Source organism: Cupressus sempervirens, chromosome 6, assembly GCF_028749045.1.
Source record: "Cupressus sempervirens isolate cs-2001-9-10 chromosome 6, ASM2874904v1, whole genome shotgun sequence".
NCBI classification, from domain to species: domain Eukaryota; kingdom Viridiplantae; phylum Streptophyta; class Pinopsida; order Cupressales; family Cupressaceae; genus Cupressus; species Cupressus sempervirens.
The window spans coordinates 687,688,781-687,760,869 of NC_143123.1; the positions used below are offsets into that span (position 1 = coordinate 687,688,781).

General features: G+C 34.5%; 1 pseudogene; it reads left to right on the top strand.

Moving 5' to 3' along the window:
• Positions 1-26,267: 26,267 nt before the first annotated feature.
• Positions 26,268-38,300, top strand: LOC149554065 (WAT1-related protein At1g21890-like; annotated as a pseudogene).
• The last annotated feature ends 33,789 nt before the right edge of the window (positions 38,301-72,089 follow it).

Sequence of the window (72,089 nt, forward strand, 5' to 3'; positions counted from 1 at the left end):
GATAATGACTGATGTTTTATTTATGTTTTATTGAATGTTCATGTAAATGTTCTAATGAATCTTACATTTCAATGTTAATGTGACTGTTTTAATGAAACTAAAGTGTTAATGAATGTTATCATGTGATCATTCATGAATGTTACATTTTATTAATAGAATGAATGAATTTTAAATGTTAACGGGGAATGTAGATGTTGGGGGGGCACAAATGACCTTCCACCTTCACATGGTTAGCCCTAATTAGTATTAGTACAGAATATTAAACTATTCCTGAAACCAAGTAAAGCTCAACATTAACCTATGATTGCATGATAACTAACTATGTGAATCTCTTGGTTTCAGGAAATGTAGAAGGATGCCATAGTCAAACTCATTTATTTGTGAAATTTAGTTGCAGTGTATGAAGTATTTGAAAGAATGACTTTCTATGAGATTGCCTCAAATTATTCTCTCCAAGGTATTCTATTGTTTCTATTTATCTACAATCATGTTTGATTGCATTTGATAACTTTTGTTGTAAATTGGAAGACATGAAGAAGAATTTGACTAGTGGAAACAAATGATATTAGATCATTCTAAAGATTACATTGATTCATGAACTATTCTAATTATTTCTTTTGAGTGTGGTGATATGTTGAATAATATTACAAGGAGGAAGTAGAGGATTGTAAATTCTATATGACATGCAACGCTTAATGGAGAAAGTGGGTAATATTATAATTTCACAATTTATAATCCTCATTGCAAATTACAATGTACAAAAGTCAAACTTCATTGGCTCCATCTCTAGCTAGATTTATAGATGATATCTACTGATTTGAATTTTGAATTTTACTTTCAAAATCCTTTAGTTAAATTATAATTTATAAGTGAATATTTCAATTATTGTTTCCAAATGCCAAGTTTACCTTTTCATTTTAATATTTTATGATATTCCATGCTTTTCTACTAGTCAATTTGCAAGCTATTCTTAGATGCAAATTAATATCATTGAAATTTCTGCTATCCTTACACAACAATCAAAATCACAATCTTCTATAGATTTGAAACCTCACATTCAATGCATTGTGGATGGAGACACTTCTCCCATCCTTTATGTCCTTCCTATTACCAAATTTATCACAACAGTACAATCTGGCACCTATCTTTAATATAGTAAAGTATAGTATGGTATCTTCTCTTTATTCATACATTCATTTCTCTTAAAAAGGTTTTGTTTGTTTTTAGTTCAGGGACATCCAAGGGAGAGCACAAGTTGTTGCCAACTAACACGAATGATGCAAAAAGAAGACATTTCTTCTTTGGTCTTCTAGGGGCACTAAGGAATCAGTAAGTTCTGTGAATTCTTTACTTCATCAAGTATCATTATAAGATTAGTTTTAGATTTAGTTGTGTACATTCAATAATTTATAATTATTGTATTTTTTGTTAATGGTCTGATACAAAAGAGATTGCTTTTCAATTCACAATGTTGGCTTTATTATCAACATGATTCTGGATGAAGACCATGTTGCTTTTTTTACCCTCTCTCCTTAAGTTTTCTGAGCAATATCTTAGATCACTTTCAATGAACAAAGATCATATTTGCATCTTTGTTTCTGAAGGGTTTTTTATCAATATTTTAGATCATTTTCAATGAACAAAGATCATGTTTATATCTTTTTATTTTCTTAAGTCTCAATTGCTTTTCATCAACACCATATCTACAAAGTCTTTGCTGTTTTTTAATTCCATATCTGCAATGTAGAAATGAAGAGGGGCAGCAAAAAGACACAAGCTTATATATCAAAATAAAGCATTATATTGATTGAACATCTGATTGAGCTTTGGCTCTTACATTCTATAACTTTGTTACACATTTCTACATTCAACTTACAAACTTTTGTTCATAGCTTCTATCTGGAGAGTACATAGAAAACATTTTATAGACACTACGGAGGAGATTGAATGCCCATAAAGTATGTCAAATTTTAGATGTGATGGTGGATAGAACATACATACCTCGGGCTCTTCCTTATTTCCCTATCTTGGGATTTAGGTAAGAAATCAAACTCTTCCAAACATCTACCAAAACTAAAGGTAGATTCAAACACCCATTATTGAACTCTCTCCAATTCCAAAATCTTAGGTTCTAACTTGTATATGCATTTAACTTGTTAATTAATTAACTTGCATATGCATTTACCTTACTAAAAGATTTCCAACTTCCAACTTATGGACTCCTAGCTATTGAGGAGATAATCAAAACTTCAAACCCTTGCCTTCAATGCGGGTGTCATGGTTATTTTAAGAAACCAATCTCAAACCTCCATCATCTCAACTGCCAACCCTTCCATTGGATCCTCCAACATCCCATGAGTGGATACAAACCTTCCTTCTCACATGCAACTCTAGACAACTTCTATCACATTTTTCTAGAATGTTGTTTTACTATATTACACATGCAACAACAGATACCCATTGATTCTCAGCCACCTCCAATACAAGAAACAAGGTTTTGGTGTTAAACTATTAGATGACAATCAAAAGAAACCAAGAAAACATACTCAAATCCCTTAACTCCATTTAGTGGTAATATGTAGTTAAAGAGGTATTTCACTTTGACAAGGTACATAATTTACTATCTAAAACAATGAATAGTGAGAACTTTAGCAAAACCCAATGATATTATGCACACCTATAACATCAACAATAACTCTAAACTTCATTACTACATATAAGGAGCTCAAGAATCACCATAGCCATGACATATGAGAGAAGATATAAGGACTGTAATTCAAACACCAGTACATCAGTAGAATTTCACAAAATAATTCATTTATTATACAAGATTATACACCATGTTTTTTTCATCTTCCTTCTCCACATCTCATATCTCTATATCTTCTACCTGAGATTACATTGTTTTATTTTTAAAAATGACCTTCCACCTCCTCTAAGGGCTCATCCAAGATGGATGACCTTCCATCTCCCCAAAACTTGTCATTTTGCAAAAATGCTGACATCTTTTTTTGACAATTTTACATTTTTTTTACACATTTTGCATTTTATGCTTTTGCATGCTTTCTTGGCACCCTAAATAGGTTCAAAAGCTTATTATGACCTTTTAACACTATTTCTATGGCCTTACATGACATTTTCCACATTTAGACTCTCTTTGACCCACATTGCTTAAAACATGAACTTGGTCAACATGACCTTAATTGAACACTTGATAACATGAATTGAAACAACTAACACACTAACCTATGAAGACTCAAAAAAATACTACTTATGACTCCAAATTCCAAGAATATGTTTAGGGTGCCCCTACACCAAAGATATAGCAAACTTGCCCAAACATGAAAAATGGAAAGAAATGACAATCATAATAAAAACAAAGGGAAATGATAAGAGCAATAGAGTGACATAATACATTAACTGAAAATGAAATGAAACAAGTCTGTTGGGTAGTAGAACTCATTAAGGAATATCAAAATTGTTTAGTATCAAGTGTTTCTAATTCAAAGATAGTTTTTGGAGGGTGTAATTTGGATGGCAGTCAGGGAAATTCAAACTTGGAAGTAGGTAACTCTTTGCCATTACTAGCAGATCCAACCATGAAGAGCATAGATGATGCAAAAATGGCAAATAGTAAACTAGATTCTAATGGCAGCATGGCCATCACCAATACTGGCTTAGACAAAGCTAAAAAGAGGATTGAGACAAAAGAGGTTGCTAGATGTAAGCAATTTATGACATCTAATGAGACATGAAATAACCAAATGCTTCTTAAAATAGCAGGTGGTAATGCATTAGAGAGCACATGCTACCTTACTCATAGTTCTAGTAAAATAAATGAAATTAATGATGATAAAGAAACAAATGAAGATATTGGTGCTCCTACTTGTAGACACCTAAAAATTCTTTAAAAAATAAAGTATTTTTATTTTTTGAAAAAATCCCTGATGACATCATCATTTATTAATTAATTATTTAATTAATTTTTATGCCATTAAATCCCTTTATCTTAATTAAAAATATTTAATTAAGGAATCCCTCCCAAAAATGTTTAAATCTTATTTAAACATTATTTCCTTATTTATTAATTATTTAATTAATAAATTGACCAAAAATCTCAAAATAAGTTATTAATTTATTTTTTTCCCAAAAGTTGGCCAATTTCCTTAAGACCAATAACCTCTTCCAAAATCTTCTAATCCTTCTTTAATTTCGATTAAAGGCTAATCTCATCATTTCCTACCCCTAATCCCAACTCAAAATATTTAATCAAGATTAAATATTAATCCTCATGTTTATTAAAAATATTTTAATAAATATCTCCTCAACCCAAACCCTTGAAATAAATAAAACTTTATTTATTTCATAAAATCTTATCCTAGGAAGTTCTAGACTCTTCTAGAAAGTCTTCATCCTCATCCAAAGCCTATACTCTTCTAGAAGATGTCTTTAACCCTAATCCTAATCCCCTCCTAACCTTGTCACATTCCCTAAACATGGGTTAAGACTTGCTAACTCAAGCCAAAGTTAACAAATATCTCCTCCTTCACCCACCCTCATTAATTGCAATCCACTTGCCATCCACTTGCCTAGTCCTAAGCCATCTCTAACCCTTCCTCTAATCATTTTTACAACCCTAAGCAAGCTTAAAACCCCCCTAAACCCTCAAATTCGAATTTCATGGTATCTCTCACAAATATCTTCAACCACAAAATTTTATAAATCCCACAAAGTCATAAATGTTCTTACAAAGCACTTATGGAGGGTCTTTATGAAGATTTTATCTCTTGAGCCTCCTTTGTTGACTCATCCTTGCCCTTTCCTCCATCCTCTCACCCTGTGACATGTGTCGCTCCCTGATTGGTTGTAAGGAAGCACAATTTATGTGCTCTCCTCTCATGCAATCTAAGCCCTCCATGAGCTTTTTCCCATCCTTGCATCCTAGCCCTTGATCCCTCAAGCCTCTTGCCTATAAATTGGATCCTTCCCCTTTGCAAAATAACACAATCCATGAAGTAAAGTTATAATGCTATTTTGAGAGCCAAATCCATACTAAATCCATCTATCCACACCAAAAATCCACAATCATCCATTGAAGCCTTTGGAAGCATATTGAGCATACATCCTATCCATTTAGATAAAGCTACTCAACAAGAGAGCTTCTCATTGAGAGAGCCCATTAATGGCTCATATTTTCAATTGAGAGCTCATCTTAGTCTATCTTGAAGTTTATGAATTTTGTTTAGTGTGTAGAAGCTTTATTTAAATTTGGTTTCTATTAGCATACTAACATTGCTCATATACACTACTAATAATGCTAGCAGTAGTTTTGGCTCACCATATACTTCAAATGAGCCTTAAGTTCCTCATTTCAAAAGGAAAGTCAAACCTCTATTTATAGAAGCTAAGTTGCAAGACTATTTCAATAATTTAGGTGGCGGATGGGCATCTAATATGATTACCGTAGAGACATGAAAAACCATTACCTAGTCTATATATAAATTTACCATTTTTTGAATTACATCTATAGAATACAGAGCCTATCAAAACAAAATGTCTAGTTTCATCATTATTGGAGATTTGTGGCTCATAACTGTATAATCGCAATCAAATTTGTGCATTGGCTACTACTTAAGGTATGTTTAAATATATTATTCCTGAAAGTGTTCTTAACATCTCTTTGTTAGCAAAAAATTGAAGATGTTCAATACATTTGAGTAGATGTTAAGTTATTCTACAAAATGTGAATTTATTATTTCATTGTTACACTTTATTTCTTGATGCTCGATGACAAATGTATCTGACTTGTCCACATTTCATCTTTTCTTTCTGATTATGAGCTTACTCAATATGCCCATTTTAAGCTTCTACTTATAGTGTTGGGAAAAATCCATTAGCTGTAGTAATCTCTAAGTACCACAATGGGAGCCTTTCAACCATTCCATTGAAGATGAACTTGATGCCACAAACTACTTGATATAACCCAAATTTGTCACATGATTTAATCTAAAGTATTCCTCAACTATATGGACTCATTGTGTATCAGACTTATAGACTAAAAATCACTCCAAACAAATTAGACACTCTGTTGCCAAACATTTTTTTATACTATTGATGACCATCATTCCATGTTTAATTAATATTCTTTCACAAACGCATACTAGTAAAGAAGAAATTTCATACTCAACAGATGAAGAATGAGAAATTTCACAATATCCCATCCCTCCATGGTAGAAGCTAGGAACTACAAGATGCTCTTTCATATTTTGAAAAAAAAAGCATGTATCCCTCATGGTAGTGGAAGAATCAAAGCACAGTATTATTTGTGTAAAATCTTTGCATGCTTCCATAATTCTGCCCGAACTCTCACATGTAAAATTTTCTCATATTGTCTGTAGTGCCTACCCCTAAGTTACATTTTTGCTATCATTGTTGAACTCTTTTAGGCTAGTTTTATGCTTGATGTTTAGTAGCATTACTTTTAGATTATCAGATATTGTTTCAAATTCATTTGATTATATGATGAGATTACTTGGTACTTAACACTTCATGTATGCATGATGATTATTATAGTGCTTTTTAGTTATTGATGATGTTTAGTTAGATGGATTATCATATGTGTTTTCTTATGGATACTTACCACATATTGCATGTGTATGGTGTGTGTATTTTTTTTCTTTATGTATGGTGTTTCTGATGTGGTTAAGGAAGGGAGTCATAGTCAGGTCTGCTAGTCGGGACCTACATGATGCACCACTTCCTACCATTGCCTATTTAGCTTAGAATATTGTGTTTGTACATATGTAGATTTTATGTAGGTTGCAAGTACCGGATATTGACTTGCCTGAATTGCCAAGATGAGCATACCCTATCACATTATCTCAATGGTAAGAGAGCGGAGATAAATTCTTAAGTCCAAATCCTAAACCCTTAAGCCATTTGTCCTAGAAAATTAGGACAAGTATCTGAGTTGAGTACCCTCTAAATGTGTCGAATGATGTTAATTTGTGATTATAACCCTTTAGTTTGATTTTGTATGTCTTTTGTTATGATGAGTTTTCGTCTTTTATTTTATGAGTCTTTGGTGAATTTTCTATTAATTAAGTCTAATTAAAAGATTAAATCAATGATTTAATTTAATGGAAAATTATTATAATATTTTATCATTTAATTATATTTAATTAATTGGAAAATTAATTAAATAAAAAGAATTAAATTTGAAGATAAAAGTTATAATTATAAATTTAGAACATGATAATATTTATTTAATTTAATAATAATATATTTAGAGTTCATTTTTAAATAAATGCTAAATAATATTATTATTCAAGTTAATAAATATTTTATCAATTAAGTTTCAAAAATAAATTTTTAAAAAATGAAAAGATATTAAATTATGAAAAAGTTTTAAGTTCACATGATGCGTGCATGAGATTAAAATATAAGAAATTAATTAAAAAGATAAAATAGGTGAATTTAATAAAGATATTTTAATTGCATAAAGTGTGCATGAGCTTAAAACTTACTAAATTAATTGAAAAAGGAGTCAAGTGAAAATTAAATAAAGTTATTAATAATTCAATTTAACGTGCATAGAAAAGATTAAAAAAAGATTAAGAAAAGTTAATAGGAGTTGAAGTTTCTCAGGTGAATGCACAATTAGTGCCCCGATTTGAGGAGAAAACTCCTTATCACCAATTGAAGGTTTATTTTTGAGGGACGTGAATTTTGGAAGCAAATTTGGAAGTGAATTTTGGAAGGGAAATTTTGGGAAAATTGTTAGAGAGAAGTTCTTGGATAGAAGTGAATTCTCTCACAAATCTTCTAGGTGTTGCGATTTTAGCATCAGAATCCAGGTAGATTCTTATGTTGCACAGTTAATTACATTATCTAAATAATTTCGTCTTCTTTGTGACTATGGCTTGTAAATCCAAATTTCTCGGTGGTGAACTGTGAATATTTCAATGTTGTAAATTACTGAATGCATGTCAATATCTTCTGCATACATGGTGAATAGAAAAGTAATCAAGAAACCCCCATTTTGTAGATTAAAGAATTTAGTATTTTTATTCAGGAAGGGTTTGAAATAAAAGAAAATTTTAAATTAGAAATTTGAATGGTTAAACTTATTTTTCCTATCAGACTAATATTGTAAATGTTATTATATATATATATAATTTAAAATATATTTAAATTTTATGGGGGGGAGGGTTGTTCGTTTAGTATTAAAATAAAATGTATTTTTTAAAGGGAATTAATTTTAAAATAAATAAATAATATAATATATATATATATATAATTTTTGGGTGGGTGGGGGCCACCACCCCACCCCCCCATTCTCCTCCTTTCTATTTAACACTGGCAACTACGGCTGCTACAGTAGACTGCGGACTTGCCAGTGGCAGACTGCGACTATGTATGTAGTCCGCAACAACCTTTGGCAACCTGTGGGCTACTTATAGTAGCCCATATATATATATAAGTGGGGGTGTGATTATATTTAGTTTTTTTATTTTAGTTTAATATTATCATATTATTAAATTTTAAATCATATTTATTATTTATTAAAAATTTACTAATAAATTTAATTAATATTTAATAATTTATTATATAGTTAATGAATTTGTAATATAATAATTATTTTGTATTATTAATTAATTATATTAAATTTTTATTTAATTAATGTATTTGAATAACAAAAAATTACCTAAATTGTTATTAATGTATTTATTAAATTATTAATAGAATAATCGTTATATTATTAATAATTTAAAAATAAGTATTTAAAGAAGTTGGTAATATTTAATTAAAAAGTTTTAATTAATTATTATTATTATTGGAGAGTAAAAGATAGATTATTAAATTTTGATAATATTTCATAATATTAGTTTTAATAAAATTATAAGCTTCTTATTTGAAGATCAATAAGTATTATTCTAATAATTTAAATAAATAATTACCTTTGATTATTACTCAAATCAATTACGAGTAATTGCATAAATTATTTAGAAATAAGAATGGGTTAACTATAAGGGTGAACTGTGAGAATTATTTACTTGAAACGTACTTTGAAAACAAAAACTGAAAGAACCTTACATTTAACTCCACAATATGCTTTCAAATTAAACCAAACTGTGAGACTATCATGTTTTCTGTGTGATTTTACTATTGGGTGATGGGTTGACCTAGCTTTGACCAGTCCTAGGATGTTACCAGAGGCTCGAGAGTTATGTGATTATGATGTTATGATGTTTGATCTCGATCTTTTTAAACCCAACCATGTTAATGTGTCTAGTATGCCCTATGAGATGTTTTGATGCATTGATTGATATTGCTTTCTAGTGTTCTTGTGTGACACTAAGGTGAATGTATGACATTCTTTCTAGTTATAATTGAATTGCTTTCTAGTCGCTTTGGTATGACTAAGGTGTTTTTTTTCTTGTTCTTAGAGATGTCATGTTGTGACATGTTGGACTTAACCGTTTTGAGGCATTGATCATTATTATTGGGATACTTTTTGGTTGCTCATTGAGAATCGATGGGTATTGTGATTTATCGTGGGATGCTTTCTAGCTGCTCATAGAGAACTAGTGTGATTATTGTGGATTATCTTTGGATGCTTTCTAGTCACTTGTATATGACCCAGGTGATTTTTATATGATTATTGATTTGTGCTTTCGTAAGCCTAGGGTAGGTAATCCAAATTTTATTTCCATGTGGCATTTGGATCAAATGTATATTATTTAAATGGACATTAGACTTTTCATTATTCTTTCATATGGATGTGGTATTTGATGGACTTAGTATTAGTTAAATTTAAATGTAATTCAACATCATGGGATCCTTAAGGAATGTAACCTATTATGTATGCTTTTAGTTGATTGTATGTTATTGCTTTTGCTACTCTGTGTTTGATGTGTATGTTATTCTTTCTTGTTTTCAAAAAAAATGTTGGCAAACTTAGTAAAACTTTAGGTTATTTCTTTTAGATCTCTTGGTAGGGCATTACATTGTCTTTGTACTACATTCTAATTAATTTTTGTGATCTGATTTCAACTAACTTCTATTGAATATTAGTTTGATCTATGTTCTGTTCAATCAACCTTGTCACAACATACTAATTTAGAGATGTAATATACATGATTGTAGAGTTCAAATCTTAACAACCACACGGACAACCACACCAACAGAAGTTGTGACCAAAATCATATGAGAAAGAAGAACCTCCAAGCAAGAGATGATCAAGAAAGGCACACATCCCCCATTGAAACACCAATAGGCAAAGTGGATCAACAAAATAAAAGGAGCTTTGGCGACACCATCAACAACAAGAGGAACTCGAACCATGACAAAAGCAACTAGAACCATCACAAAGGGTTTTGAATCACATGATTTTCTACATAATGTTGTGAGTTATTAAGCATGATTTTAACATCATACTCGCAATATATTCGTATACATTATTTAGAGGCAAGTGATTCTTGGTAAACACTCCACAAAATCACATTCATTGCTCATTGATTTTAGGCGATACTTATATAATGCTATGTATTAAATATTTTCTATTGAAATCAGCTATTATAAAAAGATAATAAAAGACAAATAGATTTAGAAGAAAATAACTTTAAAGTAGACCTTGTGCAATTGAGGATGTTTGCAATATTAGGTAGACCTGCAGGAGAGAAAATGGAATGTGCTTCAGAAGGAGGAAATTTGTGCTACATGAATGAAGTTGCACCACATTGAAAGGACCTTTGAAAGCAATGTTAAGCAATAAAAAGGCGTGGTAAATCCCTTGAGAGATATGTAGATAATTAAATACAACACAATATCCCATCATGTGTCAAGACATGAGATATAACATTGAATGATACCACAAGGAAAACATCTAAAGAACATGTTTTAAAAAAAACAAATCTTCTTCATTAGAAATACATTTTACTATGTTGATCAAACATGTATGTTGTTTAGCGCAAGTCATGCAGTTTCCTCTTTGGCCCCTCTCACGGAGATTGTGCTTGACATTCTTCTAAGTTGTCTGATTGATATTGCTCCTGCTCAAGCATTTCACAGATAGTGTTGCATTTCCATTTCCTTTTTATATTACTATAGATAAGAAGCCCAATTTCATGATTATTTCTCCATGTAGGTAGTCGTGGATTCAACATACATTTTGTGCGCATCATTAGTTTATTAAGGACTTGACATGAAAATAGACAGACCACATGTTTTCATGCTGATCCTTAGCATTGTAAACTATGGTTGTAGATTTTTTGCATTTGGTCCTTTGTTTTTTATAGAGGTAGACCTTAGTTGATGTCTCTTTGGATGTCTTGCATTAGTATTGTTAATTTCTTCTTTAATAGCTTCTAGTGTCCTTTGTTTGTACCTTGGGTCACCACCTTCTTGCTTCTTTTTATATTCAAAAACAAGATAGAGGTGGGTTGAAAGCCAAATGTTAGTTGTGACTAATATGGAAGACATATGTGACAATTCTTAAAGAGATTAGCTAACTAAAGTGTTATCATGGAAAAACTAGGACCATCACACCATCATCAACCATCCAAGAGAAGACTTCGACCATATATTCCCATCTTCTCTCAACTAAATTATTTTCATGTTGTAGCTACCTCCTTGCTACAATTTAAGAATCTTTTACTATTTAATTTATTTTAAATTAAATGCTAGAAGCCTATAATTTGAAAATATCACTTTTATGGGTTTCAACTTTACACCATGCTTCTTTTCAAGATTTGAGGGTTAAAAATACCTTATTTTGTGAGCACTTTCACATTTTAGGATGATTCATAGTTTGCAATGACCAAACAATGATATTTTAATACACTCAAATTAGGTGTTTTGGATCTTAGTTTGAAAATAATTAATGTGGTATGTGAGACAATGTTTGTCCACAAATGTTACCATTATTAGTGTCACTATTAAAAACTTGTTGGATATTATATTAGTCTTGTTGGGAACTTAACATGTGTAGAAGGGTTGAGTTTTACCTCATAACTTTGGCACAAGCATGCAAATTTGTTAATCAACTACAATATGATATCCATCTTTTGGTAGTCCCGAAAATATGTATGGATGCCACTCTTTAAGGTTATATTCATAGATATCAAACTTTTTATCTTTGTAACCTTCAATAATCATATCATTTATGTAATTGCCTTGTATTAATAGCTTGAAATTATAAAGTCCATTCCAAAATCATACTAACAAATTTGCAAACAACATTGTATGAATACCTTAAAATTATAAATCCATTCCAAAATCATACTACCCACATTTGCAAAACAACATTGTATGAATACCTTAAAATTATAAAGTCCATTCCAAAATCATACTACACACATTTGCAAACAAAACCAAGAATGCTCATATTCATTGGATAAAGTTCGAAGTCTTGGTTATAACATTCTGAGTGGTTTTACTCGTTTAGGTTCTTCTCAACTATTAGGGTAATGTGCTTTTGCACTATCCAAATTTCCCTTGTCTCCATCCTCCTCCTAGGGCTATTTGGCTTCTCACGAGCACTAGTGGAGATAAAAGTCTCTTTACTCATGGTAACCAATATGCTGCTTGTTACTTCTTTTGGCAGCCAAAATATACCATAGATGATATAGTTGGTTGTGGCTTGTTAGATCTCCACCTCTCAGCCAGTGCTGACAGAAGGAACCTTTGGATGGCTTATTAGTGGAGATTCTAATTAGTTTGATTCCAAAAATGTTTTTTACACGTGTTCTTGCAATTTAGTGGACCATATAAATGAAGAAAAAGATAATGAGAAAGAAAAATACGACGAAAGCTAGGACAATCTTATGGGCACCTTGGATGTCACTTATAAATGAGATAAAATGAATAAATACGACCTCATCCTCCTCAGTTTGCTATAACTATTTCTGTTCAATGATTTATATTTCCTACGTTTCATGGTGTAAACACGAAATCCATACAGACTTAACATAAGTCATTCTATATGGAACCAATCTTTGCTTTCTAAACATAATAAATGATATTTCTAACGTATATTAAATAAAGCCCAATTAAACATTAAAATAAATATTGTTGAGAGACGTGAGCGTCACGGCCACTAGTATACTTTACTTTAGAGATCTGTCCACAAAAACATGCAACCCATGTTTTCAGATCTGCTCATTAAAGAGATTATGGAAAATTGGAAGTTACATAAAATTGGATAAGTTTTAGAAATTGTACTATTGATTAAATTTCAAAAATACTAAAACAAAATGATTTTTTCTTTTAATTTTTAATATTTGATCTTTATTATCATTATATTTTATGATAGAAAATAACAAAAAATTTGATCAAATTTGACTGTGTTTTCTGAATCTGAAAAAGAATCATGTTTGACTTTTTTTGTCCTTAGTGTATTTTGTCTAGAGATTAGCCAACGCCCATAAAATCTATGCCATTCTCTAAGGCTCCGTTTGGTTGCTGGAATATGAGTGGAATAGGAAAACGAAATTAGAATATGTTTTATATTCGCTGTTTGGTAAGCTCAATCGGAATTGGGAATAGAAAGACATATTCCAATTTTGCCCCTAAAATGAGCATATATCTATGCCAAAAAATATCTGTTATTGGAATAAGCCATTTCCATTCCCATTCCGATTTTTCATTAAAAAAATATTTTAAAAAAAAATTTCAAATCTTTTTTTTTTTAGTTTTACTTTTTGAAATTTTTTTTTTTTAAATTTTAATAACATTTTTTTAAATTATATCTATTTGTTTAAAAAAATGAAAATGAAAATGAATTAACTAAAAAAATAATAAATTAAAAAAAAATTAGGAAAAATGTTTTTAAAAATACAAAACTTAATCTTATTCCTATTTTATTTTTGTACAACCAAACAATAGATTAACATATTCCCAGTCGAATTCCATGTGCACCAAACATGATTGAAATCGCCTATTTCTATTCCCATTCCTCATTTCCATTCCCATTCCATTTTTCTGTTCTAATTTTCTATTCCTATGCCAGCAACCAAACAGAGCCTTAGGCCCCGTTTGGTTACGGGAATACCAGGCGCGGAATAGGGTTTTCAGCACCAAAATTGGGTTATGGAAGAAAATGGTGGCGTTTGGTTCATCAAACGCATAACCCGGTTTCGGGTTTCGTCTGCCAATTTCGCTCAAAATTTGGAAGAAATTTCTTCCAAGAAATAGGTGGAAGTTGAAATGAAAATCAGGTTTTGGGTTTTTATGAATGCGTTTGAATAAATCGTCGGGTCCGCCGAATCCGCCTTAGGTTTTTGGAAGAACAAATTGGGTTTTTTGGAAGACGACGGTTGTATTGTTTTCGTGCTCTGTTGTGCGAAGGCGAGGGTTTTTGGTTTGCTGCGTTTGTTGGGCTTGTGGGTTTTCTGTGGCCGTGGTTTGCGAGGGTTTCTGGTTTGTGGGTTTTCTGTGGCCGTGGTTTCCTGTGGCCGTGGCGTGTGGCTGTGGCATTTTCTACGATTTCTCTTCTCCACTTTGAACAGCGGCGGCGGTAAACGGTTCTCCTCTCACACCCACCTTTGCATACTGGCTTTTTTTAAGTTTTTTTGGTTCATTCAAACGTAACTGTTTGTTTCAAATCTGTTTTTAAAATAGTCAATATATGTGGTAACTGTTTGTTTCAAATCTATTTTTAAAATAGTCAATATGTGCTCACTAATAAATTCGAGTATAGTGCTGTGAGAGATCAATACCAGTGAAATGAAAAATTAAACTTTGTAACAATTTCTGGGTGTTTGTTTTAAATCTGTTTAGCAAAATAGTCAATATGTGCTCACTAATAAATTCCACTATAGTGCTGTGAGAGATCAATACCAGTGAAATGAACAACCAAACTTTGTAACAATTTCTTGCCAGTAATGAGTTCTAGTATGTTGTTCTGAGAGATGAATGAAATACCATTAAATAGAGCCAAGTCATAAACTTGTGCTCACTAATAAATTCCAGTATAGTGTTGTGAGAGATCAATACCAGTGAAATGAATAACTAAACTTTCTAACTGTTTCTTGCCAGTAATGAGTTCTAGTATACTGTTGTGAGAGATGAATGCAATACCATTAAATAGAGTCAAGTCATAAACTATGTATGAATCAACTATGTATAGATCAATGTCAATCATGGCTTTTATCTATACATAATCAATATGTGCTCAATATGTGCTTAATAATGAATTCTAGTGTGTGCTCATGTGATTACCTGTATATATCATAGTGCCAATCAAGCAAAACATGGCAATCATGGCTTTTATCTATACATAGTTGACCTATACGTAGTTTATCATTGTTCAAATCTGTTTAGCAAAACAGTCCAATATATGCTGTAACAGTTTGTTTAGAATCTGTTTGACAAAATAGTCAATATATGCTCACTAATGACTTTCAGTATAGTGTTGTGAGAGATCAATACCAGTGAAATGAACAACTAAACTTTGTAACAGTTTCTTGCCTGTAATGAGTTCTAGTGTACTGCTGTGAGAGATGAATGCAATACCATTAAATAGAGCCAAATCATAAACTATGTATAGATCAATGGCAATCATGGCTTTTATCTATACATAATCAATATGTGCTGAATATGTGCTCAATAATGAATTCCAGTATGTGATCATGTGATTACCTGTATATATTATAGTGCCAATCATAATAGCAAAACATGGTAATCATGCTTTTATCTATACATAGTTGACCTATACATAGATTATCATGGTTCAAATCTGTTTAGCAAAATAGTCCAATGAGTTCCAGTATAGTGATGTGAGAGATCAATGCAATACCATTAATCAAAGTGAATCATGCCAATGAAATGAACAACTAAACTATGGATATATCAAGTATGTATTGATCCATGCAAAATCATTCAACATACTTATGAGGTCATAAACTATGTATAGATAAAAGCCATGATTTCAAACTATGTATAGATCAATGCAGAAAGAAACTCTATTCCTATTGCCAACTATGTTACTTTTCATCTTCTAAAAGATGAGCCTCAATTTCAGCGGACCCGATGATTTATTAAAACACATTCATAAAAGCCCAAATTCAAGTTATAGTTTGTACATGTGTATGTGTACATACATACATGTGTGTGTATGTACGTACACACATACATACTTGTGTGTGTACGTACATGCATGCATACATACATGTGTGTGTCTACGTACATGCATGCATACATGTGTGTGTGTGTACGTACATACATGCATACATACATACATGTGTGTGTACGTACGTACATGCATACATACATGTGTGTGTGTGTACGTACATACATGCATACATACATGTGTGTGCACATACATATATACATACATGTGTGTATACATATAGACAAATGGAATCAATATTATGCTTTCATTGGTATAGATAGATTACATGGAGTATAATGACACATTGTAATTTGTTCTTTATGGGCTTATGATCCTCAGTAGTTGGTACTCCTTGTTGTATTTGAATAAATAATTGACTTCTTAATGCAATGAGGCTAGCAAATAATCATGTTGTATCTCGATAGGTGATAGTTGATATTTCATAACTGATAGTGTTTAAATTGTCCACATTTCAGGTCACTAATGGATCCTATGGAGAGTATAGAGGTCCAAGGAAGCATAGTTAGGAAGACCACATACACCCGCATTCTCACAATTCTTTTTGCTTTTGTTGGCATAGCCAAAGTACTGGTAGCCCGAGAAGGTAGTCAAATGGGTAAACGAATAAGAAAAGGAAATTTCTTTTGTAGAGACATTATTCATTCGAATGAGGTGGATTGTCATGATCAGATTCGGATGAGTAGGGCAGCCTTCTTTTCTCTAGCTCGTATTCTGAGGCTGAAAGGAAGCTTGAGAGATACGATCCACTTGAAGTTAGAGGAACAACTAGTGATGTTCCTCCACACCCTTGGGCACAATCTAAGAAACCGCAAGATTGCCCATAACTTTGGGCACTCAGGAGAGACAGTCAGTCGGTACTTCCACAAGGTTTTGATGGCTATCTTAGCCCTTCACAGAGATTACTTCATACCACCTAGTCCAGGCACTCCTCCTGAAATTAGTGGGAAGGATCGTTTTGAACCATTCTTCAAGGTAAATCACACATTATTACAAGTTTATTGTCTAGAATGTTGTCCTTATCTTATTATTACTTGAGCATACATTTGATCAGTGTATCATATCCCACAGGATTGCATTGGAGCCATCGACGGTACCCATATTCCAGTGCGAGTTGATGTCGACATACAGGGTAAATATCGTGATAGAAAAGGGAACCTATCGCAAAATGTTATGGATGTCTGCTCCTTTGATTGTAAGTTTCAGTATTGCCTTGCTGGTTGGGAAGGCTCTGCTGCAGATAGCCGTGTTCTAGCCTCAGCTCTATCCAGATCAGATCCACTTGTAGTTCCCCCTGGTAAGCCAAATCACATTTTAATATACTCAAGGTTATGCTAAATGGTTCAAGTATTGACAATATACTTTCTTTATATAGGAAAATATTATCTCGTGGATGCTGGATATCCAAATGCACCTGGATTTCTCGCTCCTTATCGGTGTACACGCTACCACTTGAAAGAGTGGTCAAGAGAAAACCCAATAAACTCTGCACATGAGTTGTTCAACCATCGACACTCCTCTCTTAGAAATGCAGTAGAACGTACATTTGGTATTCTGAAGTAGCGTTTTCCAATCTTAAGACATGCAACGTCTTATGATATCATGACACAATCCTATATTGTTTTAGCATGTTGCATACTTCACAATTTCATTACGATAGAGGATGGCCTTCCATCGGAAGAAGCTATTGAAGAGGAAGATGATCGTGATGGGATAGAGGTGCCACTACTTGAGACATATGGGTTGTCTCAGGAGGATAGAAATGAGTGGGCCCAATTTCGAGAAGATATAGCAAATAGGATGTGGGAAGATTATAGATCTCGAGAATAAATGATTTATTAGAAGGCAATGTGCTTTATATGATTAAATTGATGTATGCATATACAATGATGGTGTTTGATTTTGTTATTCTGATATCAGTCTTTGCTACATTCTAATTAAATAAAAAGAACATTAACTTTCAATTTCACACCTACATTATGTACAAAAATTGTTGATCATATTTGCAATACACAATTCAACTTGAAATATAGATTACATTGATTTAAATGCAAGAAAGCACAATTATTATACATCTTTGCATTGAGAAAGTACAATAACATGCTTCATAATGGGGCTCATGACTATTTACTTGCCATTGATATCACCATTTTGTCTTACTGGTAGTTTTTTTGATGTTGATGTGTTATCATCAATTATTGCTTAAAATGTGTATCATCTTCAGTTAAATTCTTTCAAGTTTATTAAATGTTAGCCTCATTGCATTAGGATGTATTAAAAAATGATATTTAAAGTTTATCATCTTCAATTTTAAATGAAATACAGCAAGGAGTACCAAATGATGAAGATCATAAGCCCACTAGTAAGAAGAGAACAACGAATTCGTTGAAAATCCTATTTTTTTGATGTTACTGCTTGTTGCATTCTATTTAAATTTAAAGAGCAATAACTTTCAATTTCAGTCATATGATTACTTTAAATCGTAATACGTTTACCTATTCAATATGTTAGCCTTGTTCCATTATGACGTATTACAAATTGATAGTTAAAGATTTTCTATTTCAAATTTAAATGAAATACAGGAAGGAGTACACAATGGCATATACCGAGCTCATGATGAGCATGGATGGATCTGATCATGTGAAACAGATGTGTTCTCCCATTACTTTGAGTGATATAGATGGATCCCTCGCTGTGAGCAACAAATCTTCTTCTTCAAAGAAGAAAATGTGGACAAAATCGATGGAATGCAAGTTTTTAGACTTGCTCCTTGAACAAGTCCATCTCGGACGGAAAGGTGAAGGTGGGTTTAAAAAAGAGGCATGGACTGCGATAGAGAGGACATTCAATTTAGTGATGAACTCGAATCTGTCACGAGATCATTTTAAGAATAAGCTAAAAACATGGAAAGTAGGATATAAAGTAATGAAGGACTTGAAAAATACAAGTGGGTTAGCTTGGAATGAAGAAACTCAAACTGTGGATGCTGAGGATTCAGTGTGGGATGACCTTTTGAAGGTAGGATCATCTTTGTACTCTTTTCATTGAAGAAATTTTTCCTTCTTATTTTAATAATGAAAAACTTACAACCTAATCCATCTATTAATGCTTATATGTAGAGGAGAGAATTCAAAAATGCAAAAATGTATAAGAGGTCACCTTTCCAATATTTCAATGAATTGGCTGTAATTGTTGGTAATGACATTGCTGAAGGGTTCGCATCTACAACACCCCTTGATGCTGAAGAAGGGCACCCTATGAACGATGCATTTAATGTGCTTGATGAGGATGATACCAATTGTGGTACACCTCTTGACAGCCAACCAGATATTGATGAAGAGTTATATCATTCCAATCAGTCGAGTGCAAGTGCTAGAGGGACTCCTCCACCATCATCATCAAGGAGGGGAAAGAGGAAGAAGACGTCTTTGGCTGCATCATTGGATGTGATATGCGAAACTATGAAGGAACTGAAAGATGGCCTCATTAAGCCTCAGATTGTAAAAGTGGATAAATCTGAAGATGATAATATTTTGACTACTGCATATATTGCTCTCAAAGCTGTCCCTGAACTGAGTCGAGCAATTTTCGTGAAAGCACATGATACCTTCGTGCTTCAACATGAAAGAGCCAAAGGGTTCTTGATGATGGATGAGGTGGAGAGAGTGGAGTGGATTGCAATGACATTTGGTACCATTTAGCTATTTCAGCTACTGACTGGATTGCAATGACTTATGCTGCATGATTACTCTATTCAATGGTTTTGCATTAATCTCTAATAGCACTAAACTAAAACTATATTAATCTCACATCACTATATTGGAACTCATTATTGAGCACATTTTGACTATTTAATTAGTGATCTCTCACAGCACTATACTGGAAGTCATTAGTGAGCATATATTTACTATTTTGTTAAACAAATTCTAAACAAACTGTTACAGCATGTATTGGACTGTTTTGCTAAACAAATTTGAACCATGATAAATTATGTATATGTCAACTATGTATAGATAAAAGCCATGATTGTCATTGATCTTCCATGTATCCATACATAGTTTATGAGTTGGCTGCGTTTAATGGTATTGCATTGATTTGTACATAGTTTATGACGTCATAAGTATGTTGAGTGATTTTGCATGGATATATACATACTTGATATATCCATAGTTTAGTTGTTCATTTCATTGGCATGATTCACTTTGATTAATGGTATTGCATTGATCTCTCACAGCACTATACTGGAAGTCATTAGTGAGCATATATTTACTATTTTGTTAAACAAATTCTAAACAAACTGTTACAGCATGTATTGGACTGTTTTGCTAAACAGATTTGAACCATGATAAATTATGTATATGTCAACTATGTATAGATAAAAGCCTGATTGTCATTGATCTTCCATGTATCCATACATAGTTTATGAGTTGGCTGCGTTTAATGGTATTGCATTGATTTGTACATAGTTTATGACGTCATAAGTATGTTAAGTGATTTTGCATGGATCTATACATACTTGATATATCCATAGTTTAGTTGTTCATTTCATTGGCATGATTCACTTTGATTAATGGTATTGCATTGATCTCTCACAATACTATACTGGGAGTCATTAGTGAGCATATATTTACTATTTTGTTAAATAGATTCTAAACAAACTGTTACAACATGTATTGGATTGTTTTGCTAAACAGATTTGAACCATGATAAACTATGTATATGTCAACTATGTATAGATAAAAGCCATGATTGCCATTGATCTTCCATGTATCCATACATAGTTTATGAGTTGACTGCGTTTAATGGTATTGCATTGATTTGTACATAGTTTATGACATCATAAGTATGTTGAATGATTTTACATGGATCTATACATACTTGATATATCCATAGTTTAGTTGTTCATTTCATTGGCATGATTCACTTTGATTAATGGTATTGCATTGATCTCTCACAACACTATATTGGAAGTCATTAGTGAGCATATATTTACTATTTTGTTAAACAGATTCTAAACAAACTGTTACAGCATATATTGGACTATTTTACTAAACAGATTTGAACCATGATAAACTATGTATAGGTCAACTATGTATAGATAAAAGCATAATTGCCATGTTTTGCTATTATGATTGGCATTATGATATATACAAGTAATCACGTGAGCACATACTGGAATTCATTATTGAGTACATATTGACTATTTTGCTAAACAGATTTGACACAAACAGCCAGACACTGTTACAAAGTTTAATTGTTCATTTCACTGGTATTGATCTCTCATAGCACCATACTAGAATTTATTAGTGAGCACATATTGACTATTTTGCTAAATAGATTTGAAACAAATAGTTACCACATCTATTGACTATGCTAAGCAAATAGCAGATAGAAATAGAACTATGATAAACTATGTATAGGTCAGCTATGTATAGATAAAAGCTAGTGATATACTTGTAAATTTCATTATTGAGCACATATTGATTATGTCTAGATAAAAGCCATGATTGCCATTGATCTATACATAGCTTATGAATTGGCTCTATTTATATGGTATTGCATTCATCTCTCACAGCACTATACTAGAACTCATTACTGGCAAGAAACTGTTACAAAGTTTAGTTGTCCATTTCAGTGGTATTGATCTATCACAGCACTATATTGGAATTCATTAGTGAGCACATATTGACTATTTTGCTAAACAGATTTGAAACAAACAATATGTATGTACACACATGTATGTATGTACGTACATATGTATGTATTATGTGCATATGTATGTACACACATGTATGTACACATGTATACATACTTGATCTATGCATTGCATTGATCTCTCACAACACTATACTGGAACTCATTACTGAGCACATTTTTACTATTTTGCTAAGCATGTATGTATGTATATGTGTATTTATGTATGTACACACATGTATGTACGTATGCATGTATGTATGTGCATATGTATGTACACACATGTATGTACGTATGTATACAAACTTGATCTATGCATAGTTTAGTCATTCATTTTATTGACATGATTGGCATTGGTCAATATGCAGGATAGTTGTTCATTTCATTGGCATTCGCATGATTGGCATGTGAAGTCATTCCAGATGGTTAATTGGCTTTGTGTAATGGTATTGCATTGATCTGTCACAACACTATATTGGAAATCATTACTGAGCACTTTTTTTCTATTTTGCTAAGCATGTATGTATGTATGTGTGTATGTATGTGCGTATGTATGTATGTAGGTGCGTATGTATGTACACATGTATGTACATGTGTATGTATGTATGTATGTGTGTATATATGTATGTCTGTGCATATGTATGTTCACGCATGTATGTACGTATGTATACATACTTGATATATGCATAGTTTAGTCATTCATTTCATTGACATGATTGGCATTGGTCAGTACATATTTTAGTTGTTCATTTCATTGGCATTCACACGATTGGCATGTGAAATAATTCCAGAGGGTTAGTTGGCTTTGTTTAATGGTATTGCATTGATCTCTCACAACACGTAGTTTATGATCTCGTAAACGTTTGGTATAGTTGTTCATTGCATTGTTAATTAGAGTTATATTTGAACCATACATACGTGGAATACACAAGGAGTGGCAAATGATGAATGCTCAATTGTAGAACTTGAAAGCATATAGAAATGTGATTTGCTAGATGATTGTATAGTTCATGATTCTGTCCTATGTTATATCTATAGTCCTAATTTTCTTGCATATGTTTTTATTTTTTTGTCTTTTTGTCCCTATTTGATTTCCTATGTATGTTTTCGTTGACAAGATTATCAAAAGTATTGAGGATTTTTGGTAGATGATTGTACAGTCATGATTATGTCCCATGTTATATGTATATTCCTAATTTGCTTGGATATTTTTTAAATTTCTTTTTTTTTTTTTCCACAGTTTGGTTTCCTATGTACGTGCTTCTTGACAAGATTGTCAACTGTATTGATAAAGTGTCTTTCTCTTGTATTTTTTTATTGCTCTTGATTTGCTAATATTGCAAGACCACACATGCTGATAAAAAATGAGCTATCGGATGATTGTTTACTGTGTTTGTAAACGATCAATATTTCTGATGCCACTCCTTGGTGTATTCCATTAAAAAAATAATCAGGTTTTAATTTTTCAAGCATGTTTAGTTCATATATGCAGGATTGACCATCTAACAACACAAATAGTAATGGGAAGATTGAGCAGCATGAGAGGGTTGCCGTCAAATGTGGGGCATAAGGGCATACATCGTGGATTTCTCAGTGTTTTCGTATGTAACAGTGTGTCATCGAATGTGGGGCATAAAGGCATACATCGTGGATTTCTCAGTGTTTTCGTGTTTAACGGTGTGTTTTCACACCACCATCAAATCATGGATATTGTTCTATCAAGTTAGCAAGTTTTCATATTGTAGTAATTATGTGAAATTCATTATTAGAATTTCATGATGTTAAAATATGATTTATATGATTAATGATTTTCATGATCTTTTTTTTTAAATTGCATGTAAAATCTATGTTGCCAAAATTTCACATTTTTTAAGAGCAATTATTAACAAAGCATCATTTTTCTTCTTAAAGTTCTCATCAAATGTTTAATGTATGTGAATCTAAAATGGTATATTTTTTCCTATATAATATTTCACGTAAAATTTAGTTGCATATTTTGTTGAATAATTAACTAACTTAATAAATTTATTAAAAGGGAGAGATACATAGAGGGGCAGAGAGTGCGGGATAAGAAGGGGGGATGGAGGGACAGAGGGAGAGAGTGAGAGAGAGAGAGAGGAGCTTGTGTGTTCCTGCATCTATAGAAAGGTGTCTGTTGATGTGTGTTTTATGACTCACCAAACAGTAGAACGAAATACTGAAATATCTTATCCTCTCTTGAATATATATCTGTCTATGACCTCATCAAGATCTTCAAATGTCTCCTCCCCAATTGAAAGTATTTTCCAAGTCGAAGATAGCTAGCAAAATCCTTTTGGTCTTTTCCTCCCTCCACAATATCCTTGTGTGCATAAACTCCATTGAAAATGTTCAATGTTAGAATCAAGTGAGTAGGCCCTTTCAAGCATGGACGGATAATACTCTCCCCTGGCTCTTTATCTATTAGGAACTTAATGGTTTCATTCTCTTGTTCACTTCGTGAAATGGAATCCTCTTCCGCAAAATATGGATCCTTAACGTCCTTATCCTTATCCTATGCACCCTGATAGTTATCATTCTTTAGTGAACTCTCTTTGCAAGTTAACTCAACTAGGTACTTCACTTTTGTCATAGTTTTCACCCAACAGGTAAGGATGTTGCCTTCTGCAATTTTTTCTAAAGGATCTATATCTAGATCATCAGAAAGCTCCTCTTTCAATATTATTCATGTCAAGCTTGATTCCAGATCACAAATTATACGATGAGTTTGGACTCTGCGGGGACAATTTTTTCCATTAACAGGGTCTCTTCATTTTCTCCAGTCAGCAGATAAAATTCCTCATCCTGGGATGGCTCTTTATATGGCGATCTCAAATCCTGAAATCCATGTAACAATTCACTCTTTATGTCAGCAAGGGTTTCCTGCTTTTTATTGGATGTCCATTGCTCCACACTTCTAGCATATTCATCAATATCAAGGGCATTTAACAGATCAGGATATTTTTGACATGCTCAACAACCATTTCTTGTGTTTCCTCATCCATATCATCTATATCATGTCCAGCTTCTTCACAATATATGTCCTTAGCCATTTTCTTGGCAAATTCATATGACTTTGGATGAATTCTAGTATCATCCAATGGATCCATAACATGGTTTTCGGATGCTGCTTGTCCATTCCCTCTAACCCATAAAAAAACCAATAGCATTTATAAAGACAAGTGGCTTCATAGCCTCTACAGTTGGTTGTTGTAACTATTACCTGCTCAACAGCTTCATACTTTTCATCTGGAGTAAGGAAATGTTCCAGTGAATGAAGCTTCAATGATAATATTTCTTTGCCAAGACTATATAATGTTGCAACCATGGCCAATGGATTCTGAAGATACCGACCAAGAGCCACAACACGCCTCACAATCCCTCTCTGTGTCGGCAACTAGTCTTAAGAGATGCGAGAATTCTCATATAGTGTAGGCAATAATTCATCTGCATAAACAACATTTATTGTGTCCAATCCTTCTGCCAAATCACGTGGATGAACACAAACATAGGGAGGGATAGAGAGAGGACACAAACACACATATTTAGCGGCTAAGTCACAAGGTTCAAGTTTCAATTCGAGTTCGACAATTATGAAGTTCGGATGAACTTGACAATAAATTCAATTCGACGATAAATTTGTCTTACACAATTTTTCAAAAATATATAATATATATGATCACAATTTCCAACAATGGGACAAAAAATAACTTCGTACAAATGATTGCATGTATGATTATTTTTAACTTTTCTTTGCTAATAAATAGAATTAAAATAAAAAATAATAATCATTTTATTTATTATTGACTAACAAAATAAAACTGTGACTATTCAAGAATAAATAATAATAATAATGTAGTCTAATTATAAATAAATTAAATCATAAATATTAATACTTTACTCATTCTAATCCTTGTGTTTCACTAATTAAATAAGATTAAAAAAATTTACATCAAATTCCAATTCCAATTAGAAAATGAACAACCAAACGCAACAAAAAGATATTCCTAGTCATATTCTGTTCCAATTCCAATTTCTAAATTGGCAACCAAACGCAGAATATGGATTTGAAAATTCATCTTCCGTGTCAACCAAACGGTCCAACTATCTTCCTAAAATACATAACCAGGTTTTCGAAAACCTGGTTATCAGATAACCTAGTTATGAGGAAAATTCATCTTTCCCAACCAAACGGGGCCTTAGAGTGCATAAAACCTCTGGATTATTTTTTATTATATATCTTAAATGGAAGTTCATTAAATCCCTGCTATTCTCTAGAAGGCAATTTCTTGAGTAGCTGCACCAAATAGAAACTGGTAGATGGATCCTCCAGTCAAAGGAAAATACAATTCATTTGACAATCAGCTCTTATTAATCTCATTGCTCTTGCTGTTTGAATAATTCAATCCAAATTCCAGTTTGTTTTGGATGTTTTGGATAAATGTTGTAGTCTTCTCTACTCACATAGAAAATGATGGAAGAATACAAACTCTACTTAGATCAAATATTAGTTCAGGCTGGCCTTGCAGGGATGTATATCATAGTCAGGATAGCTCTTCAAAATGCAATGAACCGTTACGTGTATTTAGCTTATAGACATGCTATTGCTACACTTATCATGGCTCCTTTTGCTTATTTTCTAGAAAGGTAATATATGCATTGTGAAACTCAAATGTGGGTTGTCATAACAATACTATGAACATAACGTTTGAGTTTTCTAGAAAAATATATTCATTATGCTGAGTACAAGCACTGTAAAACCCAAATGTGGGCTCAACTTTTAATAGCAATACAATGAATAGAAGGTATTAGTTTTCCATAGTTTATGATAAAAGTTGTGTTTTATTTTTCATTGGACTTTTTTTTTGAATAACTATGTGAAACTAATATCTTCAAGTATTGTGCAGAAAAGATCGTGCCGGCTTATTTGTACAATTTTCTGGCAAATCTTTAGAAAAAATCATCTATTCAATTGCAGTTTTATTGTTTTTCTATTATCTTGATAAGTAGGAGATAATTTTTACAAGTCATGAGTAGTGATTCAACATAATCCATCTTTCATGAGAATGAATGGAACATTACTACTCATGAAACATGAGTCAATGAATTTGACTCAAAAATCACACAGTTAAATCCTGATAACAATATCACAATTTCTTTTATCTTATTTTTAAAAAATTCTAAAATTAATCTTATGTGACATTATACATTTTTCTTTAATTTAATAGAAACTATACACGCATTCATAAACATTACTGTCATAACCCATTTCTTCCTTCCCGAATAAAATGGATATGGTTGTGCCACAAATGCCTAATTATAATCCAATAATAATATCTTGTCGTTAAGAAGGGAGTTTGTTACACATTTTGGGGATTTTGGGTCAGTTATATATACAAGAACCAGCAACTTAATAAGGAGAGTTTAAAAAGCATGGCAAAGATCATCCAGTGGTTTTGAAGGACAACAAACCATTTCCACCATTTAACACCCAATGTGCAGCAACTGTCATAAATAGTGGTTCTCACCCTGCGTGCGACGTCAAGGGTTTTTTTTTTTTTTTTTAAATTTGAGTCTCGCCTTAACATGGTGGCCATGAATTCCCAGGAAAATCACTGTAATTGTGTTAGAGCGGCATGATAGATTGCTTTTGAGCTTAGTGCAACTGTTGATTTCGGCAGATACAGAGGAGTTTCTGCTGAACATGGTGAATAAAGTCAAGAAAATGAAGTCAGAGGACGTTAATCTTCATAGCGAGCTCATTCTCGCAATTGAGAAGCTACAGGAAGAGTTGGAGAAAGTTAAGGAGGAAGAGGCAGTAGGTTTCATCAGGAAAAAGAGGAATTCTACATGAATATTGGGGGCATCAGCGAATTCTACCAGGTTCCTTAATTATTTTGAATCATATTTCTTTCCATGTCACTGCGGCATCTATTTTTAGAATGGGTGGGTTTTCTATAAATTGATAAAGATTATGGTGTGTGAATTTCTTTGCTGTGTTCATCCTTATCATGGTGCTCATGAATTAAAATCTACATTGTAGTCCTCCTCAAGGTTGATGTGTTCGCTAAAGTAGTTGCACTGTAAAGATTGATAAGCATAGCCTGTGATAAGTAAAGTATATTAAACCTTACACAGCACCTAGCTTGCTATTGGGGATTTGTTTAGTTTCATGGTATGCCGCTTAGCTTGTTGTTGGTCTATCACAACACATAAAGTTTGATAGGCCATATCTAATGGCGGTTTAACATGTATTGAAATTAGTAGTGTCATGTAAGGGTTAAATATAAATCTCTTGACCAGTCAACCAAACCTTCTCACTGCCATGTTTAATTTGTGATTGAAATCGACATTGACAGCAAATACGTGGAAGGCTATTCTGACTCAAGAACTCTACCTTAAGTTCATTCTAATGTCCGGAAATGTTGTTGTTATGATTGTCAGCAAAACCTTGAAATCTTCCTTCCATCTCAATTAGTGGTAGAGTTTTCCAACTGTTATTCTTCTGTGGCTTCCTTCAATGTTTCTCTCTTACCGAGTATGGAAGTAAGTCATATGGTAATGCACAGCTAGGTTTTATGTGTTGTGTTAGAAAATGATCTCGAAATCCTACTTTTGTCTGTCTGATGGAATTAAAACTTGAGATTTGTCTTTCATGTGGTCGTAAAACTGAAATGGAGTATTCTTTAGTGTTTTCTAATTGAATTGGGTTATGAAACGGGTTCGATATAGCTGAACAGGGTGTGATATGTATTTTTCTGTTAGGATTAAAACCCAATGTTGTGCATAGACTAATTATACATAAATATAGTCTTATGAGAATGTTTTTGGTATGTGAATGTCAACAAGTCCCACATTAAAGGCGCAGATTTGAATGTATGCATTGAGCTAAGCAATAACTAGTTTCTCTCTTTCAGCATTATGATTTATTCAAGCTTAGTGAAATTGGAAACAAATGTTATCAACACCTCCTATGACCTTATTTAATTTTGATCGTACTCTTTGTTGCTTTTGGCTAAGTATGAAAGTCTTTTGTTTATTTAAGTTGGCTGCTAAATTTAGTTTGGGCACTTAGGAGTTACCTTGTAAAATAATAATTACATGGCCATCCTTTTATAAATGATCTGGAGGTCAGTTTTATTCAACATTTAATTTACCATGACTTTATTAACTATTTTAAGAAACTAATAACTCATGGAAAGTTGTTGACCTTTAAATTATCATGTTACATAGATGTGAGATGTGATCATTTCAGGATGCATATGTGACATTTTTAGACAAGGGCATTATTGCATCTTTCCTTGCTTCCTACATTATATATAGAATCTATAAGTTGTGGAAAAGAATATGATCTCTTGATAAATGGAAAGTAATGGTGTCATTCTTAAACATCTTGTGTATTTATGTTTTATGGGATAACATACTAGGAATATTTATTGATGGAGAAAGAGTTTCATTGTTATCTATGTGATTGGCTTAATATGTGCATATTTATAACATGTGTCAATAGAGAATTGATGGTAGTACTTGTATTCCTTTTTGGAGGTTGGATTGAATTTCTTGCTTGAGATGAGCTAAGATATTGTAATTAGTTGATCCATGATTGTTGGACTTTATAGTTTTATCCTTGTTTGTGGATGGGTATATGGAACTAAATGATGGATAAACTTTTTTATGTTTTACTTACTATAAATGATAGAGAAGGGACTGTGAAACTGAAGTGATAACTAAGAAAATGGTGTTTTGTTATTTGGTTGACTGATTAATATTCTTGACATTATTTGTGTAACATGATTCAATTACTCCTCTAAGTTTTACTTTTTTAGACTATCTTATTGTCGGGTTGGGTATCTTTCATGTCAGGAAAGATTCCAGGGAAGCTTAATAGCTTCGTGGTAGGGTGGTAAAGCACTCCTACAATATTCTCGCCCTTGTGTTCTTAGACAGGTTCCAAAGCTCATTTCAAATTGGATGTCATGGTTAGACCACCTAGTATCTGGTATCTGGTATTAGTAATCTAGTAACTAATTTATAATTTCTTTTAAATTTGAGCATATATGTATATGTATCATTTTTGTTAACATTAATGATAGTTAATCAACCAATGTTGACTAGTCAATATTCAAAAGGCTTTGACTCTTGTTGAACTTTTCACATTTTTATGGAGATGGCTGATGTGGCATTGGTTTTGCAGGGGTAGTCTTTACAATTACTCAGCTTAAATTTGTGCTTCATTTGATATAAGGAGACTAAAGTATTTAGTAACAATGCAGGATTAGAGTGAGCCAAAATATATTTGTCATTGGCTTGGCATACACTTCGGCTACCTTTACAGCTACAATTATAAACCTCCTTCCCATTGTCACATCTGTGATAGCCATTGCTTTTTGGTATTGATTTAAACCCAATCATTTTTCATTTTTTCATAATCTTATTTAGTTCTAGTGCTTCTATGGGTAGTGACATGTGGATGAGTAAATCAATAATAGTTGGTGGTAATCATACTAAATATAGCAATCTATGAAAGCTCAGTTGTATAGGATCATATGCTTAATAGGAGGACAAGTGGCTCAATATTCCTTTTGCAAGACAAGTTTCACTTCACTCTATAAGGTGTAGTTTAACACATTTGTTATTAGGACATTTGTATTTAATAGTAAGTTTTGTATCAAAAGTTTCTAACAAAATTTTATTTTAAATATTTGATGTGATTAAGATTTTAGAAATAAGTAAGATTGGAATCAAAGATGGGCTGATTTTATAAGAACAACTAGTCCAGTTGATAAAACATTACATTCATATATTACGGAATATCTCATGAAATGATAACATGGTGTTAGAGTTAGGTCAAGATAAAATCTCCACACAACTAGTGTATCTTAAGAAGGTGTTGAAAATAAGTCACATTCAAATCAAAGATGGATTAGTCCTATGAGGAAAAATAGCTTGGTAGAGAAATATCCTATGATAAGCTCAACTTGATATTACAACTAAGTCAAGTTAGAAGCCTCAAACACCTAAAATATGGCTTCCAACCAAAGTTTGGTTGATTGGTTTTGTCAAAACAACTTAGTTGATAAATCAATATAAACAAAGTTTCTAGTAGTTGTTTCAAGCTTCTCCTAACTTTTCCATTTAAAGTTCAACACTAGTTCTTAATATACTCAAATATTTGCAAAAGAATAATATAATCAAGACGGATGCTATCTAAAAATTGGTCCATATGAATTCATTAGGATCTTCAAGCAATATATTGAAAAAAAAATTAATAGGTTACAAGTAACAAATTTTATAAGGTTTTACGATTGTCATGTAACAAATTGTTTAAATGACTAAAATTTTGATTATCTTATATATTATGATATTTGTTGGTGTAAATAAGTATTTACTTATTACACTTACTTAAGTTTACTTAGGTTCATGCATTATATTAATATTTATTTATTAGTCACCTAGGAGTATGTGCACTCGTGTGAGTTGTCATGATGACATCATAGGTGTCCGCACCTCTTTTAAGTATCTACAACATAGGAATCTTCTACACACATATGACACTTTCTCATTCTTATCCATTCATCTAGAATGTTGGATAAGGTGCTTGGTTCTCTTATCTCCTGGTTGTTTCTAAAGACATTCTAGGTGCTTTCTGAGAGGCCTTTATATACAAGCACTCCTAGTGTACTCTTAAGTTGGCTAAGCTGGCATATTGAATGAATATCGTCATTCTGATCATATTCTATCTATTTTGGTCTATTGTGTGCTTGTGTTGGGTTTTTTAGTTCTTAGGTTAATTTTGGCCTAAGCCAAATTCTTACATGGTATTAGAGCTGAGGGAGATTCTCTACACATTGCCATTCGAGACCGTTCATGCTTCAACATCTCAAAATGAATCTAGAGGATCCACAAAAATTGGGAGCATCTAGAGCCAAATCTGACCTCACTGTTGCGTCTAGAGCATCGATTCGGTGAAGATCAACTATAAATTTTCCTATGTTGGGTGAAAGTTGATCGTGAGGAAAAAAAAAATTGCAAATCAAAACCCAGAGGCCCCGATTTGCAATTCGGGTATGGTCAATTTCGGATCTAATTTATTTATTTTTTAGATCTGAATTATTTTTATTGCTCTCTAATTCTGCTATATTTTTTTGAAATTATTTTTTGAATTCGAGCATACAGGTAGAGAAATTTTTTTGCCAAACTAGGTAGTGATGCCCCAGCTCGGCTCTGTATTTTTGGTGGATAGTTGGGAATTTATTTTGTAGGGTTTACTGAATAAATTTGTGGGCAACTACATATTTCCCCACCCGACTTGTACACCCTTTAAGCAACCACAACCACACATTATTCTGGGTGACAACAACATAATCTGACAATATCAACTGACTGTCGGCTTTTAAATTCTCGGCGACAGGCTACAATATTGCACCAACCTTTTCAAATTTGTTGAGTGTGGGTAATTCAATTTAAATAGTACATAACATGCTCACCCCATGCATGTGGGATCTATACCAATCAAAATTTGGCACTCTCAGTTAATCTTTGGCAAAGACTACCACCATTGCAGAAGATTCCCTGCATCAAAATTTAATCGTCAACAATGATATTCTTTTTCCAGCTCGATCTTCTTGCACGGTGACCTCCCCCATTACCAAGACACGTGGCATATTTTCATTAGTCCATGCGGCAATCGCAAATAGAGAGTATAGAGCCACACAGTGACTACTAATTCGACAGCACAATCTCTGGACCAACCACTACCCACACAACACGTGGCACTCTATCACTCACCAGTGACATGCAAGCAACCTCCATGTCAGAAATCCATGTCTAAATTTTCCATATGTTTGTATAGTATGGATAGTGATGTGTACATTCATGCTACCACGTCAACAAAGGGCACTTTTTTGCTGACATCATCAAATCCATGAGCTTAAATTTGACAGTCATATGACCGTCATACTAGGCCAAATTGTAACTACTGCAACGGCCATATGACTGTCAAATTTAACCCCTTCATTTGTTGCTGCAACCCCTCTCCAAATTGATTTTGTTTTTTGCAATCTAACTTCAGGAGGCCATAACTCGAACATCTGGACTCCAAATCAGGTGCAATTTTATTTGAAATTGGGTGGAATTTTCTAAACTTTTTAGTGGTGTAGCTCTTTTCTAGTCTTGGTGCATGGATTGTTCAAAAATTGTATTTTTTGCTACTATACCTGCATAATCATGCATTTTGCAACTTCAAACACTCTATATGGGCACATCTGGAGTCAAAAACAGGTTCTTTTTCTTTTGAAAGTCTGTTATTTTTTTTCTACTTTCCAGATCTACTATCTGATTGTAGAGTTGTCTGGACAAAAGTGTCACTTTCAGCAATAGGGCTTTTCTTTGCTTTGTAATGCTTCGAAACTATAGCACATTGTAAAGTTTTAGATTTGTACTCCATTAAGAGGTTGTAACAAGCAAAATCAAAAGTCCAAAAAGGCTAAAATTGGCAAGTGGCCCATTGTAATTGCACTATTGATAAAGTGCCCAAAGCATCTATTTTGGGGGGCTTTCTTGATTTAGTGAAAAGGGGGGGTGTTCTTGGTGTTGTGCTCTCTCTTTTCTGCACTTTTCTTTCATTTTTTGCATTATGGGCAACTTTAAATTTCCTAAATCAACTCCTCATAACTATGTTAAGTGGTCAATCAAAATGTGGTATCACTTAATGCATAATGGAGTTTCACAATATGTAGATGGTACTCTTCCTAAACCAGCAGGTGATAATGTATCAGCAAGTGATATTTTAGCTTGGCTAGCCATGGATAGGAAAGCCCTAGGTGATATATGTTTTGGGGTAGATGATAAGATCATGTATCAAATAAAGAAGTGTTCTACATCCAAGGAAGCTTGGGATACCCTCAAAAGCCTATATGGTAAAGTGTCTAAAGAGGATGTGTTCAAAATTGAAGATGAGCTTATCTCCTTAGATCCTAAGTCATATGACTCCATAGAGGATTTCATCATCAAAGTGAATGAACTAAAGATAAAGCTTACCGATTGTGGGAGTTATATCAAAGATGATAGACTGATCTATCTCATTCATAACAAGCTGCCATCAAAATATTCCACATTTGTATCTTCTTTTAACACCTCAAAGACTACCTTAGGGTCTGCCTAAAAGAAAGTCACTTTTGGTGAATATGCTAAATTGTTGGATGATGAAGAAAAGAAGTTGAAATCAATGGGGATTCTCAAATCAACTCAGTCCAAAGCATTGGTGGCCAACAATGAGGGTTCTCAAAATTCATCTGGATAGTCTTCAAATAAAGGAAAGGGTAAGAACAAATGAAAGAAAAAATCTGAGGATGCAGAAAAGATAACACCACAATCCAATCAAGAAGGAAAGTCCTCGAATTCCAACAAGAAGGGGGACAACAATAAGGAGAAGAAGAAGTATGATTATTGCAAGAAATCGGCTCATGAAGAGCATGACTGCTATCTCAAGAAGATTGATGAGTTGACCAACCTCATGAAGAAACATAATGTCCCATTGCCTAATGCTTATAAGGATAAAGGGTTGTCTTTAGACTCCAAGGGCAAAGGGCAAGCACTCATGGCTAATTCAAACTCTTCAAAGGAATGGATATTTGACTCAAGTGCTTCATATCATTTGGGTTTGAATCACTCAAAGGTACTGCACATCTTCATGGGGAATGATAACAAAACGGAAGTTGAAGGAAAAGGAAATGCGGAGATGGAAAATGGAGAGTTTCAAGAGGTTATCTATGTTCCAAACCTAAGTTCAAATATCCTATCAATCTACCAAATCACTCACCTTGGAGATGGACATAGAGTTGAGTTCCTTCCAGACTCAATAAAAGTGCATAGTCTTAAACATGATTCCTTGGTTGTAGTCTTTCTCTCATTTTGTGCCCAAGTCTCCTTTAAATGCCTTGTTATCTCAATCCAATTCAAATATGCAATTATGGCATGAGTAGTATGGTCATCTTGACTTCCACTACCTTCAGAAACTTTGCACATACAAAATGGTGAAAGGTCTAACACAAATCAACTTTTCTAAGAGTGAATGTTCAACAGATTCAGTGGATATGCATCCAAAGGGGAAGTTACAGAGAGGGAAGTCTTCTAGAGCAATAGGTGTTCTATAGATGGTTTACATGGTATTAGTAGGTCCTTTTGCATTCAGCCAGGGTTGCTATATACTCACCTTTGTTGATCACTTTTTGAGGTTCACTTAGGTCTACTTTCTACATAGCATGGGTGAAGTGTTGGATAAATTTCTAGACTTCAAGACTCATGTAGAACAAAAATCAAGGAAAGCAATCAAACTATTCCGAATGGACAATGGAAGCATGTATGTGAACAGAAGACTTATGTACTTTTGTAGACATGAGGGCATTGATCTTTAGACTCCTCCAGCATTCAGTCCGCATAAGATAGATGTTGCAGCTTTGAGGATCTACACTCTTAAGTCTATGGAAAGTTGCATGATTCATGCCAAGTCTCTAAATCCATCATTAGGAGTCAAAGCAATCTCCAGTGCCACTCACATTCTTAATCATTCTCCTCATCTAGCCTTAGATGGAAAAACTCCTTTTGAGGCATAGTATGGCAAAAAACCTATTATGACACACTTCAGAGTCTTTAGTTGTCCTACATGGACAAAGATCTCTTCCAGGGGATGCAAGGCATAGTCATCTTGGCCTTATACTTTCATTGGTTATGAAGATGGTGTGAAGGCATACATACTTCTAGATCTAGAGACACATTAGATTTTTGTGGGGAAGGATGTATACTTTGAGGAAAGTTCATCAAGCTTTTCCTCTACTCCTCTTCACATGTCATACAGTGTGAAAACTGATAGTGACACCAGCGATAGCGCTTCAACAAATTCAGACATGTGGGGTTCTATCGACAATTGCACTAAGAGGCCATGACATCAGTTTAGTCCACATGCATACATCACCACAGTGATATGTCCAAAATAGCAAGGTACATCCAGTCTTCTAGATACAAGTTCAGTGACAGATTTGGGGGATAGTATTAATGATTTGCCTCTTTTTCCTGACGCAGAATTATCTTCTTCAATTGTCACGAGGGTTCCATCTAACTCTCTTGTTCATTCTCTACATGATCGATCCTCACAAGTTGAAGTGATTGTGGATACTATGATCAGCAGTTGCAGCAAGGTTCTTCATCTGACATAGAGACAGATAGTTCTTTGGGATAGGTTCTTCAGCTAGTTGAGCAGGTTTCAAAGACATCACTTATTCATCGGATTCTTTCCATGCACAGCGGAAGCATCTCATTTGTAGCTTTGGTATTGTTTCTTCCTAAGGGAAGGAACACCATTTTGCAGTCTTGGATCGACTTCTTCATTGGAGCTTTCACTATTCGGCATTCTTCTTTGTAGGGCGGGAGCCTATCCTATTTCTCTTCCTCTTCTCATCATTCTCTTATGTATATACTAGATGTATGTCATAATGGGGGGATCTTGATTACTCCATCCATCCATGCATCCTCTTTCATCTCTCTTTTTGGGGGAGGGTTTTTCCCATGAGGTTTTCCCTCTTTCCTCACATTATGAGAGATTGCATCTTCATTATGTACATGGGTACCTAATATGGCCTAGTAGTCAGGACCCATTCTGCATTTCATCTTAGATTTCGTAAACGTAAGGGCATCCCCCTAAGTTGCACTTAAGGGGGGGGTATTGGTGTAAATAAGTATTTACTTATTACACTTACTTAAGTTTACTAAGGTTCATGCATTATATTGATATTTATTTATTAGTCACCTAGGAGTATGTGCACTCTTGTCAGTTGTCATGATGACATCATAGGGGTTCGCACCTCTTTTAAGAACATGTTGTCTACAACACAGGAATCTTCTACACACATATCATACTTTTTCATTCTTATCCATTCATCTAGAATGTTGGATAAGGTGCTTAGTTCTCTTATCTCCTGGTTGTTTCTAGAGACATTCTAGGTGCTTCTTGAGAGGCCTTTATATACAGGCACTCCTAGTGTACTCTTAAGTTGGCTAAGCTGGCATATTGAATGAATATCGCCATTCTGATCATACTCTGTCTATTTTGGTCTACTATGTGCTTGTGTTGAGTTCTTTAGTTCTTGGGTGAATTCTGGCCTAAGCCAAATTCTTACAATATTTCTATCAGAACTATAATGTGTAATTTGTGAATTCATACTCTTTAACTTTTCTTTTAGATATGAGAAAGTTGATGTCAAAACTAAGAATTGGACAAGCAAAAATTCTAGGGACTCTTATTTGTGTGGGAGGTGCTATGATTATGACATTATATAAAGGCTCTATGGTTAGTCTTTTTGATACTCTTCTCCTTCAAAACCATGCTACATGGTTGTTAGGTGCAACATCTTTGTTCAATTGCTTTCTTTTTTTATTGACTTACCTTACTTTTTAGCTATTCATTAACTCCTTCAATCCAAATTCAAGTCTATAATAATAATAATATAAGAGATATTAATTTTCACAACCCACAATAATTTTTTGTGTTGTTTCTAGATTCAATTGTGAATGCCTTTTTTGTGTTGTGTCTCAATTTGATTCTGTAAATTTGTTTCTACATCTAACCCACTAAAGAAGCACAATCAAATATAGAAAAATCACAAAGAGAATTACTAATATATTTATATACACAAAATTGATCAATGAGTCATATGCACAGGTGCTAGTTTTGACCAAGTATCCCAATCAAAAATCATTCCTAGCATTGGCATTCTTAGTGGCAACAGTCCAATGCACAATCATTGCCTTAATATTTGAGCCACGCCTCTCTTCTTGGAATCTAAACTGGGACACAGACCTTTTCATTATTTTATTCTTGGTTAGTATTAAGAGAAAAACTTCTCCATGTCAAAACTTCCACATGCTTCTAACACTTAAACAATGTACGATAAAAATTCATGTTAATTGATATTGATGTTGATACAGGCAATATTTTCTTCAATATTTACATTCATTGTGCAAACATATAGCATCAACAAAAAAGGACCCGTCTTTCCAGCACTCTTCAATCCATTATCTGTAATTATATTTGTAGTCTTGGAACTCTCCATCTTTCATGCAAACCTTCATGTGGGAAGGTTAGATATATCTTTTACATATATATTTTTTATAAAGAGTATTATCATTCTAAGATATAAATAAACATATACATACATATATGCATATAAATCTTATGGAAGATTTTCCATTCATTAAGTTGTTTCTTCATAATTTTATCTTTTTTTTTCTTTGCAACATAGTAGGAGGAGTTTTGATGATTGTAGGACTTTACATTTCTCCATGGGGAAAGGAAAAGGATAAAATAGAAACAAGATCATTAGAAGATGAAATGGAAAATGGATCTACCCACAACATTGTAGATGACATAGTTGAAATTAAACAACCTTTGCTAAACATATGAATTTCAATGAGATAAAGAGGGTTTTCATTAGCAAAATAGAAATGTATAACCTGATAACATGATAGACCTTTAATACAAAAAATTATATAGATTTATGAAAAACTAATAAATTATAAAAAATATCTTTAATATTATAATTAAGATATCAAATGAATTGATAGAAGTCTATTTTTTTAATAATATCTAATAACAAAACTAAAATAACCTTCAGTTATTGTTGATCGGCCTTTTTGTACTCTAGGGTTAGCCCCCCTTTCTTTTGGCTGCTATCTAATACTTCATAAAAAAATATTGTAGGAAGCAAAATAGATCCATAGGGAGAGTTATACATGGCCCCTCTACCCTTTCTCTCATAGTTTTCTCATATGAGGTTTTGTTCACAATATCTCTTGTCTATTCAATTTTTTTTACAATCATTAGTTCCTTGGGTTGGATGGTTTCCATCTCTTTGGTTATTTTAGGGTACTATTATCAAGCATTCTAATAGTATTTCTCTATCATCTCAATTATCTTGATTTGGTTGTGTTAGAATGCCCTATTAAATTACACATTTAATTTATATGCTCCTTGGCTGACAAGTTTGCTAAAGTGTTGATCTTACAAAGCTCTTCTCATACTATAGAAATTTCTAGCACTATAAAGGACACCTTAGATAATGAGATATATAATTTTCATCATTCTAAGTTACTAATTTTGTTGCCATCTAAAAAACAAATTCTAAGTTCAAAGCATTTATTACAAACTCTTTCAGAAGAAATTTTGAATTTTTTGACTTGCATGTTTGTATTCTTTCACGCATTGTGTGAGCGGGAGGCTTGGGTCATATTGCTACTCAAATGTGTAAAAAATATTTATATTTGAAATCAACTATCTTTAGAAATATTTTTATTCCAGTTGTTGGAGCTAAAAGGGAAATCTCAATTGTTTGATATCAGCTAGCAATGGTTTAATGGAATATGTTAGAAGTCTTAATGGGAAAGTAAGATACTAAGAGGGGGGGTGAATCAGGATCTACAAAAACTTTTCACTTCTTAAAAATAATAAATCAAATGTAATCACCTTTAATCCATCTCATATCTAGATCGTAAACTATATAACCATAAACTATAATACTGAAGTAGATCTAAGTGTGCATCACATCCATAAATATGAAAGTAAATGTAAACACATAACGCACAAGATTTGGTTACCCAGAAACCCTCCAAGGTGAAGGTAAAATTGGGGTGGGGATGACACCCACAAATCTTCACTACTACAGCAATAAAGTGTGCCTATTGATGCTATAATGTTTGACCACTTTTGTTGATCTACCCTCTGAGGGGTCTGCCCTGTTAGGAGCTTACAAGACTTTTTCAATCTACCTTGATTAAAGGATTTAAAACTCACAACTTAGTAAGCACTCAATTAGGATATTTGAATAGGTATGTTAAAACCACTCAATCAAGAGATTTACCCTGATTCACTTGCTAAGATGGCTCAGTACACAATACTTTGAGTATCACTCTAATGCTAGGTCACAGATCTTCTCTTTTCTTGTCTAATTTGATATCATTATCTGATATACTCTATTCTACCCTTCACTGCTAGGTTTCTTTGTTTGATCTATGCTTATGATCATCAAACACATCCTTCCTTCACTCATGAACTTATCTCTTTGAACTCTCTTTTGATCCTTCTCAGACATACATGATCACACTCTATAGATTTATGGTTAGTACCCTTCTTAAATAAACAACTAGAGAAGGTTCTAGGTCATGAAGAAGGTTCTAGATCACGATCAATGATCCAGAGCTCTCCCTTTTTCTGCTTAGTCCTTCAAATTTTCTAATTGGTTACTCTACCTTCCTAGGGATTGATGTCCTCTAACAAAATGTGTAATTACCTTCTTAGTTGACTTTACAATCCATAAATTAACTATAAAAGTTATCCAAACTAGTTTACATAAGTGTTTGTGTCATCACAAACACATATGTCAAAACTTATTTACTTGGCACTTGGATACCTTGACACTTGGTCACAACTGATACTCATGTTATCCCTTGGCTTTTATATTCTCGATATTCACTATCTCACTTGACATAAATTAATATTGCTTCACTTAGAATCTTCTATCTTTACTCAGCATAAACTATCACTTGGTCCACACTGGGGTGCTCGACAACCTAAGACTTGGTTGACCTTCACTGAAATATAAACAAGTCCACAATCATTCGGCCTTCATCGGGTGGCTTGTTCGAAGTGATGATCGACCAACACTGCCTAGAAAATGACTAAGTGCTTGACATTGATAGTCAACACAATATGGGGATAAACAATCTCCCCCTTTGACATTAGTGACAAAAATGCTTTTTCATTACGAATCATTCTATTCAAAATTACAAAATATCACCCCCCCTTAGATTGTGACTCGGTCTATATGCAACATACATACATATCACCAAAAATTAGTGTGAGTAATATTACTCATACCTTTGATCTGTTATGTTCATGTTTCCTTCCTTCTTCTGGTTCTTCATCTTGAATAAATGATATGAATACTATTTCCTCGTTGTATATCTATTCTCTACTTTTCCCCTTATTTTTGACACCCATGGTTAAGGGTTTATTGGGGTTAAATTGTACTTCTCCAAAAATGATTTATGAATCCGTAGGATCATGGCTAGAGCATTATCCCAATTGGATATGATAGATTCCAATACATGAATTTTTATTTCTCAAAATTTTATAGGCCCTTATTTTAGGTACAAAATTATTTACAAGATCTCTAAGGGCTATAGATGTGTGTTTTCCCTAAATATGGCATGGTCTGAGCTAAAGTTGCTTCTCTAATTTGCCTCTCTATGGACTATTCTCATTTTCATTTTACATACAATTTATTATATAAATATTATTTAATTCCTTCACCTAACTCTATAGGTGTGTACTTGAATTTTTTCATCATATCTATCATTTCTTGTTCAATCTTTTCTTTATTTTCTTTATCTAAAGAATAATAATTAATGTCTTTAAATCCTAAAAATTTTGTTGAATTTCTTATATTCTCACTTACTCGATCAATATTCATAGGAGGTCATCTGGGAATAATTTGGAGCTTGCTCAAGTCATCAAACTCAGTCTTCTCTCCATTATATTCTTCATCATCAGGCATGATGACTAAATTCCTCCTCAGCTTCTTTTGTTGACCCTACTCGATCCCTTTGGTAACTTTTTTCCTCTTCAGTATGAATTTGAACTTAATTGGCTTGGATATCTTAGTTGTACCTTTCTTTAGCTTGGTAGTTGCAGGTAATGGTTCCTTAGATCCTTGTCGTTTTATTCTTCTAGGTATGTGCAGATCATGGTGTACCAAACTATGGCCTTAAGTGGCAGTGAAAAATTAGAAAATCAGGTTTATGTCAACTTGACACATAATTTTGAAGTGGTTATGGACTTTATATCAAAGAGTTGTAAAAAAATAATCTGTGAGAAATTGAATGTAGTTTCTAAACTACCAGGCCTTATCAGGAGAAAAAAATAATTAATTGGTCAAAAGTTTGAATTTTAATGAAGTACTAAGAAAATTTCAGGGCAAAAATAAAAAGTAGGTGTATGTCTGACCACCTTAATCAAAATAAAATCATAATATTTTTTTAATATAATTATAGATATGAAAATTAGACTCATGCCCAGATGCGACGCATATTTTTCGGTATTTTTATTCCAAATTTTACCAAATTTTGACCACCCTAACTAATAGAAAATTTTACCAAATTTAATTTTTTTTTTTTTCTTATACTAGCTAAAGTATAGAATATAACGCAACTTTTAGATTTAAAAAATGTTATACCGTTTGAAAGTTATAGCTATTTTTTAATCAGTATGTCAATCAGCACTTTACAATTATCTTCATTGATAATTAACTAATAAATACTTATCGAACTCAAAATTTGACAGAAATTATATTTATAGAATCTAGAGAGCGATATAAAAAAACCCCTTTCGTTTTATTCAATTTCGATCAAAATAACATTGTCAGACGACTACCCAAAGTCTGAGTATCACTAAAACCCTCTTCAAACATGTCTTTTGGGTTGACCAGGTAGGCTTGGTAAATACCGAGCCTAATTAGATATCCGATTTCATATCGAATATCCGATTTCAAATCGGATATCCGATATGTTGAGGTGGGCAAATTTAAAATCCCAACCCATTTTGGAGAGAAAATTGCGTTTAAACGTCATAGCTTATTATTTCTAAATTATTTCACTTATATTACTATGTAAAGATGTATTTTAATATATTATATATATATATATATATATATATATATATATATATATATATATATATATATATATATAATAACGTAATGTAAAGATATAAGATATAATCTAGCAATATATAATAATATATTATGTTAATCTTATTACAATCTATAAATATAATTTATATTATTATTATTTTTACTAAATATAATAACGTAATTTTTATATATATATATATAATACGTATTATATATTATTATATTAATATGTATGTTATTAATATATATATAATAACGTAATATTTTCATTAAATATAATATGTATTATGTATTATTATATTAATATAAATAATAATATATATATATATAATAAAGTAATATATTAAATATAAATATATAATATGTATTATATATATTATTATATTAATATGTATGTTATTAATATATATATATATATAATAACATAATATTTTCATTCAATATAATAAAGTAATACATATATATGTTATTAATTTATATATAATAACGTAATATTTTTATTAAATATAATAATGTAATATATATAGATATATATATATATATATATATATATATATATATATTATTATATGAATATGTATGTTATTAATAGATATGTATATTATTAATATATATGAGTCAAAGGAGGTCATAAATCAACCATTGACCGCCTTTGACGCATTAAATGATGACATATGTCCTTAGGGGTCCTAGGAGCCCTAGGGACATATTACAATGGTTAATATGGGTCAAAGGGGGTCATAAGGTGACCTATGACCACTTTTGACCGATTAAATGACGATATATGTCTCTATGGGTCCTAGGACCCCGAGGGACATTTGAATCGTTCATATGGGTCAAAGAGGGTCATAGGGTGACCTATGACCCCCTTTGACCCATTAAACGACGACATATGTCTCTAGGGGTCCTAGGACCCCTAGAGACATATTCGAATGGGTAATATGGGTCAAAGGGGGTCATAGGCCCCTTTGACCCATTAAATGATGACATATGTCCCTGGGGGTTCTAGGAACCCTAGGGACATATTCGAATGGGTAATATGGATCAAAGGGGGTCATAGGGTGACCTATGACTCGCTTTCACCAATTAAATGACAACATATGTCTCTAGGTGTCCTAGAACCCCTAGGGACATTCAAATGGGTAATATGGGTCAAAGGGGGTCATAGGGTGACCTATGACTCCCTTTGACCCATTAAACGAAAACATATGTCGGTAGGGGTCCTCAGACCCCTAGGAACATATTCAAATAGGTCATATGGGTAAAAGGGGGTCATAGGGTGACCTATGACCCCTTTTAACCCATATGAACGATTCTAATATGTCCCTAGGGGTCCTAGGACCCCTAGGGACATATTTGAATCGTTCATATGGGTCAAGGGGGTCATAGGTCACCTATGACCCTCTTTGACCCATTAAATAACGACATATGTCTCTAGGGGTCCCAGCACCCCTAGGGACATATTCGAATTGTTCATATGGGTCAAAGGGGGTCATAGGGTGACCTATGAGCCCCTTTGACCCATTTAATGACGACATATGTCTTTAGGGGTCCTATAACCCCTAGAGACATATTTGAATCATTCATATGGGTCAAAGGGGGTCATAGGGTGACCTATGACACCTTTTGACTCATTAAATGATGACATATTTCCCTAAGGATCCTAGGACCCCTAAGGACATATTCGAATCATTCATATATGTTAAAGGGGGTCATAGGGTGACCTATGACCCCTTTTGACCCATTAAATGATGACATACCCCTTTGACCCATATGAACGATTTGAATATGTCCCTAGGGGTCCTAAGACCCCTATGGACATATTTGAATCATTCATAAGGGTCAAAGGGGGTCATAGGGTGACCTATGACCCCCTTTGGCCCATTAAATGACAACATATGTCCCTAACGGTCCTAGGAACCCTAAGGACATATTTGAATCGTTCGTATGGGTCAAAGGGGGTCATAGGGTGCCCTATGACCCCCTTTGACCTATTAAACAATGACATATGTCCCTTAGGGTCCTAGGGACATATTCGAATGGGCCATATGGGTCAAAGGACCCATTAAACGATGACATATGTCCCTAGGGGTCCTAAGACCCCTACGAACATATTTGAACCATTCATATGGGTCAAAGGGGGTCATAGGGTGCCTTATGACACCCTTTGACCCATTAAACGACGACATATGTCCCTAGGGGTCCTAGGACCCATAGGGACATATTTGAATCGTTCGTATGGGTCAAAGGGGGTCATAGGGTGACCTATGACCCCCTTTCACCCATTAAACAATGACATATGTCCCTAGGGGTTCTAAGACCTCTAGGGACATATTCGAATGGGTAATATGGGTCAAAGGGGGTCATAGGGTGACCTATGACTCTCTTTGACCCCTTAAATGACAACATATGTCTCTAGGGGTCCTAGAACCCCTAGGGACATATTTGAATGAGTAATATGGGTCAAAGGGGGTCATAGGGTGACCTATGACCCTGTTTGACCCATTAAATGACAACATATGTTGCTAGGGGTCCTTGGACCCCTAGGAACATATTCGAATGGGTCATCCAGGTCAAAGGGGGTCATAGGGTGACCTATGACCCCCTTTAATCCATTAAACGATGACATATGTCTTTAGGGGTCCTAGAACCCCTAGGGACATATTCGAATTATTCATATGAGTCAAAGGGGGTCATAGGGTGACCTATGACCCCCTTTGACCCATTAAATGATGACATATGTCTCTAGAGGTCCTATAACCCCTAGAGACATATTTGAATCCTTCATATGGGTCAAAGGGGGATATAGGGTGACCTATGACACCCTTTGGACTATTAAATGATGACATATGTCCCTAGGACCCCTAGGGACATATTCGAATCGTTCATATGGGTCGAAAGGGTTCATAGGGTGACCTATGAACCCTTTCGACCCATATGAACAATTCGAATATGTCCCTAAGGGTCCTAAGACCCCTAAAGACATATTTGAATTGTTCATATGGGTCAAAGGGGATCATAGGGTGCCCCATGACCCCCTTTGACCCATTAAACGATGACATATGTCCCTAGGGGTCCTAAGACCCCTAGGGACATATTCAAATCGTTTATATGAAACAAAGGGGGTCATAGGGTGCCTTATGACACCCTTTGACCCATTAAACGATGACATATGTCCCTAGGGGTCGTAGGACCCATAAGAACATATTTGAATCGTTGATATGGGTCAAAGGGAGTCATAGGGTGACCTATGACCCTCTTTGACCCATTAAATGAGGACATATGTCCTTAGGGGTTCTAGGACCCCTAAGGACATATTTGAATGGATAATATGGGTCAAAGGGGGTCATAGGGTGACCTATGACTCTCTTTGACCCATTAAATGACAACATATGTCTCTAGGGTCCTAAAACCCTTAGGGACATATTCGAATGGGTAATATGGGTCAAAAGGGGTCATAGGGCACCCATTAAACGATGACATATGTCGCTATGGGTCTTCGGACCCTTAAGAACATATTTGAATGGGTCATATGGGTCAAAGGGGGTCATAGGGTGACTTATGATCCCCTTTGACCCATTAAAAGACAACATATGTCTCTAGGGGTCCTATAACCCCTAGGGACATATTCGAATCGTTCATATGGGTCAAAGGGGGTTATAGGGTGACCTATGACCCCTTTGGACCCATTAAATGATGACATATGTCCCTAGGGGTCCTAGGACCCCTAAGGACATATTCGAATCGTTCATATGGGTCAAAGGGGGTCATAGGGTGACCTATGACCCCTTTTGATCCATTAAACGATGACATATGTCCCTAGGGATCCTGGAACCCCTAAGAACATATTTGAATAGTTCATATGGGTCAAAGGGGGTCATAGGGTGCCCTATGACCCCCTTTAACTCATTAAACGATGACATATGTCCCTAGGAGTCCTAGGGACATGTTCGAATGGGCCATATGGGTCAAAGGGGGTCATAGGGTGACCTATGACCCCCTTTCACCCATTAAATGATGACATATGTCCCTAGGGGTTCTAAGACTCCTAAGGACATATTCTAATCATTCATATGGGTCAAAGGTGGTCATAGGGTGCCTTATGACACCCTTTGACTCATTAAATGATGACATATGTCCCTAGGGGTCCTAAGACCTATAGGGACATATTTGAATCATTCATATGAGTCAAAGTGGGTCATAAGTCACCCGTTAAATGATGACATATGTCCCTAGAGGTTCTAGGACCCCTAGGGACATATTCGAATGGGTAATATGGGTAAAAGGGGGTCATAGAGTGACCTATGACTCTCTTTGACCCATTGAACGACAACATATTTCTCTAGGGGTCCTAGAACCCTTAGGGACATATTCAAAGGGGTAATATGGGTCAAAGGGGGTCATAGGGTGACCTATGACCCTCTTTGACCCTTTAAATAAAAACATATGTCACTAGGGGTCCTCGGACCCCTAGGAACATATTCAAATGGGTCATATGGGTCAAAGGGGATCATAGGGTGACCTATGACCCCCTTTGAGCCATTAAACAACGACATATATCTCTAGGGGTCCTAGAACCCCTAGGAACATATTCAAATTGTTCATATGGGTCAAAAAGGGTCATAGGGTGACCTATGACCCCCTTTGACCCATTAAACGATGACATATGTCTCTAGAGGTCTTATAATCCCTAAGAACATATTCGAATCATTCATATGGGTCAAAGGGGATCATAGGGTGACTTATGACTCCTTTTCACCCATTAAATGATAACATATGTCCCTAGGGGTGCTAGGACCCCTAGGACATATTCGAATCGTTCATATGAGTCAAAGGGGCTCATAGGGTGACCTATGACCCCCTTTGACCCATTAAATGATGACATATGTCCTTAGGGGTCCTCGGACCCCTAAGGACATATTCGAATCATTCATATTGGTCAAACGGGGTCATAGGTGTAAGGAAACTCAGGTGCAGAAATAGCTTCCTACACTAATCTCATAAGGAAAGTATGATGCAAATCCTATTAAAATCTTCTACACTTACAGATTCAATATCATGTAAACAACAATATTGCAGCCAACCATGCATATAGAAAATAGATAGAGAAATGAACACATAACACAAGGATTTGTCGGTGGGGAAAAACCTTTCGATAAAACAACCCCACCCCTTCAAAACCTGCACAATGTATTGTCTTCAACACAAGGTTACAATACACTTGCAATGCAAGTTCAACATCAACAACAAAAGACTCCAGTAGCTACACGCAATACCAACAATACACCCTTTTTCACATCATTTCTTGGCAACCCTAAAAATGCTTATAGCATGCATTTCACTTAGGGCTACTCCCAAAAGGTAAACCGTATTAGGGTTTTACCACTATTGGGGTAGAGTGTATAGTACTCAAATATCTTAGTTGCCACATGTCTTCACCTGTCATTGAATCTTCCTAACATAGCTCTTACGTGTCATAGGAATTCTTCATAACCATTTTAGTCATGATCTCCTTACACACAATTCAAGATGTCGACACATCAACATTATTTGCAAGAAATACATTTTACAAAACAAATAATAAGAATAGAAATTATACAAGGTTGAGACACCTTATTCCTAACATTCTCCCACTTGTCGAACACCTTGTAAGAGCAATAGGAACTAACCGCTATAGGCCGAAAGGCCCATAGACTCTGAACACCATCTGAACTATCAGAGCTGCAAGAGCTCTCCTCATCATTAGACCCAACATGGTCTCTCTGATTAGTCTTCTCAGGGGTAGGAGGCAACTAAACCACGTCTTTTTCCTTTTCTTTTTCATCTGGTTACATGTAGCACAATAGGGGAAGATGTTAGCTCTCTAAAAATAACATTTCTACTATACAACACCTTACTAGTCACAGGATCCCAAAGCTTGTATCCTTTCACACCAGCACTGTACCTGATGAAAATACATTTAACATCTTTGTTTTCCAACTTAGATCTTTTCTCCATTGGAACATGTGCATAAGCTTCACAACCAAAAACGCAAAGATGTCTAATTGAAGGCTTCTTACCAGACCACACGTCCATGGGTGTCTTACCAACAAGGGCTGATGTAGGAGATCTGTTAACCAGATAGCAAGCAGTGGCCACAGCTTTGGCCCAAAACCTTTTTTCTAAACCAGCTCCACTAAGCATACTCCTAGCCTTCTCCATCAGTGTCCTGTTCATTCTCTCTGCAACTCCATTTTTCTACGGGGTATACGGAGTTGTCTTATGCCTCTCAATACCTTGCTCTTTATAGAACTTTTCAAACTCTACTGAGCAAAACTCACCACCATTGTCAGTTCTCATACACTTAATCTTCTTACTAGTCTGATTCTCTACAAGGGCTTTACATTCCTTTAATTGACTAAAGACTTGTGTCTTACTTTTAAGGAAATAAATCCATGTCCTTCTACTGTAATCATCTATGAAAGATACAAAAAATATAGACTTGGAGATTGAAGGAACTTTTATAGGACCAAATACATTAGAATGAATAAGATCCAAAAAATTAGAAGATTTGTGAGAACTAGAGTAAAACTGAACATAATTTTTTTTATCGTAGACACAGTGTTCGCAGAAGTCGAACTCAAGATTGCAATCATTTAACCCCTCAAAAAGATTTTTGCTTTTAAGGGTTTTGAGACCCTTCTCACCAATGTGACCAAATCTCAAATGCCACAACATTGTCTTTTCTACAGGAAGCTTTCCTTCCAAAGTGTTTGCACCCTTAGGTAGACTTGTTGCACTACCATTAGAACCACTAACCACAGTCTTCTTTACTACTCATTCAGATGGTGGGGATGAAGTGATAATTGCTCTCTTCTTTGAAACAGAAGAACTATTACACTAAGAAATGTATGCATCAAGCTGAAACAAAGTACCTCTCCTAGTACCCTTAGCAAGCACCATAGCTCCTCTCATCATCTCTCATCCATCTTTAGAAAAAACAACTTTCACACCTACATCATTCAGCATACTTACAGATAATAGGTTTCGTGCCAAACCTAGAATGTGCATAACTCCATTGATTCCCTTAACTCATCCATCAGGAAATTTGATAGTGACCCTTCCATGTCCAACTATTTTTAGGTGAGAATCATCACCCAAGTACACCTTTCCACCATCGAACTCTTCATATCTTGAGAACCAGTTTTGATGAGAGGTCATGTGAAAAGATGCACCTGAGTCAACCAACCACACATCATCAGATGCATGGGCTGCCAAAGCTACGATGAATGCATTGCCATCTTCTTCAGATTTTTCAAAACCAAAATCTGAGGCTTTTTGCTTCTTCTTAGGCTCTTTACAGTCTTTACGGAAGTGCCCAGTCTTATTACAGTTCCAACATTTTGCCTTCAACTTATTGGAAGTCTTTGACTTCCCATGGGATTTGGATCTACCCTTATTGTTAGACTTATTGTCATTTTTCTTCCCTCTTTTCGTGGATCTCCCACGAATAGCAAGGGCTTCTTTTTCTAAAACGGAAGCCTTTCTTCGCATCTCCTCTAATATCAGTGAAGACACCAAATCATCCATTTTGAAAGTGACTAACGTGCTTTCGAGAGCCATCACAAGATGGTCCCATGAATTCAGTAAAGAACACAAAAGTGTGTAGCAACAATCCTCCTCCTCTAGCTTGACACCAGCTGATGTCAACTGTGTAGCCAGCAGATTAAATGCATTTAAATGATCCGTTAAGGATCTACCTTCCTCCATTCATAGAGAATACAACTTCTTCCTCAAGAACAACTTGTTCACCAAATATTTTGCCTGATACACGACCCCAAGTCTCTCCCACAAATTATATGTGGTTTTCTCATCTAGAACATTCAGAAGGACTACATCAGTTAAATAGAGTCTTATGAGACCCTTAGCTTTACGGTCTCTGATATCCTAATCTGCTTGAGCTATAGTTTCTGGTCTTGTAGCACTTGTAGTCGCCTCCCATAGGTCACGATCTTCCAACATGTCGTCCATCTTGAGTTTCCACAACTCCAAATTAATGCCATTAAATTTCTCCACCTCCATTCTTCCATATTATGAACTCACCATCTCAATCTGCTAATAAGATCCAGGATGCTCTGCACAAGACTCCCACTGAACTTGAGATTAGCTCAAAAAACCCTACCCAACAACTAGCATCAAAAGTTGATCAAGCTCTGATACCACTTGTAAAGAAACTTAGGTGCGAAAACAGCTTCCTACACTAATCTCATAAGGTTCAAGTATGATGCAAATCCTATTAAAATCTTCTACACTTACAGATTCAATATCATGTAAACAACAATATTGCAGCCAACCATGCATACAGAAAATAGATAGAGAAAGGAACACATAACACAAGGATTTGCCAGTGGAGAAAAACTTTTCGGTAAAATAACCCCACCCCTTTAGAACCTGCACAATGTATTATCTTCAACACAAGGTTACAATACACTTGCAATGCAAGTTCAACATCAACAACAGAAGACTCAAGTAGCTACACGCAGTACCAACAATACACCCTTTTTCGCATCATTTCTTCGCAACCCTAAAAATTCTTATAAAATGCGCTTCACTTTAGGGCTACTCCCAAAAGGTAAACCGTATTAGGGTTTGACCACTATTGGGGTAGAGTGTACAGTACTCAAATATCTTAGTTGCCACATGTCTTCACCTGTCATTGAATCTTCCTAACATATCTCTTACGTGTCATAGGAATCCGTCATAACCATTTTAGTCATGGTCTCCTTACACACAATTCAAGATGTCGACACATCAACATTATTTGCAAGAAATACATTTTACAAAATAAATAATAATAATAGGAATTATACAAGGTTGAGACACCTTATTCCTAACAATAGGGTGCCCTATGACCCCCTTTAACCCATTAAATAATGACATATGTCCCTAGGGGTCCTAGGGACATATTCGAATGGGCCATATGGGTCAAAGGGGGTCATAGGGTGACCTATGACCCCCTTTTACCCATTAAATGATGACATATGTCCCTAGGGGTCGTAAGACCCCTAGGGACATATTCGAATCATTCATATGGGTCAAAGGGGGTCATAGGGTGCCTTATGACACCCTTTGACCCATTAAATGATGACATATGTCGCTAGGGGTCCTAAGACCCATAGGGACATATTTGAATCGTTCATATGGGTCAAAGGGGGTCATAAGGTGACCTATGACCCCCTTTGACCCATTAAATGATGACATATGTCCCTAGGGGTCCTAGGACCCCTAAGGACATATTCAAATCATTCATATGGGTCAAAGGGGGTCATAGGTTGACCTACGACCCTCTTTGACCCATTAAACAACGGCATATGTCCCTAGGGGTCCTAGGACCCCTAGGGACATATTCGAATCATTCGTATGTATATGGGTTAAAAAATGAAAGGATATATATATACTATTTATACTATTTTATGATAATAATAATAATAATAATAATATAAATAAACATTAAATATTAATATTATCATATCTATAGTAATAATAATAATACTATTATAGCTATAATAATAATAATATATATATTAATACTATATTGTAGCATAATAGTAATAATATAAATAAACACTAAATATTTACACTATTATATCTATAGTAATAATATTAATACTATTATGGGTATAATAATATTGATACTATAGCTATATTAATACTATATATTAATATTACTATATATTAATACTATTATATATTAATACTATTGATACTTTATATTAATACTATTATACTATTAATACTATTATATATTAATACTACTATACTATTAGCTTATTAATAAGCCAAAGTCAGGAAATTATAGCAAGTTTTGATTTTGATAATATTAATATAATTATGGAAAAGGAGGGAAATTATAGAAAATTTTCCCTCCATAAATTCACTTTGCAATATCGGATATCCAATCTAAGATCAGATATCCAATAGTAAATCGGATATCCGATTTTACTGGCACTAATTCCCAATAATTCCCTGTCCCTGCAGACCTGACAACTCACTTTTTCACTTCTTTTTTCATGGGTTTTGAAAAAAGTCACATTTTGGGGCCCAACTAATCGAAAAAAATTTGAAAATAAAACCTTAGGCGTTTGAATTTGTCATTTGAATGGGGAGCAGTAGTCACCGAAAGGATAAATGCAAAAGGAAGATATCCAATGAAGACATTGCAACATATAGAGAAAGGGACAAAATGAAACACCGAAGAAAAAGACAAGGTATGCTAAATATTAGTCAAGTTGGCGATGAATTAATCGAAGGTGAAATCATAGAATCAAATAATGAATATGTACAGTTGGGGAATGAAAATGTACCTATTGAAAACAATAATGCCAAAATTGAAAATTTGGAGAATGAAAATTTTTAAGAAGAAATGCCACCAAGTCATAATCTAAATTGCATAATTGACCATGTCGAAGATGACAATGCACAGGAACCTAATGCACAGGAACCTTACATATCTCCTAATTATAATCGGCATGAAGGTTCTAAAACACCAAAATGGATAATTGAAATTGATGAAACAATTATTACTAGTTTGAAAGGAAAAAAATCGGAAAGAACCATTCGGTTATGGAATGCAAGACTATATCAAATGTTTTTCAGCAACAAGATAGTGGTAGAGCAATGTCAGCTTTTCATGCACTTATTAAAGATGCAAAAGATGAGACCTATGCTTTCCAAATTGAAGATTCGTGTCAATAAAAAGTTGGAAAGAAATGCCATTATCGTGAAGAATCTTTTCAGTGCTCTCAATAGCATTGGAAAAAATAGCAGAGAGAAGGATAATAGAGCTACTCGAAGGGTCATTAAAACCTTTTTGGTAAGTCATCGTTTGAGAAAGGGTAGATATATGAGACAAACTTGTATTGATTTGAATCTAAATCATACTACTTTGAGAAGAGCACTTAATCGACAAGAGAAAATTGATGATCCTCTTCAAAATGAAACATGGGCATTTGGTGGGAGACTTCCACATTTTGATAAGAAGATATCTGACGATGTGAAGGAAGAAATTACACAATTTTGGCACTCTAACTCACGAGTATCACCCAGTGCTAAAGATCTCTTAAAGTTGAGAATTGGCATCAGAGACTGCACGCCACATCCTAAACACCATTTAGAGGTAAGTCAAACTATGTTGTTCAAATAATTTAGAGAGAGTCATCCAAGTCTTCATATATCACAAAGGGCTTTTGAATCTTTGAAGCCATTTTATTGTGTGCCACTCAAAATTCAAAATACATGTTGTTGCAAATATCATGTTGAGTTTTCTATGCACCATGAACTAATATGCTCCATCCGTTCTACTTTGCATAGTAAAGAAATGTTGGAGGATTGTGAGGCTAGTGGGCTTCCAAAATCATCAAGAGACTTGCTAGATCAACTCTTATGTCGTAGAGTTGATGGTTGTTCCTTTTATAGAAATGCTTGCTTAAATGAGAAGTGTTCAGAATGTGGTGGCTTATCCAAATTTGATACATGTTTCCATGAGGGGTGCGAACAAGATCTTGGAAAGACAATACTAAAAAAAAAGGTATATGAAATGGTGAAATACACATTGAAGAGTGGGAGTGAGAGCTCTAGATGTGAATTGGTTGGAAAAGATATCAGTGTGGCTAATTTTATTTCAGATTTCAAGGCAAATCTTTTTTACAAGTAAATTTTATTTTAGATTTCAAGGCAAATCTTTTTTACAAGTATGCAAGACATAGTCACAGGTCTCAGTGGTTGGATCAACAATTTAGAACGTGTAAGGAGACTTTTCCCATTGGCACTATTATATCAGTTGTTGATTTTGGTGAGAACTACACATTGCAACCTCAAAATGAGACACAATCTAAGTATTACAACTCCATTCAAATTGCAATTTTTGTTCACATAACATATAGACATGCCCCTAATAGTGCGGAAGATAATCAAAAGATTATTATAGAGTATAATTTTTATATGAGTGATGATAGATCTCACTCTCATGAGTTTGTGCAACATTTTTTTGAGAATTTTTTTGATTTCTTACAGGAGCATGCAATTGCTATGGATAGACATATCATTTGGTTAGATAACAGTACATGTCAATTCAAGAATGCTCGCATGTTTTATTGGTTGTGTAGGATGCACGTAGAGAGAGGGGTGCCTCATATTTGGAGTTTTTTTGATTCCGGCCATGGAAAAGGGGAACATGATGGAGCAGGGGCATGTGTGAAGAGAGCTCTAGTTAAGGAGCAACTGAAGATTTCAACAACGGAGCTTCTTGATGCTCGTAGCATTGTTGATTGGTGTAGTTTAGCATTATCATAGGGGGGGACTCTTGATTCAGTGGTACGTAGGTTCTTTTGGTTGGTTGAGGAAGGGTCCATAGGTGATATATCAGATTGTGCTATAGTGAGAGACTCATCAAAAATGCATTCATTTCGGAGCTCTGATTCTAGTACATGGACCATTTGAACACGACAACTAGCGTGTTTTTGTCATACTTGTTTTCAGTGTTATTGGGATCACTGTGAGTCAAGTGAGTGGGTGGACACATGGGCTCCACATTATCTTACTCCATTGTCTATCATACCCTCTATCAAAAATGATGACATGGAAAGTTCACTTGAGCATAACCATCTATCAGATCTACTTCAGCCAGGACATGTCTTTGCATTGGTTGTAGCACAGGGGAATGATGAGAAATTTGATTATTAGTTAGCACGTTGTGTAAGAGGAAAATAAAAACTTGCACAACCGATCACAGATGATGATGGATTCACATATCCTATTGGTTTAGTGGTTGTTGTTGAAAAATGGCTGCAGACATACATGCTTAGAAGGAACGGAATTCCTGCATTCGAAGACTATCAAAAGCACAAAGTAATTCTCATATATTCGCATCTTATTATAGCAACAAATGTAAAGTTATTGAAGCATCAAGGAAGACCAAAAGTAAAAGAACTTTTTACTAGTGCTAATGCTGATCATGAAGCCCTGTTGGAGACCCTAAAACAGAGAGAGGATTCTATTGGAATACTCAACTAGGTATATATACTTCTTATGTTATTTTCTTCATAATGATTTAATGAAATGATGATTATCTTGTTTAATACAATAAGTTACTAACTTTTTTATGATATTGGAATGTAGGCACATCATGAAGAGTTGGAGGGGGGTGGTATTGGGGAGAATTTCTAAAATTTATGATGTATTATGATGTAAAATGTGTAGTTTTTTTATATATGGTTTTTGAATTTTGGTAGGTTCTTTGTAAGGAATTATAAGAGGAAGATATTGAACAAGTTCTTCCAAATCATATTTGCATGTGATACAAGGCTATAATGACAATTTTAAGAGCATTTATAACTATATAAAAGATAATTGCATGCGGATATCTTATTACAAATTTGGTTTTTTCCTTATTTGACATAAAGCTGACATTATGATTATTAAAACTATTTTTATCAAACTAATCAAATAAGAAAAATCTAGAAAGTACGGATGAACAATTAGAATACTTGATTCTTCCATTTTGCAACCAATCATAGCATTTGAAAGCATAAAGAGTCATAATATTGTATAATGTTTTGAAATACTTTCATATTGAAAAGTTGTATGAAGCACATTTGGGATAAGCCATGAAATCCATGAAAGAAGATAGCATGTAGGATAAGCAATTAAAGCCAATAAGCAAGATAGCACATGCATAATGACATGATATGAAGTTGGATATGAAGGCTATGAGTGGATGAGAAAGTAAAATAGGGTACGCATGGTTAGCTTGATTTTCTTTTAGTTGTAGCCCGTGAGGGTATGCATGGTCTATATGGAAATAATTAGGTTCTTTGTTTGGTGGAGGCATTTTCGAAAGCTTTGACACTTTAGGAGGCTCATTAGTGTTATAAGAAGTGAAGGTGTCAAGGAAATCATCACTTGGCATAGGTTCATCAGCATGATCTTGTGTCACATGAGTCATTAGAGGTATTAACAATCCCATCATAAATGAGATCTTGGATTTTATGTTTCAACACTATGGAATCTTTAGTTTTATGATTTTTTCTTCCATGGAGATTAATTTAAGAATGCCCCGTGTGTATGTAAAGGTCTTAAGGGAGATTAATTTAAGAATGCAATATTCTCCTATAACCTTTTCTCAAGTTTAGAATTGATTTCTATCATGTGCTTAGAGAGATGAAGGTAAGAAAGATTATTTTTCTCTTCTAGCTCTTTGTATTGAACATAAAGAAAGAGATATGACAAGTGAACAAATTTAAGTGTAGTCATAGATCAAGGAAACCATTTAGTGAAAGAAATTCTTAGTATGCATATCATAGACCATGAAGTTAGAAAACACCAATAGCTCTAAGACCAAAGAGCCATTTTAAGCATGTTCAAGCTTGATGTTCAAAAGAAATTTTTTTTCCAAGAAAGATAGTGACACATTTAGTAGTCTTCAAACAATCAAGCAAGGCACAAAGCAACCTTTCATGATACAAGTCAAAGGGGTCAACCTTTCTTGACATTAGCTCCGAGTGGGTGGGTGAACCATAGTGACACCCTTGTTCCAACCACGTAGACCTTCTATCATCCGTGGCCACCCTATACCGAGGAGTCCCCAAGGTTCTCTAAGTGCATTTTGAGGTTGATCTTCTGAGGGTCATAACTCAAATCTCATGAGGGCTATCGATAAACTATCAAATGCTATAAGATGTTGATGTTGAGGCCTAAAATAACCTATCTCATTTTTGAGAAATCACATTTCGTTTGGATTCAGTACAGCGATCTTGCTTGATGCCAAAACTCACAGTGTGCCTCAATTCATAAGTGCACCACAGCGTAACTTTGAAACTGCTAATCTTGGCATCGAATTGTGAGTGCCATTAGCTTCAGATGGGCGGGTGAACCCTATTCACACCCTTATTCCAGCCATGGTGACCATCCATCATTTGCGGCCACCGTGTACCGAGGAGTCTCCAAGGTGCTCTAAGTACATTTTGAGGTCAATCTTTTGAGGGTCATAACTTAGAGCTCGTGATGGCTATCGATGAACTGTTAAATGCTACAAGATGGTGATACTGAGGCCTAGAATAACCTATCTCATTTTTGAGAGATCACATTCCATTTGGATTCAGCGCAACAATCTCGCTTGATGCCAAAACTCACAGTGTGCCTCAGTTCATAGGTGCACCACAGTGTAACTTTGAAACCGCTAATCTTGGCATCAAATCATTAGTGCCATTAGCTCTGGATGGGCTGGTGAACCCTAGTCACACCCTTGTTCTAGCCACAGAGACCATCCATCATTTGCGGCCACCCTGTACCGAGGAGTCTCCAAGGTGCTCTAAGTGCATTTTGAGGTCAATCTTTCAAGGGTCATAACTCATATCTCATGAGGGCTATCAATGAACTGTCAAATGCTACAAGATGGTGATACTGAGCCCTAAAATAACCTATCTCATTTTTGAGAGATCACATTTCGTTTGGATTTAGCATAGCGATCTCGCTTGATGCCAAAACTCGTAGTGTGCCTTAGTTCATAGGTGCACCACAGTGTAACTTTGAAACCGCTGATCTTGGAATTGAATCATTAGTGCCATTAGCTCCGGATGGGCCAGTGAACCCTACTCACACCCTTGTTTTGGTCACAAAGACCATCCATCATTTGCGGCCACCCCGTACTGAGGAGTCTCCAAGGTGCTCTAAGTGCATTTTGAGGTCGATCCTTCGAGGGTCATAACTTAGAGCTCGTGAGGGCTATCAATGAACCATTAGAGGAGACAAGTTTGTAAGGATGGAGTGGCTTAGTGTTTTTGCTAAAATAAGTTAGTGGGAAGGCTTTATTAGAGGGTCTTGGCCAAACTAGTGGGGTGTTTGCCCACTCTCTAATTTTAGAGACAGTTAGGTTTTGGAGGGAGATTAGGGGAGCTCTACTACGACTATCCTTACCCTAGCTTGGACCAAGGTTGGTATCTCAAACTTGCTTCTTTTCCATTTCTTTCTTTTAGCATGGTTAAGCAAATATGCAAGTGTGGAGTTTATCAATGGAGCATGCATTGCATTGCATTGTGGAGTAGCATTCATGTGAGTGCTTGAATGGTGTTCATTCCATGTAGATTAGTGTGACACCATTGTGCATCTTGTTGTATTGTGTGGAGTATTATGCGTATGAGGTTTGGATTTCATCTATTTCCTTGTTGTATTATGGGTGTTGATATTGTGTTGTGAAAATGTGATGTGCTCTTGAAATTTTCTTATTTTATTTCTACTTGGTTTTGTTTTCTTGTTTTGTACTTGAGTATTGTAATGGGTGTGGGACTTACACTCACCCTTGTGGGAAGGGAAGAGAAGTTCAGGGTGAAGGGCTTAAGTTGGGTTCGAAAAATGTATTGAGAACCTTGGAGTATGGGCTCCATTGTATGCCATAAAATTTCATATCTTGTTGGGGGTGATAAGGAAAGTATGGTGTAGAAAGGAAGTTTGAGGAGTTACAGCTGATGGTAGTGGGTTTGGAGGAGGAAATGTGGAGGCCCCGAGAGGGCATTAAATGGTTGATTTATGATAGCTCGGAGAGGGCATGAAATTTGCTTAATTATGATAGCCCTGAGAGGGCATGAAAATTATTTATTGCAAATATGGTTTGGTATGGCAAGTCTCGATTTTAGAACACACCTTCACCCTATGTTTATGGTTCCATCTGTGAATCCATTGTGAAATAGCTTTGGGGGGGAATTGTTCAAGTTTGAAATGTAATGTTTATGCATTGAAAGATTGTATGTGTATCCCAGTTTGAGCCTTGTCCCCTAGCACGGGGGTGGTCTCTTTGAGGCCTATGGTTGGGTGGAAAGCACCCATGGTCCTTGTTATTTTGTTGTGTTGCATATGCAGATTTGTGTCCAAGGGAGCAATGGAAATGGCTTGGAATGATCATCTTGCAGATTGATGCTGGATGAGAAAACTTGACATTGTGCCCTCATTTGTGAAGGAGGATTCACCAGCTTGTTCATGTTCTCAACGATCATGTTGGAAAATGTTCATGCTACTCATTGTCCATCTATTTCAATGTCCATGTTCCTTATGATTTTGAAAAGTCCCTTATGTTGCCCCATTGTGATGGAAGGAGATTGTATCATTGTTACCTAATGTACATGTAGAAGAAATAATTCATAAGGTTGTATATGCATGTTTCATTTGGAGTTTATATTGTTATGAAAGCATTGGTACGAGTCATAGATTTGCTTTGACATCATTGTTATCATTTGAAAATGTGAAAGAAAGTTTTCTCCTTGTGGTATTGTAAATGACTAGTTGATAATAACAATCCATAGATGTTATGTGATACCATTGATTGTATAAATTTAAAACTTAGTAGATTGCTTACAATCTTTTTGTGCACTCAATAATTTGGAAGGAAAATTTTATGTTCATATCACATGCATGGATAACATTGATTTTAATTACCAAGCTTAATGCAATTCTAAGCAAAGAAATCATCAAATTAATTTCATGATATAACAAAATGAAGTTTGTTGTAAGAGAAGACATAATAAAATCTATGAGATACATTGTTGTAGGCATGCATTTTCCTCTCTAGAAAATGTATGGTAAAGGAAAATAAATCCCTTCCTTAATACAGAGCAATAAAATATTAAAGAATATTCCCAGATTCTAGACTGTTATCCAATAAAAATAAAAATAATAATAGCATATAGAGATAATGAGTTTCCTAGACTAATATATTTCCTAAGTGACAGAATGGTACACATTACAATCTTGTGACCTCTAAGTCACATCCACCACTCAAATAATAAATTAGAAATTAAATAAATAAAGGTATATTAGTGTGCATGTTAGAGAATATGACAAATTTAAATATTTAACTCAAAAATAAAATAAAAGCCAAGATTGATCTTGACCACCCTTCTATAGTAGCCCCCAACATTTCCTAAGCCATCATAATGCAAAAAGTTTTCTGCACTCCCCAAGGCGTATTGTTAAATCTAACATTCATTCTGACATGTCATGTCAAAATTTTTATCCTTGAGCTTGCCTTCTTGAAAAGGGGTTTCATCCCCATTAATATACTTGGGTGCATAGGAGAAAGGGTTTATGTCACATCCTTGTCTTTTGCACTAGTTGTCCCCTCCTTGCAGCAATGGTCATGTGTTCCCAAGCATAGGTAGTTGATTTGAAATTTCTTGCAGCAGTGGTCATGTGTTCCCAAACATAGGTAGTCGACTTGAAATTAAGGGGGAGTGGGATAGCAATCCCAAGGGATTTGTACATTAGGAGAATGTCAAGTTGACATTTAATATGACTTGTTCACATTAGGATTGTTGATTGGAGGGATGGGAAGAAGATGTCCTAAAGCTTGGATTAGTCAAAATTCTGCACATGACCCATGTGGGACCTTGTGGAGACCACGTGTAGGAAGAAATGTGGCCTTTGTAAGAGTTAGGGAATGATTAGGATTTAAGATAGATAGGAGATTCACCCTTTAGATTTGTTTTTATTTTTATCAGATAATTATTTAATCATTTCAAGTCTTGAATAGAGGATAATGGCACTTGGTGTATTTGACCTTAGTTTAGGGTTATGTTTATATCAAGGGGCTCATTTAGAAACATGTAACAATTAAACCATATGGTAATGGAAAAGCTCAATATAGGAAAATAAATTAAATGAAATAAATAAGTTTACAAGAATGCATATATAATTGAACATGATATTAATTACGAAGGGTTTAATTATATTAGTGTTAAGACTATAAATTAGGATAGTTGGATGTACATATAATAGGGTTAATATGAAGTAAGTTTTCGGCATGATGGGATTGGAGAATCAAGGATAAGGATGGATGGTGGATTAAAATAATAACTCAAATCTAGTTTTATCTAGTCAATAAAGCACATTGATAAATAAGAGTTACTAGATAGAATTGAATGCATGACAAACCTGTGTAGATGTTGGATTTAATGTGAAGTGAATTTTATATTTGGCTTGAGGGAATGTTAGCTACATAATGAATGTTGTGGATTCGATTGAAGATATTAGTAGAATATCAAAGTCGATAGAATATATATACCAATTTGAAAATGTAGTGTAGGAATAAAGCATTAGTTAGCTAGTATGTAATAAGGTTCAATAGGCATGTCATTAGAGGTAGCTCGTCAGCTCATGTACCCTATGTATAATTAATAATAATATGATTCATGTACACCACATTTTACTATGTTAGTTGCATGAATTGATGAATACCACCAAAATTTGAAAACCACCTGTGATTAAATTGTTAACACCTTCACACTATCCACATGAGTCTTGAACTCCTATTCAATGATAACCTTGTTTTACAATATGTAATTTCTTATGCGACTTCATAAGCTACAAAAAAAAAAAAAAAAATGTTGTGTTTTTACTAGTAAAATTTAGGGCATGACACATGATCCACGATAAATTGAACAATACTAGATACTAAATTAATATGTATATCATTGTGCACGTAAATGACAAAAATATATATCAAAAAAAATGTATCCATAGACAAAATTTTACACAAATATATATCAAAGATCATGTATCCATAGTCAAAGTACTCAAATATATATCAAAATACAGAGATCCATATACAAAATGTGGCTGATCCTGCCATCAAAATGTGTATAATATCAATGTTTATGTATACAATGTGGCATATGCCATCTCAAAATATACTATCCTAGGGTGCTGGTGGATGATCAAAATGCAGCCTCTTCACTACACTGGGTGGATTGGATGCCTCCTACATAAACAAAAAAGGAAAACCCAAAGTTAAACTACTAAATTTATATGATTCTACGTATCTAACATTGAATTACTCAAATACATAATGATCTTTTCCATAATGGAGATTAATACTACCAAAATTTCATAATAAATACCTCTCTCGTCAACCTCCTATGCTAGTCAGGAGTCCTCTTGTATGCCCTCGGCAATGCTAGTACCTCTCTGATTGTAGGTTGTATATGTTCAAATACCTTTGTCAAATGAATCTACAATTTAAATTATAATATTATAATTCATAGCATACTAAATTTATAACATATTTAATCATGAATTCAAACAACAACTTACTATTGTAGGCTCCTCCTCAGGAGTGAGTGGCTGCGTCATCAAATCTACATAACTGTCCCGTTGGACCTCATGTGCACTAGGAGTCTCCTATGAGATACAAAATAGTAGTTGTTAATATCACGAAAATTAGTTTTGAATTTATTTATGAAGATAAGTGATGCAGGAGCATCCCATCCTCATCAGGGGAACATTGAAGATCCAAGGCATTACAGAGGTCATGAAACATTTCTTGAAGTCAATTGGGCAATCCTTGCACCAATTATGGCTCATGGAAGTATACAAAGTTATAATGTTGGACTCATATGTGGAAAAAAGTTGTAATTGGACATGAGATAGGATTTTAGGATTTCATATGGTAGATGAGTTATTTGATAGGTTCATGTAGGTTTTCATGATCATATCTTGTCATTAGACAAGTCAAAACATTATAGAATTGAGTTTTGGGGCTTGAACAAGCAGGCCCTGGTTTTTAAGCCATTTTAAGGAGGATTTTGAAGTTTGGGTGTTTAGGAGTGTGACCAAGACCTATAATCTTGAAAATCCTTTTATTTAGATCATTAATAGAGACTATGAAAAAGGATTAAGTCAGTTTGCAAGTTTGAAGAGTACTTGCTTTGTAAAAGTGGTGTAATTAGGCCTAATTATGAGACAAACTGCCATGTTCCGTATAATATTTCCAAAGGAGTGATATCTAATGTTTGGATATGTTATAAAACTCAAAAAAGGGTATCTAAAAAGCTAGTTTATTTTCTTGGTGTTTTGAAAAGTTTGGGAGAAAAATTAAGAAAACAGGGTCTACTGATCCAAAGAAGAGAATAGCCTAGTAAAGGGCAAAACTGGTCTCTTTTGTATCTACTAAATATTTTTGTGTTTGGAAACCTTAGAAAGATGTTGGTTGAAGTTTTTAAAGGTGTGTAGAGGTGGAGGGAACAGTTGGTGAATGTAAATCCAAGTTTGGAGTCTTTGGTGGCATTATGTGCATTTGGGAACACCATTGAAACATAGGGGTTGGGTCCATATTGTGCTTGAATTTGCAAGTTTTTGGTTAGATCCTCCATCCTCTACATCAAATGGTATCAGAGCATCAACAATGTATTTGGGGAGTAGATAAGTTGTAGGTTTCGTCATCATAGGAGTCTTTGTCATCCTTAGTGTGTTGGTCCCTTTGTTGAAGCCTTGGCATGTCTAATTCCTCCTTGTGTATCCCAGAGTTGAAAGGTACATAAGTGGTGTCCAAAGATTTCTTGGTGAGGAAAGAAAGATAATTAGTGAGTTGACCCTTGGGAAGGAAGAAAACTTGTGAAAATGCCTCCTAAAAATCAAATGGCTAGAGAACTTGAAGAATTGAGAGAAGAGTTCGCAAGAGAGAAAAGAGAGAGGAGAGAACTTGAAGCATCTAGAGTGAGGGAAGAAAGGAAAATGAGAAGAGAGAGGCTGAAGCTTATTGCAAGAATAGAATCCTTAGAAAAGGAAAGGAAAGAACCTAGAGGAGAAGAGGTTAGAGGAAGAAATCATGGAGAGAACCATGAAGAAGAAGAGGTTGGTAATGCAAGGCAAGAGCATGAGACAACAGATGATCTTGAAGAAAGGAGATTTATGAGAATAATTAAGGTAGTACAAGGTAATGGTGGGAAGAACCATATTGATTTTCCAATATACCAAGGTAAAATGGATAGTTAAGAAGTGCTAGGGTGGATAGAGGCCCTTGAGAACTACTTTGATCTTGAAGACAAAGAGGCAGATAAGAAGGTAAAAGTAGCAACAGAAAGACTAAGAGGAACAGCATTCACTTGGTGTACTAGTGTTTAGAATGAGAGAGAGGAAAGGTGGTGCAGGGCACCTAACCTATATGGCAGGGGGGAACAAGTATCTATGTTGCCAGACACCTTGCCACTCCATGAAAGCGAGGATTCAAGTAGATTAGGAAGTTGGAATAAAGGTTTGGTCCATATTTTACAAGTTGGTCTATGTTTTGTAATAAAGGCACATGTAAGGCCCACAAGAATTTTGGTGTGGTTATAAACCAAGTGACTCCATGGGACCAAAAGGCCTTAGAATAGGGTATTTAGAGTCTAAATAGTATTAGCAAAAAGTGGTTGTTTGTTTGTTTTACGGTTGGGAACGCCTATATGGTTGTTCCAATAGTCATGTAGACCTTTATATATGTCATATGTGATCTCAGTTGAAAGGGGGAGATCAAAGTGTACAGCGGTTTGGAGAAAAAACAATAAAAACTTCAATTTTTTGGAAATTTACTGGTAATCAATCGGTTGTTACATTGGTATAGATCCATATGGAACTTTTATGATTGCTAAGTGTATGAAATAGTTGTAGGGGTGAGTTAGGAAACTTTTGGTTTTGGTTTGACTCAAAAAGGAGCTGGGGTTTAAAACTTATCTGCATTTTAGTAGAAGGTGGTCTGAAAAGCCTTGTTTCCTAGACCCTTCCACAAATGCACCCTAGCTTGCATTCCCACCAGTGGCACCCTCTAAAACTAAGGGATATGCAAGTTAGGAGACTAGGCAACATAATGCCAGAGGTTGGAGGCCTGGAGAGAAGGGCAACTATTTTTCCAAGTCAGCCCTAGGTCAAGAAAGCCCATGTGCTTGACTAGTTTTTGCAAGGTAATTGGTGATAGTCATGGTTGCAGGCACTTCTAATTAGTTTGAGTGCTAGAGTTGGATGCATTTGTTGTGTTGGAGATTGCCTTAAGTTTTTTGGGTCTTGGGAACCCACCTTGCCCATTCTTCCTTGAAGCCCTGGCCTAACTTGATCAACTAGGCCTAGGTACCAAGAAGCAGTTTCGAGGGTGCTAGAGCAAGATCAGCCCAAAAGCTTTTGGATTCTTAGTAGGTGCCAAGAAGGGTGTTTGGACCTATGGAGAAGTCCCTATGCTATTAAGGGATACTAGGAGAAAAGTGCAAAGAAGCTAATTGGAAGGCTACAAGGTTTGTAGGCCTAGAAGTGCAAAGGTGTGCTGGGAGTTTGGTGGAACCAAACAAATTGATGAGTTTGGGTTGGACCAGTATGTCCATGATTGTCTCCATTTTTGGTGACAATTGGTGAGTCTTTTGAAGTGGGATTTCCATGTTTGTCTTGGAGGTTGAGTATACTCGGAGTGGGTAAGAGGACTTGTGAGAAGTCCTAGAATCCTAAGTTGGATTGTGATAGCCATTTATTGGCTTGTGGAAGGTAGTTTCTGTAGACTCTGCATCAAAAGGGGATTGAATAAGATTTCAAATTGGGAAAGAATGAAGACCATGGTGAGAAATCAATTCTTGCCATCTGATTTAGCAATCCAAATTTAAAGATAAGAAGGAACAATTTGAAATAGAGGGATATGGATGTCATGTCCTATACTGAGCAATTCCATACCCTGAGTATTAGGGGAGGACTAGAACATGAAGATGAGAAGGTGGCTAGATACATTAATGGCCTCTAGTACAATATTCAAGATGAAATAGGATTGAATGTGCCAAGGACACTTGGAGAATGTTTTCAGTTGGCAATCCAGGCAGAGGATAAGTTGAAAAGAAAGAATGAGAGGCAAGCAAATTAGAGAGGAGATGGAACAATGAGAGGAAGAGGTGTGAGAAGTTAGTTTGACACTTCAAACAATCAAGACAAAGATAAAGGAAAAGAGATTACATCTGAGACAAGAGGAAGTTTCAGGGGAGGATGATTTGGAAGTGGAAGAGGTAATAGTGTTTTCACAGGTAAATGCTTCACATGTGGAGGAGTAGGCAATCAATCCTAAAAATTCCATGAGAAAGGTGTGGATTTTAGGAAGGAGGAGAGGAGAGTCACCTTGACCCAAGGAGAAGAGGAAGAAAAGAAGTACGATAATGCAGACCCTGAACTTGAAGGAGAATCTTTGATGGTGAGAAGAGGACCACAAATTCAGCAGCAAAAGGAGACCAGACCATCCATTTTCAGGACAAATTGCATGAGCCATGGTAGGATTTGTAAGATGATAATAGACTCTGGTTCCTTTGATGATTTAGTGTCTTATGAAATGGTAAATAAACTACGATTGAAGAAGTATCCTATTGATAGACCATATAGGACATTTTGGGTTAGTGATGCACAAAATATAGTTGTAAGGGAGCAAGCAATAGTGGATTTCTCTATAGGAGAATATAAAAGATCAAGCTCTATGTGATCACATTCTAATGACATGCTGCCATGTAATCCTTGGAAGGCCTTGGCAAGCCTCAAGGAACACTATTCATTTTGGCTCATCAAATGTTTATATAGTACACAAAGATGGTGTGAAGTTTAAGCTAAATCCTTTGACTAGTCATGATGAGGAAAGAGTTATTTATTTTGGCAAGAAAGAATTTTTCGACTTACAGGAGCAAAGGGAGAGTAAACATGATATGACAGATCTGCCACTAAAGCCATCTCTTTTGGTTATGAAGGATGAGATTGTTCAAGACAAAACTTAGAATTTTGCTTACAAGTAGACAGTGACAGCAAAAGGAGTGATGATAGGAATAGTGTGGTGTCCTTTGGTGACGAGAGTGAACAAAGAAGTGAACATATCCATGGAGGATAAGAGACAAGGTCAGCATGACCTCAGACAACAAGTTATTCAGCCTTTGTCAAGGATAAAACATGACTGTTCACAATCAGCAAGCAGTAAGGTTACCATGACTGGTAACAAGGATCCAATGCTTTTTGTTTCTAATGATTTGTATGCAGGTGTGCAGGGTAATACATTGCAGGTGCAAAGTTGCAAACATCCCTCTAGAAGGATGGGAGGAAAGAGGATAGTACCCCTTAACTCTTGGGACAAGAGTTGCTTTGAAGGTGGGGTGTTTGGTGCAGGGGCACCTATTAAATCATCTAAGAGAGCCTTGGTACCAGATGAAGATAGAGGATCAAAGACATAATTGATTGTTAATTGAGATATATTAAAACCAATAATAGAAGTATGTAATAAACAATGTACTTTGAAAGACAAAAGTCATAAAAGTCCTAGTAAGGACCTAAGGGAAACATGATGTAAAATGGCCAAAAGAGCCATATGGGGTAGTCTTAGGATAGTTTCATACTTAGTTACATTTAATAAATCCATATGACCAATTTTGAGTCAATGGAATAGTTTATAAAGTTAAGGAATGCATAAAAAATATAGTTTGAAATTTGAATTTCAAATTCAAATTGTCATGTTAGTTTTGGAGGGAAAGTAGTAATTTGGTATTTGTTTGATTAAATAAACCTTTGTAACCAACTTGGTCGATTGGACAGCTGCATATAAGCCTATTTAAATTGTAATGAACATATGCAAGAATGAATCATTATTGGTACGGAAAAAATCATAGAAATTGTACGGAACAACAATCATACTTTCCTCTGGATCAATAATAAAAATAAAATATAAATGATACTTATACATACAATGGGGCTCTCTATGCAAATGGAAATCCCTGATGATCTAGGATGTGGAATTTGTACAGGGTCATCGCTAGTAGCCACACCCTATATACAATAAAGAATGTAATTAAATGAGATTACCACAAACATTTTACATGAATGCATCGATATTTAATTAATTAGAAAACATCTAATTACCTTTCATTTGTCAATGCATGCTGGCTCACCCCCCGCACTTTGTCCCCCCAGGGCAGGTGGTATCTGCAAGATAAAAGAAAGATTAGCAACCATATATGCTACAATATAAAATAGAAAAAAAAAAATGCGAACACAACATAATGTACCATAGATGTCTCAAGGCCAAACAAAATGGTCGAGAGTGTAGCATCATCTATCTATCTGAGCTCCTCCTTAGTCATCAACTAAGAAGATCACATACATGTAAAAGTCAATATGGCTTAAAAATTAAAATTAATCTATTATAAAAATTAACTTTAAATCGCATATGTCATAACAAAAAAATGTATACAAGTACCGACACCAAAGGAGTCCATGCCTCTGCATTCCCCTCCTCTCTCGCATCGGGGTCTATAACCTATGCACGTGCATCTGGTGTATCCTCATCTAATACAAAATGATACTCAGGAAGATCACCTAGGGACCCAGGCAAATATTCTTTCATGTAATGCAAGTGTGAGGCACACAAACGTGTGATGAGCTAGCCGATGATGAACTGGCACCAACATCATCAACACGAGGAGGTAGGACTGACCTAGCCTGAGATATCATTAGGCTACTCAACCTATGAATGGCTTTGATGGTCTGAGAGCTAGCCTCTGCCATAATATCTGGATGCTACACTCGAGGAGGGGGGGAGATATCAAGGGGGGGGACAAAAGTGCCAAGTTTCTTCTGCTGAGAAGAGGGTCTATCCTGAGGAGCTCCTAGTCCTAAGCCCATGTTGGGCTTCATGCTCCAATAGTTCACTTTAAGTTTCAACACAAATTTTGCATATAATTTTCTGAGGAAATAAAATGGTATGTCTAAATTGTCATGTGGAGGGATATCAAAGACCATCCACCAACGATCCCAAAAATTTACACGTATGGCATCATTTGTGCACCATTTAATCGATAGTTTGGTTTTTTTTGGGCCAACTGGTATACCCGTTTTTGGGTTAGCAAAAAGGCTAGCCAAATCATCTTTGGTTATGTTGAGGGCCACAACCTCATCATAATCCAAACCATCATCAAACATCTAGTGCATTACATCACGCCAACGAAGAGCAGAATTTTGTTGGTTCGTAAGGGTTTCAATGTTATCCACTATGGTGTTTAACGTGGATAACATAGGAGTCAGTGTAGGTACATTATTGTATGTTCTATGGAAACCTCTCAACTCAGTGAGATTTTCATTTACCAAATTCTCAATTCGAGGAGGGTTTTGAGGAGGTAGAGGATCATTTGGTGGAGGGTTTTGTGGGGATACTGGATCGTTTGGTGGTGGGTTATGAGGAATATTATTCCCTGCCTCAGTGTCATCATTTTGATCAGCCATTCCTATTGAATTGCAAAACATAATATATATTTAAAAAAATCTAAATTTTAACCATTTTTTGTCAAAAAGACCCGAGATTCAACTAAAACAAACAAAATCATGTTAAAATCTATTAAATTTAGGTTAAAAATGAGTTGGGGGGGGGAAAAAACATACCTGATATCTGATATCCGATCTCGTATCTGATATCTGATCGACTATGTCAATACTGGCCCCAAATTCACATAAAATGAGGGCCCCCGGGTCTGTGATTTTATTTAATCCAATGTACAGGTATCGGATATCTGATACTATATCGGATATCCGATATTATATCGGATATCTGATATGGAACAATAACATATTATGAGTACAATATATATAATATACCATATAAAATATAATATATATTACATTATATTACATTCTATATATTTTTATATTATATTTTATATATATTATATTAATTTACTATATATTATAATATAAAATATTATATTATATAATAATATTATTAGTATATTATATTATTATAATTTATAATATATTATACTTTTTTATTATATATTATATTATAAGATATTACTTTTTATTATTATATTATATCTTTTATATATATATAATATTACATTACTATATATTATAATATATTAAATATTATATTATATTATTATAATATAATATGTTATTATAATATAATACATTATAATATTATTATTATAGTATAATATTATACGATTATAATATAATAATATTATTATTATTATATTATAGTTAAATAATTTTTATTTTTATTTTTATTTTAGATTGCAGGAATCGATGCAACACGGCCCCCCTATAAACTGCAGTGCGCCTGATAAACTTTTTAACGTGACCGGTAGCACTGGCGCGACACACCACAAGGACGGGAGAGACTAGAACCCGTGACCAACCTCCTGCAACAGGGAAGATTTAGCCAACCGAGCTAGGGCCCCCACCCCTTTATAGTTAAATAATTATTATAATAATAATATTATATTAAATAATAATAATAATATTAAAAAATATATCATACTATTATATGATAATAATTATTATTATTTAAATAATATGAAATAATAATAATAATAGCGATATAATAACATGTCGGATATTTGATTTAAAATTGGATATCTGATATTAGCGGATATCTGATGTCAAATCGGATATTTGATATCATATCGGATATCCGATAAGGCTCGGCTTAGCCTTCCAGGTTTGGTTCCTGGATAGATAAAAAAAAGTTAGAGCAGAATTTGAAGTGCTTTTAGGCGTCTTCTAACTCTCTTTTTTTACACATCGCCACTTTTTGGCACACCATGATCCTGCACATACCCTTCTTTAAGGTTCAAAGGTAGGAGGTGTAACATTTTTCTTCAAATCCCTCTTGACCTTAGGATCTACTATAATAATTTTCTTCTATTTTGTTGCCTTAGGCTCGGCAACCACTAATTATTTACCCTTTGATTCTTCTTCTTCTTCTTCTTCTTCAAATTCTTCATCCTTCCCTTTTTCTTTAGTAATTTGTAAGGGTCCTTTTCCAAGTTTACCCTCAAAATTAGCAATCATTTTTTTTCTCTTTCTATCCTTTTACACACTTTAGTTTGCATCATCATTTTTATCTTTGATGTCTCATATATGTCAAATGGCTTGTCATTCTTATCAATCTCTTTAGAAACAAAGTTTTCACAATGGTAGTTCTCTCATCCACATTTACCTCATATTGCATAGGCCTTAGACATGCAATCCTTGGTATTACAACTTGTGCATAGGTATATTCAATTTCCAACATGAAATCAATGTAATCATATTAGTTTTCAACAACTAACTAGGGAATCCTCAATCTGTTCTTCATTTTTCCCTTGAACCCCTCAAAATATCCATCCATAATATTTTCAAAATTCTCTCGCAATTATTCAATGAAATAATTAATTTGCTTAGTCACTTGTCTTGTCCTATCCCACACTATAGCACCTATAGTTGGAAATAAATTTTGCATATAGAAAAAATGTATGTCAAGAGTGATCCAAATTTACATGATGTTTTCTCCTCTTTCCTAATCCTTCTAGGCTTGTTAGATAATTGTGTCAATTATAGCTCGGCAAGATCGTAGTTGTAATCTTTCTTCACAATCTTGTGCCCTAAGTCTACTGCAATGCATGACACACCATTCAATTAGTTCAACTGATATAATTTATGTGCAATCACACATATTAAAAATTCAATAAGAGGATCTTCAATGTCATCTATCAAAAATCCTTGGTTTTTCCACTTGGCCTTTGTTTGTTCTTCAATAACATTCCTTGTTGAGCAATGCATAGTCTTCACTCAATATAGGGTAGGATACCCTATCACTCAATGAATTATCACCTTGTTTACTTTCACTGGCCCACTCTCCAATGAAAATTTAATGTCATGTACCCTACTTGGAACAATTTTAATCTATTGGACTTTGAAAA